This window comes from Dendrobates tinctorius, unplaced genomic scaffold (assembly GCF_039654945.1).
Source record: "Dendrobates tinctorius isolate UK_male_01 unplaced genomic scaffold, ASM3965494v1 ptg000009l, whole genome shotgun sequence".
NCBI lineage: Eukaryota > Metazoa > Chordata > Amphibia > Anura > Dendrobatidae > Dendrobates > Dendrobates tinctorius.
This window is the reverse complement of record NW_027361677.1, coordinates 21,284,280-21,356,368: the sequence shown is the minus strand read 5'-3', so window position 1 is coordinate 21,356,368 and position 72,089 is coordinate 21,284,280. Positions and strand designations below refer to the sequence as shown.

The 72,089-nt window shown below is 45.9% G+C and overlaps 1 protein-coding gene across 1 annotated transcript; it reads right to left on the bottom strand.

Moving 5' to 3' along the window:
• Positions 1 to 22,275: 22,275 nt before the first annotated feature.
• On the bottom strand, positions 22,276 to 66,063 carry LOC141095541 (nuclear pore membrane glycoprotein 210-like). Its single transcript, XM_073581594.1, is given in 39 exon segments — positions 22,276 to 22,377; positions 27,356 to 27,529; positions 27,682 to 27,917; positions 29,131 to 29,280; positions 29,541 to 29,667; positions 30,127 to 30,263; positions 46,377 to 46,598; positions 46,744 to 46,918; positions 46,989 to 47,163; positions 47,242 to 47,333; positions 47,428 to 47,556; positions 47,631 to 47,762; positions 47,927 to 48,007; positions 48,799 to 48,978; positions 49,311 to 49,373; positions 49,462 to 49,594; positions 50,111 to 50,238; positions 52,348 to 52,470; positions 52,777 to 52,878; positions 53,059 to 53,163; positions 53,237 to 53,325; positions 53,677 to 53,869; positions 54,001 to 54,174; positions 54,251 to 54,466; positions 54,557 to 54,702; positions 55,505 to 55,694; positions 55,873 to 56,028; positions 56,874 to 57,008; positions 57,175 to 57,315; positions 58,413 to 58,522; positions 58,611 to 58,679; positions 59,807 to 59,965; positions 60,084 to 60,156; positions 60,254 to 60,404; positions 60,638 to 60,731; positions 61,795 to 61,978; positions 64,734 to 64,875; positions 65,253 to 65,410; positions 66,058 to 66,063. Coding segments are annotated over 39 exon segments (5,352 nt in total).
• Positions 66,064 to 72,089: the final 6,026 nt, after the last annotated feature.

Genomic DNA, 72,089 nt, shown 5'->3' with positions numbered 1-72,089 from the left:
GGGGGCATTGTAGCTGACACTGTTATGGGACAATGTAATTAGATATTGTATGGGGACATTGTAGCTGACACTGTTATGGGACAATGTAATTAGATATTGTATGGGGACATTGTAGCTGACACTGTTATGGGACAATGTAATTAGATATTGTATGGGGACATTGTAGCTGACACTGTTATGGGACATTGTAATTATATATTGTATGGGGGCATTGTAGCTGACACTGTTATGGGACAATGTAATTAGATATTGTATGGGGGCATTGTAGCTGACACTGTTATGGGACAATGTAATTAGATATTGTATGGGGACATTGTAGCTGACACTGTTATGGGACAATGTAATTAGATATTGTATGGGGGCATTGTAGCTGACACTGTTATGGGACAATGTAATTAGATATTGTATGGGGACATTGTAGCTGACACTGTTATGGGACACTGTAATTAGATATTGTATGGGGGCATTGTAGCTGACACTGTTATGGGACAATGTAATTAGATATTGTATGGGGGCATTGTAGCTGACACTGTTATGGGACACTGTAATTAGATATTGTATGGGGGCATTGTAGCTGACACTGTTATGGGACAATGTAATTAGATATTGTATGGGGACATTGTAGCTGACACTGTTATGGGACATTGTAATTAGATATAGTATGGGGGCATTGTAGCTGACACTGTTATGGGACAATGTAATTAGATATTGTATGGGGGCATTGTAGCTGACACTGTTATGGGACAATGTAATTAGATATTGTATGGGGACATTGTAGCTGACACTGTTATGGGACACTGTAATTAGATATTGTATGGGGGCATTGTAGCTGACACTGTTATGGGACAATGTAATTAGATATTGTATGGGGACATTGTAGCTGACACTGTTATGGGACATTGTAATTAGATATAGTATGGGGGCATTGTAGCTGACACTGTTATGGGACAATGTAATTAGATATTGTATGGGGGCATTGTAGCTGACACTGTTATGGGACAATGTAATTAGATATTGTATGGGGGCATTGTAGCTGACACTGTTATGGGACACTGTAATTAGATATTGTATGGGGGCATTGTAGCTGACACTGTTATGGGACAATGTAATTAGATATTGTATGGGGACATTGTAGCTGACACTGTTATGGGACATTGTAATTAGATATAGTATGGGGGCATTGTAGCTGACACTGTTATGGGACAATGTAATTAGATATTGTATGGGGGCATTGTAGCTGACACTGTTATGGGACAATGTAATTAGATATTGTATGGGGACATTGTAGCTGACACTGTTATGGGACACTGTAATTAGATATTGTATGGGGGCATTGTAGCTGACACTGTTATGGGACAATGTAATTAGATATTGTATGGGGACATTGTAGCTGACACTGTTATGGGACATTGTAATTAGATATAGTATGGGGGCATTGTAGCTGACACTGTTATGGGACAATGTAATTAGATATTGTATGGGGGCATTGTAGCTGACACTGTTATGGGACAATGTAATTAGATATTGTATGGGGACATTGTAGCTGACACTGTTATGGGACATTGTAATTAGATATTGTATGGGGGCATTGTAGCTGACACTGTTATGGGACATTGTAATTAGATATTGTATGGGGGCATTGTAGCTGACACTGTTATGGGACATTGTAATTAGATATTGTATGGGGGCATTGTAGCTGACACTGTTATGGGACAATGTAATTAGATATTGTATGGGGGCATTGTAACTGACACTGTTATGGGACACTGTAATTAGATATTGTATGGGGGCATTGTAGCTGACACTGTTATGGGACAATGTAATTAGATATTGTATGGGGACATTGTAGCTGACACTGTTATGGGACATTGTAATTAGATAATGTATGGGGGCATTGTAGCTGACACTGTTATGGGACAATGTAATTAGATATTGTATGGGGGCATTGTAGCTGACACTGTTATGGGGCACTGTAATTAGATATTGTATGGGGACATTGTAGCTGACACTGTTATGGGACACTGTAATTAGGTATTGTATGGGGGCATTGTAGCTGACACTGTTATGGGACACTGTAATTAGATATTGTATGGGGATATTGTAGCTGACACTTATGGGACACTGTAATTAGATATTGTATGGTGATATTGTAGCTGACACTGTTATGGGACACTGTAATTAGATATTGTATGGGGACATTGTAGCTGACACTGTTATGGGACAATGTAATTAGATATTGTATGGGGACATTGTAGCTGACACTGTTATGGGACATTGTAATTAGATATTGTATGGGGGCATTGTAGCTGACACTGTTATGGGACAATGTAATTAGATATTGTATGGGGGCATTGTAGCTGACACTGTTATGGGACAATGTAATTAGATATTGTATGGGGACATTGTAGCTGACACTGTTATGGGACATTGTAATTAGATATTGTATGGGGGCATTGTAGCTGACACTGTTATGGGACATTGTAATTAGATATTGTATGGGGGCATTGTAGCTGACACTGTTATGAGACAATGTAATTAGATATTGTATGGGGGCATTGTAGCTGACACTGTTATGGGACATTGTAATTAGATATTGTATGGGGGCATTGTAGCTGACACTGTTATGGGACACTGTAATTAGATATTGTATGGGGGCATTGTAGCTGACACTGTTATGGGACAATGTAATTAGATATTGTATGGGGACATTGTAGCTGACACTGTTATGGGACATTGTAATTAGATATTGTATGGGGGCATTGTAACTGACACTGTTATGGGACAATGTAATTAGATATTGTATGGGGGCATTGTAGGTGACACTGTTATGGGGCACTGTAATTAGATATTGTATGGGGACATTGTAGCTGACACTGTTATGGGACACTGTAATTAGGTATTGTATGGGGGCATTGTAGCTGACACTGTTATGGGACAATGTAATTAGATATTGTATGGGGGCATTGTAGCTGACACTGTTATGGGACAATGTAATTAGATATTGTATGGGGACATTGTAGCTGACACTGTTATGGGACATTGTAATTAGATATTGTATGGGGGCATTGTAGCTGACACTGTTATGGGACATTGTAATTAGATATTGTATGGGGGCATTGTAGCTGACACTGTTATGAGACAATGTAATTAGATATTGTATGGGGGCATTGTAGCTGACACTGTTATGGGACACTGTAATTAGATATTGTATGGGGGCATTGTAGGTGACACTGTTATGGGGCACTGTAATTAGATATTGTATGGGGACATTGTAGCTGACACTGTTATAGGACACTGTAATTAGGTATTGTATGGGGGCATTGTAGCTGACACTGTTATGGGACACTGTAATTAGGTATTGTATGGGGGCATTGTAGCTGACACTGTTATGGGACACTGTAATTAGATATTGTATGGGGATATTGTAGCTGACACTTATGGGACACTGTAATTAGATATTGTATGGTGATATTGTAGCTGACACTGTTATGGGACAATGTAATTAGATATTGTATGGGGGCATTGTAGCTGACACTGTTATGGGACACTGTAATTAGATATTGTATGGGGACATTGTAGCTGACACTGTAAGGCCTCTTTCACACATCAGGTTTTCAGCGTCAGGTGCGATCCGGCGCTTTTGACAGAAACCGGATCCGGCGAAATGCAATGCCGGATCCGGTTTCCCCCCCATTGACTTGCATTTGCGCCGGATCGCGCCGGATGGCCATGCGTTTCATCCGGTTTTCGCCGGATCCGGCAATGTGTCGCGATCCGGCGTCTGGAAAAAACGGCTACTGTAACGTTTTTTGTCTCCGGCGAAAAAGCCGGACACGCCGGATCCGGCGCATCCGGCTTTTTCACACAATGAAAGCCTATGAGCGCCGCAATGCGCCGGATCCGGTTTTTTGGTCTGAGCATGCTCAGTAGCTCTGCCCACAAGACATATATAAAAGCAAGACAGTGGGACCCACAGCCACACCCAATATGCCACCCAAGAACGCAACCAAGCGAAGCAGGAGAAGGCAGGAGACCACTGCAGCACCATCATCACCACCACCACCCCAAATGGAGCAGCAAATAGAACATGCTGAGGAGGGGAGGCCAGCAGCAGATGAGAGACGGTAATTATCAAATCACCCATTCCTCCAAACTAGGGCTATTGAATATCAAGATATTCATTGGCCCTTTGTTTCTCTTTATTCAACAGCCGCCCAATAGATGCAGCAGCAGCAGCAGCAATGGCAGCAGCTGGAACACCACCCACAGGCATGGAGTGTGGCCACCAGGAAGACAGCACATCATCTTCTGGGAGCCCTCCCTCGCATCGTCAGCGTTTGACGGTAAGTTTTTATTTCCAAAATCCATCTTCTCTGTAATATATGTCTATTCATTGCCTTTTATTTCAAAACAGGAATCACAAGATGAAGAGGAGCTCCCAGAAGAAGAAGGAAGGGGTGGACAGACACCTGGAGTGGGCTTACAATTGGTAAGTTTTTTGCATCAAACGCAGAAACACAACATCACACTACACACAACACATAGAAAACAATGTTCTGCAGACCACACACAGCAAACAAATGCCTACATCCAAAGACATAACATTTTTTGTTTTCTTCTCTAGTCTTCCCAATCTGGTGCTCGGCCAAGAGGTCATCGCAGTGCCTCCCAGGGTCGTCGGCGACAGCAACGCGGCGGTCACCAGCGTGTAAGTATAAATATTTTTGCTTTGTTTTTTTGCACTTTTTATTTCATTTCTTTGGTGGAGGCTAATTATGTTATTTTTGTCTTTTTCTTTAACAGCCTTCACAGCGTGCTCCCGACTCTGACGGTGAGGATGGAGGACTCGATGTGGACCACCTCATCGATCTCGTCAGAGAAAGGGAGCCGCTCTGGAATATGGCTGACCGCCGCCACGCTGACCTTATCGTTACCCGACGACTCTGGGAGGAAATCTGTTCGCTCCTTGTGGGCCGCTGGGAGGACCTCGATGTTCGGGCCCAGATTAAAGAGCGTAAGTATATACAGTACCGGTTGCTTGATGTAAACCAGTGTTTCCCGAACTCCAGTCCTCGTGGTCCCCACGGATCATGTGTTCAGGATTTCTATTTACTATGGAAATCCTGAAAACATGACCCCTGGGGACCATGAGGACTGGAGTTTGGGAAACACTGATGTTGTATTCTAACCACTTTGTCCTTTCTCGTTTCAGGGAACAGAATTGTGAATCGTTGGCGGTCTGTGAGGGATTGTTTCAAGAAGGAGTTCAATAAAGAGATGCGGGCCCCGAGTGGATCTGGAGGACGCAGGAGCAAGTACAAGTACGCAGAAGCCCTGTCGTTCCTCCGGGAAACAATGGTCACCAGAAGGTAAATATTACACACCACATGTGAAAAAAAATGTTAGATGTAAAAAATTTTTTCAGCCAGGGCCATACCATGTCAGTATTTTAATTGTTTTTTTTTCTCTTTATTCCACAGCACTGTGAGCAGCACTCGGGAGCCTGCACGATTGGACCCTTCTGAGGCGATCCCTGAGGAGACCGGCACCGAGGGACACTTCGACCGCCCCGGTACATCTGCACCTTCCCAGCCTTCCCACACATTCGACCCATCTGTCCCATCCACCAGCACAGGAGCATCGTGGCCGCCTACATTACATGAAGCTGCTGGTGAGGAGATCGCTTTCCCTTTACCCCACCCTTCTGCCCCTGCCACCTCTAGTACACCTGCGGGTACTGGGCGGCAGCGGCAGAGGGGTCAGGAAAAGACTTATGCGCCAGAGTTCTTGCATCTGAATGCATCTTTCCAGAACTGTCTAAAAGTCTTGTCAGAGCAAATCTCCGCAGGCTATCAGCAGATCAACTCCAGCATTCTGGAGGTGAAGACACTTCTGCAAACCATGCATTCAGAAGCAAGATCTTCGCCAAACCATACCTTTTTCAGGTCTGTTGTGGAGCGCATGGAAACGCTCTCTCCTGCCCAGCAGATGCATGTAATGCATTCATGCCACGCTGCTCTCCAGCAAGTTACCTCCCAACCTCCTCCTCCCACCACAGTAGTTCCTCCACCTGCACCCCCTCCAGCCACTTTCCATCCTCCCCCTCCTATTACATCTACACCCCCTCCAGCCACTTTCCATCCTCCCCCTCCTATTACATCTACACCCCCTCCAGCCACTTTCCATCCTCCCCCTCCTATTACATACCATCCACCTCCAGCCACTTTCCATCCTCCCCCTCCTATTACATACCATCCACCTCCCCAGCACCATCCACCTCCCCAGCACCATCCACCTCCCCAGCACCATCCACCTCCCCAGCACCATCCACCTCCCCAGCACCATCCACCTCCCCAGCACCAGCAACCTCCCCAGTACCAGCAACCTCCACAGTACCTGCAAACTCCCCAGTACCAGCAACCTGCCCCGTACCAGACATCTCCCCACTTCCAGCAACCTGCCCCGTACCAGACATCTCGCCACTTCCAGCAACCTGCCCCGTACCAAACTCCTTCCCCATACAACTTGCCATCTACATCATCTGCTCCTACAGTCCCTGCCCAACCCTCCACTCCACCACCCACCACCTCTTCTGCTTCCCACATGTCCACCCATTCTGTAGTTTTTTCCACACCTTCACCTCTAACTGTTCCTTCCCCACCACGATCCCAGTCCTCTCTCCACACTCCCAGTGTCGAAATCTCCCGCAGCCCCTACAGCAGTATTTCCACCACACACTACACAGATTTATAATGTGTGTATTTAAATAAAAATGACCAGTTTTATGGTTTCAGTTTTATAGTTTCAAAGTTTTATTAAACAAGTTTATTAAAATTTTAAAAAAGTTTACTAAAAAAACATTTTTCAATAAAAGTTATATTATTTTACACTGGTTGTCTGTCATTTCTTTCTGCGGCGAAAAAGGTTAAATACAGGGTATTTAAAAGGTGAAATGGTATTCAAAACTAGGTATATAACTGTGGGTAAATTTTAGCTTTTTGCCACAGTTGTGTTCCTGGTTGTATTTGAAGCAAAGTATTTCAAATAAAAAGTTGTGTTTATTGTTGGTGATTTCCTAACAATGTACACAACTTTTGTTAAAAGGTGAAATACTTTGCATAAAACACAACCAGGTACACACCTGTGGCCTAAAGCTAAAAATAGAGACCATGACAAGATAGCCAACTTTGGTTGGCAAAGGTATATACTGTTGGTACAGAAGGTACACAAGTTTGGTTGGGCACAAATCTTTCACACTCTGTCATCCTGCCAGTGTACTCTGCCTTGAGGTGACATAAAGTATAGTGCAAAATTGTCCCTCATTACTGAAACCGTCACAGAACTTCTAGTGGTAATGTTATGGTAATCTTGCAAGGTGGTTTCTTCAGAGGTGTCCTCAATGGAAATGGGTTCCTTGCAGATAACAAAATTGTGGAGTACCATGCACGCTTTGATCACCTCGTCCACAGTTTCTGTCTTGAGGTTGATCGCAGTCAATAGGACCCGCCATTTGGCTGTCAGAATACCAAAGGTACATTCAACCATTCTTCTTGCTCTTGTGAGGCGGTAATTAAAAATGCATTTAAGTCTTGTCAGTCCTCTGCTAGAGTATGGTTTCAAAAGGTGTTCTGACAGCTGGAAGGCTTCATCCCCTACACAGACAAATGGCATAGGTGGACCAGATGTTTGCGGCAGCGGTCTAGGTGGTGGGAACTGGAAGGTGTTTCCATACAGTTTACGCCCCATGGCAGACAGTTTGAAAACTTGAGAGTCATTGGAGCGGCCATAGGCCCCAATATCAACCGCAATAAATTTGTATTCCGCGTCAGCGATGGCCATGAGGACAATTGAAAAATATTTCTTGTAATTGAAATATTCCGATCCCGATCCAGCTGGCTTTACAATGCGGATATGTTTCCCGTCCACAGCGCCCAAGCAGTTTGGAAACTGACATATCTGTTGAAACTTGTCAGCAATTTCAATCCACCTCTCTGTTGTGGGCTCTGGTAAAAACTCTTCAGCTAAGGAGTCCCACAGTGCACGGCATGTGTACTTCACAATTCCAGATATGGTGGAAATCCCGAGTCTGTACTGGAAATGCAGTGACGAAAGGGATTCTCCAGTTGCAAGAAATCTGTGGGGAATTAAAAAACAATAAATTAGTTTTAAATCACAGCATTACATACCAAAACTCAGCTATAACACTTGGAGATACAAACTACCACCAACAAGATTGCAGTGAAAGTGTGCTCTGATGCGAGCATATCCAATAAATGTGGCTTACCTTAAAGTCACCATCAGACGCTCTGCGGGTGAAACAGAGAAGCGGCAATAGGTGTCCGCTTTTCTTATGAGGTGTGCAATGCGCTCCACCAAGTAATCAAAATTCTCCATTTTCATCCTAACATATCCAAAAAATGTATCCGGGTTTCGTCGAAGGTCCATGCATAGTGTAGAATAGACCCCACGCGTCATTCTCTTGGCTGTGATGGGGTGGATCCACAAACGTCGTCTACGATGCCTGATGCGCTGCTGTCTCGCTCTCTCCTTCTCCAGAACAATCACCCTCAAACGATTTGCCTCCGCTGTAAAATCCGCCAAATTCTTCAAAATATTTCCAATGACAACATCCATCTTCGCCAGTAACTTGCTCTTCTCTCCAACCTGCACTTTCTCCTCTACAACCTGTCAAAGAAGGGCTGTAGGAACATGCTATATATAGTTTTCCAGTAGCCAATCCCGTTCGGAAGGCCACAAGGGTCAATTTTAAAAACCGGATCCGGCGTAATCCGTCGAAAAACGGATAGAAAAACGGATGAACCGGATGAGACGGATCCGGTTTTGTCTGTCAAGAAAAGACGGATCCGGCAGAAAACCGGATCCGTCACATCCGGTTTTACGAAACATTTGCCGGATCCGGCGTTCCGGCACGACGCCGGATCGCGCCTGACGCCGAAAACCTGATGTGTGAAAGTAGCCTTATGGGACACTGTAATTAGATATTGTATGGGGGCCTTGTAGCTGACACTGTTATGGGACAATGTAATTAGGTATTGTATGGGGGCATTGTAGCTGACACTGTTATGGGACACTGTAATTAGATATTGTATGGGGACATTGTAGCTGACACTGTTATGGGACAATGTAATTAGATATTGTATGGGGGCATTGTAGCTGACACTGTTATGGGACAATGTAATTAGATATTGTATGGGGACATTGTAGCTGACACTGTTATGGGACACTGTAATTAGATATTGTATGGGGGCATTGTAGCTGACACTGTTATGGGACACTGTAATTAGATATTGTATGGGGGCATTGTAGCTGACACTGTTATGGGACAATGTAATTAGGTATTGTATGGGGGCATTGTAGCTGACACTGTTATGGGACATTGTAATTAGATATTGTATGGGGACATTGTAGCTGACACTGTTATGGGACATTGTAATTAGATATTGTATGGGGACATTGTAGCTGACACTGTTATGGGACACTGTAATTAGATATTGTATGGGGGCATTGTAGCTGACACTGTTATGGGACAATGTAATTAGGTATTGTATGGGGGCATTGTAGCTGACACTGTTATGGGACAATGTAATTAGATATTGTATGGGGGCATTGTAGCTGACACTGTTATGGGACGCTGTAATTAGATATTGTATGGGGGCATTGTAGCTGACACTGTTATGGGACACTGTAATTAGATATTGTATGGGGGCATTGTAGCTGACACTGTTATGGGACAATGTAATTAGGTATTGTATGGGGGCATTGTAGCTGACACTGTTATGGGACACTGTAATTAGATATTGTATGGGGGCATTGTAGCTGACACTGTTATGGGACAATGTAATTAGATATTGTATGGGGACATTGTAGCTGACACTGTTATGGGACACTGTAATTAGATATTGTATGGGGACATTGTAGCTGACACTGTTATGGGACAATGTAATTAGATATTGTATGGGGACATTGTAGCTGACACTGTTATGGGACAATGTAATTAGATATTGTATGGGGGCATTGTAGCTGACACTGTTATGGGACAATGTAATTAGATATTGTATGGGGACATTGTAGCTGACACTGTTATGGGACATTGTAATTAGATATTGTATGGGGACATTGTAGCTGACACTGTAATTAGATATTGTATGGGGGCATTGTAGCTGACACTGTTATGGGACAATGTAATTAGGTATTGTATGGGGGCATTGTAGCTGACACTGTTATGGGACAATGTAATTAGATATTGTATGGGGGCATTGTAGCTGACACTGTTATGGGACACTGTAATTAGATATTGTATGGGGGCATTGTAGCTGACACTGTTATGGGACACTGTAATTAGATATTGTATGGGGGCATTGTAGCTGACACTGTTATGGGACAATGTAATTAGGTATTGTATGGGGGCATTGTAGCTGACACTGTTATGGGACACTGTAATTAGATATTGTATGGGGGCATTGTAGCTGACACTGTTATGGGACAATGTAATTAGATATTGTATGGGGACATTGTAGCTGACACTGTTATGGGACACTGTAATTAGATATTGTATGGGGACATTGTAGCTGACACTGTTATGGGACAATGTAATTAGGTATTGTATGGGGACATTGTAGCTGACACTGTTATGGGACACTGTAATTAGATATTGTATGGGGACATTGTAGCTGACACTGTTATGGGACAATGTAATTAGATATTGTATGGGGACATTGTAGCTGACACTGTTATGGGACACTGTAATTAGATATTGTATGGGGACATTGTAGCTGACACTGTTATGGGACACTGTAATTAGATATTGTATGGGGACATTGTAGCTGACACTGTTATGGGACACTGTAATTAGGTATTGTATGGGGACATTGTAGCTGACACTGTTATGGGACACTGTAATTAGATATTGTATGGGGACATTGTAGCTGACACTGTTATGGGACAATGTAATTAGATATTGTATGGGGGCATTGTAGCTGACACTGTTATGGGACACTGTAATTAGATATTGTATGGGGGCATTGTAGCTGACACTGTTATGGGACAATGTAATTAGATATTGTATGGGGGCATTGTAGCTGACACTGTTATGGGACAATGTAATTAGATATTGTATGGGGACATTGTAGCTGACACTGTTATGGGACAATGTAATTAGATATTGTATGGGGACAATGTAGCTGACACTGTTATGGGACACTGTAATTAGATATTGTATGGGGACATTGTAGCTGACACTGTTATGGGACAATGTAATTAGATATTGTATGGGGGCATTGTAGCTGACACTGTTATGGGGCACTGTAATTAGATATTGTATGGGGGCATTGTATCTGACACTGTTATGGGAGACTGTAATTAGATATTGTATGGGGGCATTGTAGCTGACACTGTTATGGGACACTAATTATTTATTGTATGGGGACATTGTGGCTGGCACTGTTATGGGACACTGTAATTATTTATTGTATGGGGACATTGTGGCTGGCACTGTTATGGGACACTGTAATTATTTATTGTATGGGGACATTGTAGGTGGCACTGTTATAGGACACTAATTAGATATTGTATGGGGACATTGTGGCTGGCACTGTTATGGGGCACGATTGCAGGAAGCACTTGTTAAATGCCACTGTCAGAGTTTGACAGCGGCATTTAATGTGCTAATAGCTGCAAGTGGATCGAGATTCCACCCGCGGCTGTTCCGGGCGCATGTCAGCTGTTCAAAACAGCTGATTCATGCTTCCTGGAGTGTTGGCAGCATGAATGGTAGACAGATTCCCTTCAATAGCTGCAGTTGACCAGTGTAAATGCACCCATATGCTCACATTTACCTTATTTGCAACAAATGACTAAGCTTTTGCGATGACTGGCCTCATGGGAAAAAAATAGACAAATCACCCCTGTCCCAAAACTAAAGAAAACTATGTTGAAAGTAACCTCTTTTGGAGGTAGCTTTCCTACAAATTAGGCCTCTTTCACACTTCCGTTTTTTACAATCAGTCACAATCCGCCAGGTTTTGAAAAAAAACGGATCCTCAATTTTTTTTTGAGGATCCGTTTTTTTCCCATTGACTTGCATTAATGGCGGATTGTGACGGATTGCTGTCCATTGCATCCGTTTTTTGTGAGGATCCGCCAAAAGTTGCTGTCCGTCACCATCCTCAAAGATTTCAAAACGGAGCTTGTAACGTTTTTTTCTGTGGCGGATCCTCCAGACACTCATTTAACCCAAAATTCTTTCTGGGTGCTGGACAACAAAAAAAAAATTCTCTCTCTCTCTCTCTCTCTCTCTCTCTCTCTCTCTCTCTCTCTCTCTCGATTCCTTGAAATTTCTTCATTTTCAGGATCCGTCTGAAGACGGATCCTGTGCCATCCGTTCACATCAGTTAAGAACGGATCCGCTTCTCCGCCTTTTTGGCGGATTATAACTGATGCAAAAAACTGAAGTGTGAAAGAGGCCTTAATGTCTGTCCCTTTATGAACCTTGCAACATGTCTAGAGATATTCAGACATGTATCTAAAGACAGCTGTTTCTTGGTACTAGCCTCTCATCAGTATCTTTAAACATGGCAATGGTTAAAAGCAGCAATGTAACAAAGAAATGCAGACTGGAGTCTCCCAGCAGAGCAATAGTTAAGAGCAGCAATGTAACAGAGAAGTAAATGCAATCTGGGATCCTTCAGCAAGTCACTGATTAGTAACAGGGATGCAATGATGTATAGGCAAGCTGCAGATTCACTTGAAGCGATGCATTACCTTTATTACAGAGGCCAGGTGTGAACATCTGCAAGCAGTTGGTAACTTGCTGAGAGGTTGATGTGGACAACACCTAAGTAAACTACACAGTGCTTGGAAATACTGTGGGTGTTCAGGAGAAGTTGAGAAGAAATACATCTTGTTGAAGCTGCACCAAGTGAAGTAGCAGGAAATTCCTGACAGGCTTGAGACAACTGTAACAATGCTACTAAATACCCAGGCAATTGGCCTCTGCCAAAGCCATTGTTAAAAAGGTCTAGGGTGATGAAATCAGAAAACTTTGCCAGGTTAGACTACTGCAATATGTCCAACAACTGTCCAGATTCTCATGTTGTCACACTTGTGAAACTCTCTTTTCAGTGGGTGGTCATTCTTTAACTCCTTAATGACCGGCACTGTAACACAGACTTCTGCAGAAGTCCATGTTTGGAGTCAGTGGCTTTACTGTTCAGATTTGCCCATCGCCATAAATATGTATTTTTTCTCTGGTGTAAATGCCGCCGTTCTCCTCATTCTGGCATTGTTTTTCTTTTCTTCCTGCTCCTCTCCATTCCTGAGATAATGCCCACGCTTTGCTGCATATAAATCTAGACCTTTTTAGCCAAGTGGGAGTTGTGGCCACACCCATTTGCCTAGATTTGTATACAAGGAAGAAGGGGCCGTATCTCAGGAACGGAGAGGATCAGGAACAAAAGAAAAATGTTGCCGAATTCAGGAGAACAGCGGCGTTAACACCAAGTAAATAAAAAATTACCAATGACAGGTCCGCTATAAAGAGAGATTTTTATTACAGTTCCCATGCAATCTTTATACAGAGCATTTTCTTTTACTTTTTTTGCGTTCAGCTTTCGCTTGTGTCATTTGCTTGCATCTAATAATCAGGTTTTATCAGTGTCTGAGAACGTAGATATGATTGTGATCTCATCACATAAAATCCTGATGGTAATTGCCTAAAATTCTTACAAAATGAAAGGCAGGTAATGGCAGGAAGATTGGGTAATATTCTGCTCCATCTGTCCAAGGCTGGTAAATGAGATATGGGGAAATGTAACAGGGTCCGGTTCCCCTCCCCTCTCCCGACATCTGAAAAACTTCCCTGAACTTTGTTACGCTGCTCTTAAAGGGAGTTTCCAATAATGAATATTTCAGCCATATCCGCTTCGTATGTCAGAATTGTCTGACAAAGACAGACTGTGAGGGCATGCCGGGAGTTGTAGTTTTACAACAGCTTGAATGTCACCTATTACAGACTACTGTTCCTGAGAATACTGATGACTCAGATTCCAGGTGATGCTGCAATACATGAAAGGGACAAAGGCAAAGAGAGGAGAGACCGGAAGAGGGGCAGGGCAGAAAGCATCACAAAATTCTCATTTCGTAGCTCACCTAATATCGCCCATCTCAGGAAAGCAACAGGTTAAAATCCATAAGGACAAAGTATGTGCCCCCTCCACGTTACACTACAGGAGCTTTGCCGGCCTCCCATTCTGCATCCCATAGACATTAATATCGCGTCGACCCCTCTGCGGCTTTGGCTCTTCTGGGACGGGTCTCTACAAGATTTTAGAGGCGTCTGAGGTCAGACCCCAATGCTGGGGAGAGGTCGGGCTCACAATGTCCGCTCTAGTTGTTTGATGGGTTGTGGTCCGGGCTCTGGCACTGTTATGGGACATTGTAATTAGATATTGTATAAGGACATTGTGGCTGGTACTGTTATGGGGCACTTTAATTAGATATTGTATGGGGGCATTGTAGCTGGCACTGTTATGGGACACTGTGATTAGATGTTGTATGGGGGCTTTGTAGCTGACACTGTTAAGCGACACTGTAATTAGATATTATATGGGGGTGTAAGGAGAAGTACATGAACGGTGATACCTTTCTCACGCCAGTTCCGGAACTGCCGGGGCTGTCACCCATGTTGCAGGAGGGAAGACTTTCAGTCCAGGACGAACCCTTGCATGTGACCGTAGTAGGCGGGGCTAAGTTAAATAGCGCTGCGCGCAGGAAAAGAGCCACAGCCCAGGCGGGAAAGCTGAGTGGTGAGTCGGCTGCTGTTTCTATGTCTGAGGCAGAGCCTACCGGGTGCGCAAGCTGACTCGACAGTACCCCTGCAGACAGCTACACCGTTAGTGGGCGTCCCTGCTACCCTCCACGTCAGGGGTTGACTCAGCGCTGACGCCGGAGACCGCACCGTGAGACTCCGTGAGAGACATTCGGCTAGGACAGGGCGTCGTCACTACCAAGGACTTGTGCACACCGCGGAACGAAGCTTCGTTCCGGCGGTTCCCCATACACGACTCGGTACCGTGCAAGACACCTTTAAGCACGGGAAATCTCCCCGCTTCCTAGTGATTTAGTCGAGACATCACGCGCTACTGTTGTCGGTGCCACCGTGTGACTCCGGCCTGCTATAGACTTCACCGAGGAAATACGTGTCGCTGCTGTCGGTGCCACCATTGTAATCCTGAGACGCTGCACTCCAGAAGACCGCGGCCTGTTAAGTTACACCTCTTTAATTCTGAACTATCGTTCGTCCCTTACCTATACTGCCACTCTCCCAGTTCTGCCCCATTTCCTACCCTCACCCTGCAACCAACTACTCTCTGCGTGGAGTGCATTCATTGTTAAATAAAACTTTCAACTCTTGATCTGCCTCCTGTCCGTGACAACATCCCTCGTTCCTGCGATTATTACACTTGACGAAGTCTGCAGGATGTCGTACAATGGTGCAGAGGCAGCAGATCAAGCAGTTGGTGGGGGCCCTAGATCCAGCATCTCTTTGGGAGCCATGCTAAATAACCTCCCGAAGTTCACTGGGAGTAATACCATGCTCTGGAGTTGGACGGAGCGTATAAGGGGGATGATGAGGATGCATCCCATGACTCCGGCCCTAGAAGCAGAGGTGGCTATGATGGCTTTATATTGGGAGGCCAGGGACTCTGTCATGCTCCGACCACACCCAGGCGAGAGACACCCTGGATAAAGTTGTACTGATACTGGAATAGACGCATGGGGGACCCAACCGACGTAGGAGAGTTGCGCATGTGCCTGTTCAGCCGGGTTCAAAGAGGAGGAGACGGTGACCCAATTTATGAATGCACTGCAGGAACTCCATACTGCCATGGCAAAGAAGCAGTAGGTGTAGGGTCCGTTGACGTGATACTACGAGACCAGCTAGTGACGGGTCTGCGAGATGTGCTGCTGAAGCAGGCTTTGCGGGAGCGCCGGAGGGTTAAACCCAGTATGACTTTTGCTGAGGTAGGAAGTGAGGCGCGCGAGCAGGAACAGGGGGTGACAGGTTTAGTAGGGAGGGTCCGGAGTAGGGAAGTGTTCGCCACCACAGTTATTGTGCCCCAATGGGAAGAAGATTTGCGCATGGAAATACAGCAGATACTCAAAGAATTAGCTGAGACAAAAAAGACCCTGGCTGTAGCTGTCAGCCCGCCTGAAAACCGTAGAGGGCCTGCCCCCAGGCGAGAAATGAGAGTAGGCCGCAGAGAAGGACCCCCTGCATGTTTTAACTGTGGAGAGTTTGGTCATGTAGCCTGGTGGTGTACGCGGAGGGGATGGCCCCTCCATCATCGTCCGTTAAACTAAGAGGCTCCAAGCCTGAGGGACGCCGCCCTGAGCCTGTTCCGTTAAGGAGTACTAGAAGTCCCACGAGTCTGGTGTCCGTGTGCCACTCGGTCTGGGCAGAGATGAACGGACAAGCTGTACGCTGTTTGGTCGATGCGGGCTCTCAGGTGACCACCATGCCCGAAGTATACTTCCGCCGACACTTCACTGAAGCAATGCGGCTTGAATAGGGACCCGTGATCAATTTCCCATCCTGGTCGCAGGGGTGGTCTGGATGAATATCATGGTCTGCGGGAAAGATTTGGGACACAAAGGGGTCGTGCTGACAGCTGGAGAGGCGAGTAAGGAACACACTGTCACATTGGACATGAATGTGCTGAAGGAGTTTGGGAGTCTTCTTATCAATGAGTCCCCGGATTGATTCCTCAAACAGTGGAGTACTCGGACTCCCCAGAGGAAAAATTTTTCAGTAGCTGATTCGAGCGGCACAAGCTCAGAGACTTCCAGCGGGGGAAAGACATTGGGGAAGGTTATTGCCCCTACTACATTCAATCGAGTCATACGGTCAGGTCAAACAGTGCTTACTCCTCCCGTCCGGGCCTGTACCCCCCGGAGGGCATGGAAGTTCAGATTGAGCCAAGAAATTCTGACGAGCTACCGTCAGGAATTCTTGTAGCACGAACATTGGCTACGGTGCGAGACGGAGCAGTACTCGTATGCTGCTTAAATTTGGGGGAGAAAGATATCACCTTACCCCCTAGGAGTGTAGTGGCCCATGTCATGGGCATGCCAGAAGAATTGGTTCCGCCCCAGGCCGTACAGCTAACCGTCAAACAAGGAGATCCCTGGATGGTGACCGTGGATACAACGTTATTACCTGATCCGCAGCATTTGAAAGAGGGACACCGGATTTTAGAACAAATGAAGGCCTAACTGACTGACCTCGCGCCCCAATAAGTACAGCAGGTGGAGGCCCTGTTAGGAAAATTCCAGGATGTGTTTGCGAAACACGAGGATGACTTCAGGTGCACCACGATAATCACTCATAAGATCCCTATTAGGAACACTGCGTCCATTAGAGAATGTTACTGTCAGATCCCCCATCAAATGTACCAGGAGGTGAAAGGTATGCTGTCCCAGATACTCCAGAAGGGGGTGATCCGAGAGAGTCAGAACCCCTGGGCTGCCCCTATCGTGTTGGTGCGGACGAAGGACGTAACATTACGTTTCTGTATGGATTATCGCAAGCTCAATGCCTGTACGGTGCGAGACTCTTATTCACTGCCGCGGATTGAGGAATCCCTTTCTGCTCTGGGGAATGCTGAGTATTTTTCTTTCCTGAATCTCGCCAGTGGCTACTGGCAAGTGCCTATGTCCGAGCAAGACCGAGCTAAAACAGCCTTCATACTTCCTATGTGGTTATTCGAGTTTGAACGGATGCCAATCGGCCAGGCCAACAATCCGGGCACGTTTCAGCGGCTCATGGAAAGATGCTTATGGGATTTAAAGTTTGAGGCCACGCTGATTTATCTGGACGACATCATTGGTTTTGCTCCCTCGTTCGAAGGACATCTTCAGAGACTGGAACAAGTACTGAGTCATCTACAACAACATCGGCTTAAATTGAAGCCTCAGAAGTGTCATCTGTTTCATACTCAAATTGAATATCTGAGGCATGTTGTCTTTCCGGAAGGAGTGAGACCATCTCGTGAAAAGATTGCTGTGGTACAAGATTAGCCTACCCCAAAGACCGTGAAAGAAGTGCAAGTTTTTTCTGGGGCTCACAGGATATTTCAGGCATTTCATCAAGAATTTCACCCGCATCATGAATCCACTACTTGAGTTGTTAAAGGGAGTGCCATTGAGTGCAAAGAACAGAACTGTACAAAGGAGTGAACGACAAATGGAAGCATTTCAAGCCCTAAAATTGACCTTGATGGAGGCACCAGTGCTGGCCTATGCTGACTTCACGCTGCCATTCATTCTTCATACAGATGGGAGTTTACACAGACTCGGAGCAGTGTTGTCCCAGATCCAGAAGGGAGAAGAGCAGGTGATCTCTGTCATGATCCCAGTGCAGGTGTTTGAGCTGCACGTCAGTGGTTAATGTCTGGAGCTTAGTGCAGGTTTTGACCTGCACACCTCGGGTTAATGATTGTGGCCTATTTATGGTTCTGGGAGAGCTTCTTAAACCCCTGAGAAGCTCCAACCCCTGTCAGTTATACTTTTGCCTTTGGCCGAGTGTGGTGACCTCCGTGTGCCTGTTCGTTGTTATAGCTTGTTTATATGGTTCTGACCCGGATTTGTTCCCCATTGTGAGTTTTCCTGTTGATTCTGTACTGTGCTATCCTCTCTGTGTATGACTCGTTGTCTGTTATCTGACTACTCTCTGCTCGCCCCTCTTGTACCTCGCAGCTATCTCTGTGTATGACTGATTGGCTACGTCCTCACTATCCTCCCTGTCTATGCCCCTTGGTAACTTTGTCTCACAGTTACCCTGGTAGGAGCTCCTAGCTCTCTGGAGCTTAGGCCATGCCCCCAGCAGTCACGTTTCAGGTCCTGCGGGTCTGAAGTACACACCTACTCGGCTGCTGCCCGCTCCACAGGTATCTTTGAGCACAGTTCGCTTTACTCAGGACACGCGCACTGGCTCAGTGAGCAAGTTCAGTGCTGTGTTCCTGACAATCGCCTATGCGAGCCGCTCCCTATATGATTCTGAGAAGAACCCAGAAAATGATAGTTCCTTTAAGCTGGAGTTTTTGGCATTGGTGTGGGCCATGACGGAGAAGTTTGACAAGTATCTGTCCGGCTCCGAAGTCCATGTGCGCACGGAGCACGGATAATAATCTATTGGCCCATCTGGAGAGAGCAAAGCTTGGGGCACTGGAGCAACATTGGGTCGCCCGGATGGTGAAGTTCCACTACAAAATTACCTGCAAGGGAGAAGCAGAGAATACCCATCCCATGCCAATGCCCTGTCCTGAGTGGACTATGGGAAACCTGGGCCCAAAAGTGATGAAGATTTGGAGGCTGAGGAAGTTCCTGTTTTCAGAAACCCTGCCAGGACGGTGGCAGCCACATTGGAGCAGGTGCAGGGGATAACTCGAGCCTGTCTACTAGGGCAGCCCCGTGATTAATGGGTCCGAATACAGCAGGAGGACGAAGAACTAGCTCAACTCAGACAATGAGTGTCTTCTCAGCAGTTACCCAGTCGGCAAGAGAGAGATGCCCTGTCCCATAGTATCCTACGGACTCTGCGGCACTGGGAAACTTCTACAGTTGAGTGATGGAATTCTGTACCGAAAAGTCCTTCTACCGCGGGAACTGAGTATTACCTGGCAAACGGTGATTCCTGGGACGCTACTGTCCCAAGTGTCCACAGAAGCGCATGAAAGAGGGGCTCATTTCGGGATGGAAAAGACTTTTCAGTGGCTGCAGCGACTGGTATATCATCCTCATTTGAAACCAGCAGTGGAAGAAACCTGTCAACGTTGTCGGAGCTGTCAACTGGCCAAGCCACCCGAACAGAGGGCCCTCACACAAGCCATTGTGACATCTGCTCCACTGGAACTACTAATGATAGATTACACAGGTCAACGAAAAAAAATTTTTTTTCTGGTGTCCAAAATATTTTAATGAATTTGGGGTATTTTTGGGGTGCTGATTCTGAATATGTCATCAGTTTTGCCAGATTGGCTCAAGTTTTTGAGATTTTTGGTATCTTATTTATAGCACTTGTTGGTAAATGCGACGCATCATCTCATTAATTTCTTTGGATTAGTACTTGAACTGAGCAGTTCTCAATATAGTTTTGTGTTAATTAGTGTTCTAAAAGTTTGTTCATAGCTTGATTTTTGCACTAACTTTATGTTGTTGTCTGTTTTCCAGTGAAAAGCATGAACTCATCATGAAGAAGTTGTCTTAACGATCCAGACTCATTCTGTTACATTTGTGGCGAATATACACTGCCAAAACATAGAAGAAACATAACACACTTCGTAAAAAAAGTGTATTTTGCCTATTTTGGGGTTATGCTTGGGGACCAAGACAAGTTTTGGGCACCACACATAGTGTGCAAAGCATGTATCGAATTATTACGAAAATGGAGCAAAGGACAAAGAAAAAGCTTCAAATTTGGTGTTCCAATGGTGTGGAGAGAGCCAAAAAATCATCATGATGACTGTTATTTCTGTGCAGTGCAAGTGCAAGGATTCAATAAGCATAAGAAACGAAAATGGGAGTAACATGGAATCTGCAAGAAGGCCTGTCCCTCATTGTGAAGATGTGCCTGTACCTGTGTTTACCATAAATAACAGTCATCATGATGATTTTTTGGCTCTCTCCACACCATTGGAACACCAAATTTGAAGCTTTTTCTTTGTCCTTTGCTCCATTTTCGTAATAATTCGATACATGCTTTGCACACTATGTGTGGTGCCCAAAACTTGTCTTGGTCCCCAAGCATAACCCCAAAATAGGCAAAATACACTTTTTTTACGAAGTGTGTTATGTTTCTTCTATGTTTTGGCAGTGTATATTCACCACAAATGTAACAGAATGAGTCTGGATCGTTAAGACAACTTCTTCATGATGAGTTCATGCTTTTCACTGGAAAACAGACAACAACATAAAGTTAGTGCAAAAATCAAGCTATGAACAAACTTTTAGAACACTAATTAACACAAAACTATATTGAGAACTGCTCAGTTCAAGTACTAATCCAAAGAAATTAATGAGATGATGCGTCGCATTTACCAACAAGTGCTATAAATAAGATACCAAAAATCTCAAAAACTTGAGCCAATCTGGCAAAACTGATGACATATTCAGAATCAGCACCCCAAAAATACCCTAAATTCGATGAAATATCTTTGGCACCAAAAATGCTGTTGACCAGTGTTATCTGACCATCGGTCCAGCACATCAGGGATATGAACACTGCTTAGTAATGATGGATCACTTTACAAAGTTTGCTGTTGTGACCCCGACTTGGAACCAAACTGCCAAATCTGCCTATGCCATCTGTAAGAACTTCCTTCCGGTGTACTGATGTCCAAAACGCATACACTCAGATCAAGATCAGGGAGCCTGTTTCCTTGGTAAAGTGATGGAATAACTACATAGTTTATATCAGATCTGGAAGTCTCGGACGACACCCTACCATCCTCAATGGAATGGAGCCTGCGAGCCACTCAACCGCACTCTTATCCAGATGTTGAGAACCTTGGAGGAGGATAGGAAAGCCCGGTGGCCTGAATGTGTCTTAGCTGGTGTGGTTATATAACAACCGAAGACACAGTATCCCCGGATACGTGCCGTACACTTTCCTGTTTGGTCGTCCCGGAAGAGAGATTACAGAGCTGGAGCCTGATGAGGACGGCCCGCGGACGGGGGTGTCTTCCTGGATTTGTGAACATAGACATTGGTTGCAGACCTTACATCGTCTGGTACAGACCAAGCTTCAGGAACTGGAATATCCCTGAGTCGCTCCTCTGCGTGGGACAGCTCTGCATGCTGGAGACCGTGTTCTGGTATGTGAGAGACGCCCTCGGGACAAGCTGGAGTCCCGGTGGGAGAAAAATCCATACCAGGTGAAGCGAAGAGTCGATGCTAGGGGACCTGTATATGAGATGCAGTCTGAGGTGAAGGAGGGCGCCCCCACTCGTATAGTTCACCGGAACATGTTACGACCCTGTTTGTCAAGAGATCCTGACCCAGAGCAGGAGATGCTGGATGCTCCAAATGAAGTTCCAACAGTCCTCGTGAGGGATATAGAGGAAGAGTCCGACGTTGACAGTTCCACCAAGGAAAATGTGTCTACCAGTCCACGAGGTCAACTTGATTCAGCTGGTCCAACGGATTCTACTACTCCTCCTACTCTACGGCGCTCCAAACGTTCCACCGCAGGCGTACCCCCTATTCGCTACAATCAAGATCAGTTTGTTTGGCAGCAAATAGTTCAAGGTCTGGAAGAATGTCGGCGTGAGATAACGAAACTCTCGCCTGTGGAATGGCGAGCTAAAAGAGAGGGGGAATGTAAGGAGATGTACACGAATAGTGGTACCTTTCTCACACCGGTTCCGGAACTGCCGGGGCTGTCACCCATGTTGCAGGTCGGAAGACTTTCAGTACAGGATGAACCCTTGAATGTGACCATAGTAGGCGGGGCTGAGTTAAATAGCGCTGTGCGCAGGAAAAGAGCCAGAGCCCGGGCGGGAAAGCTGAGTGGTCAGTCGGCTGCTGTGTCTGTCCGAGGCAGGGCCTACCGGGTTTGCAGGCCGACTCGACAGTACCTTCAGACAGCTACAACGTTAGCTGCGATTATTACAGTGGCTGGCACTCTTATAGGGCACTGTAATTAGATATTGTATGGGGGAATTGTAGCTGGCACTGTTATGGGGGAACTGACAGTTGCATAACTTTAGGAATCGTATTGACTACTGGGCCTCATTGTCACAGAGGCCCTCAGCCCCCAACATCAGGCGTCATATCACAGTCTTTGAAAAGTACATATAGATAGAACCATATGATAAAACCACTGATGACATTTCTCTTCCTCCTCCTCCACAAATAGCTGCATGACTCGTATCTCCCTCTTTAATGTTGGTTCATACAACCTCTCTCATCCCAGCCGGGATGACCCGACATATTTTCTGGATTTTCTCTCCCTCTTCCCCTTTAGTAGACAGTTAAATGATAACCCATGGACCAGATCCTCCCCCTCATTCCTAAAATTAGGATTCTTATGAAAACCTCACAACTTCCAATAAATAGTAGAGGTAGAAGGGAGATTTTACCAAAACTCAGCAGAGAGATGCTGACACCATCATAGTATCATTTTCTATCATCACTTCCTCATTTTTGGGGGTTTTGTGTATTATTTTGTCCAATTTTCCTTTTTTTCTCTAATTTTTTTTATGTTGTTCCAATAGACACAAACAAAATAAACATGTATAACAAAACGTGTAATTACAATCATTTTCCTGGGAGAAATACGTCATTTTCTGGAGCAATTTCAAGGGTGCCAACACTTTTGCCCATGACTGTATAATATAGGACTGTTGGTTGCACTTTTACCACCTTGTTGCTCTTTTCTCTCTGCTCAGTAAATAACCAACAAAAACAATCTCAAAGACAGTTTCATTGACAAATTAACTTTTATTTCCAAGTTGAACTTTTTTTCTGTAGTCTCATAACTTCTTGCATGGGACGGAGCATTAAGGTCCTGTATTCCAGAGTTGTCCATGGAAATTGGATCTCCTTCTCGTGATGTTGTAGGTGGTGTCCCGCGGGCTTCTGATAGACAGTTGACCTGGACTTAGAGGGAGACAATTAAGTGGGGAACCCTTCTTTATGGTGTCCTCGCGCCATATTTACGCCTCTCTTGTATATGTACATTTACATCAATGGTACAAATACCCCTTTCAACCTCAAGTGAGTCACTTAAAGAGGTTTTCCAGATAGATATTGATGACTTATGTACGCTGTGCACATCCAGCTCTCATGAGACCTGGACACAGCTTCTTGGTGGGGTTGATAAGTGTCGGACCCCCACCAATTTGTTAGTGGTGACCTGTCCTAAAGCTAGATCATGCAGATCATAGTCATAAAGGCCTCTTTAATACTCCATATGATTTCAGCATTTAGTAGACGACTGTATAAGTCAGACCGTAATGCATGGACTGGCCGGCAAGTCTCCCGACCAGAGCCTGACTGCTGCAAATATGAAGTGAGTAAAGCTGCTGGCCAGTCCATGCGTTATGGTCCGTGCTTTCTCTGACTGCATCTTAATGGGGACTAAGGTTGAGTTCACTCTGCATTTCGAGTCCATTTATTGAACACTTTACTTATACCGACGCTTCTTCTGGATTTACAAGGAAGTGAGAAATGGGAAACCTTGATGAGTCTTGTGGTATTTCATATATGTTCTCTACATTTGGCAAAAACACCAAGGCAGCAGGATTGTTCTTAGGAAGGGGTTGATGATGAATCATTACACGCATTCTCTTTCAACCCGCCTTCCCCATCTTATCCATGTAGGACTGGCCTAACCCTTTCTTGTCTTGAGTTTCTATTATATTTGTACCTTTTTAAAGGCATTTTTCAGCCTCTTTTTAAAAATCCACAATGGGAAGTCACGCTGATAAAAGAAGAGAGGAAGCAGTACTGGCCCTAGGAATCCGCTCCCTGCCCCAGCACCGCCGTTCCAACGGTTTTGATCACCAGTTTGCTGCTGCCATTGAAGGTCAGAGATCATTGGAACCGTCACTGCTGGACCAGGGGCGGATTCCCGGAGTAACTTTTGCTTTTTCTTTTTTTTTGTTAGTATGGATCCCAATGTGAATTTTTTTAAAAAGCCAGAAGACCCCTATATTCCATTGTGGCTTTTTTGCAGATTATTCCACAAGCAGGATTCTGGCTATTTATTGTTGATACAGTGGCTGAACCTAGCAAGCTCTCGGCCCGCAGACACTGAATCAGCAGGGACTGCTGTGAGGTTTCAGTTCTGATATCACCAGAATGGTGAATGCTGCTGTGAGAGAGATTTGACTATGATACAGACAGTAAGCCAAGGCTGGTGCCTAACTTAAATCAGAATATACAGCTCTGGCAAAAATTAAGAGACCACATCCAAATCTTCAGCTTGTCTGATTTTTCTCTTTATAGGTATGTTTTTGAGTAAAATGTAAATTGTTCTTTTAATCTACAAACTTCTGACAAGTCTCCGAATTTCCAAGCAATAAACTGTGGGGTTTTTTTCTGAAAAGGAGAAATGGTAAAAAAAACCCAAAATGCAGTGCTTTCAGATCTCAAATATTGATAAGAAAACAAGTTTGTAATAATTTAGAAACAACAATGCTAATGTTTTAACTCAGGAAGAGTTCAGAAATAAATATTTTGTGGAATAACCATGATTTATATAGACCGCTTTCATGCACCTTGGCTGCTTTCCACCAGTCTTTCACACTGCTTCTGGAGCAAATACGTAAGCAGTTCTTTCTTTGATGGCTTGTGACTATCCATCATCCTCTTGATTACATTCCAGAGGTTTTCAATGGGGTTCAGGTCTGGAGATTGGGCTGCCCATGACAGGGATTTGATGTGGTGGTCTCTTAATTTTTGCCAGGGCTGTAAATCACAAATTGCATCTGAATATGAGCTGCAATCTGACGTTCGGCTCACATTGACATTTTTCCTGCTCTGTCTCCTCTTACTACATAACCAGCTTCTCGTGTAGGAGACGACTTCTCGGTAACTCACCATTTGAAGTTGACATATAAGCGATGGCTGTTGTGTGCCGATGATACATCCTGACTCTGTAGCCTGGAAACAGACATGTTCAGTGAGAGGCGCATCGTCTATATATCAGTAAGAGAAGCGGAGAGAGGGTGAAGCTATAGGACCCCAAGGGAGTGGCAGAGAGTGTTGGCCAATGCCTAGGGCAAGGCAGGTATTGCACCCATTATTCCAGTAATCATGCCCCCTCCAAAAGTAATAATGACACCCCCATGAAAAAGGTAAAATTCATACTCCTCTTTTGTACCCATGACGTCATTGTGCCTCCTACGCTTTTTGGCCCAGAGGAGAGTGTGGCTTCCTGCTCTACCGCATGTGGCTCTTGCACAAGTCACCTGGCCCAAAGTCCAGGGTATACAGTATGTGCACCGCCCTGGGTCCTCGACATTAGTGACACCACGCTACTTTCTTTATTTTTTTTCTTGAGAATTTTGCGCTCAGTGTAACCTCCCTTGTGACCCCCCCCCCACTGCCGTACACAGTCATTTTAACAAGGACTCACAACTATCACACACTTTTACAATAACGTTATCCAAATTAGCTCCCCTCCAGAAGGAAGAAAACTGACTCACGAGTGCCACCTACAGGTCCCTGCAATTTAATCCATCAGTAATACGGAGCTGTCTACAGATGGCTGACATCCCGAGTCATGTCCCACGGCTGTGACTTATAGGTGGCTCTATAGAGACAGTTTTCTTCCTTTTGGGGGAGCATTGCCATCTTCCCATAGAGAAATCTCATCACTCCCCCAGTTCTTGTTTGCTAACTCTGTAGAGAAAAGGAATCAGGGTCATGCAACCTATAACACCTCACCTGTCGGAGCTGCGGTTTGGGGGTTACTCTAGATACCTCCCTCAAATTGGAAAACAAACATGAAATTCATTGCCGGATTAAATTAGCTCTGAATTGCGGATGGGTCCAGTAACTCTGCAGCTACTATGCTGAGTAGCCTACCAATGACAATGGTGCAATAGCCGGCCACCGCTGCAAGCACAGTGAAGATTATAATGTGGATGTAGACAGCGAGTTTTGACCGAGACCCCTGGTCACCCTCCTGGCCTGTAATGGAAATGATCAATAGTCATTGGGTCAGACGGGAATGAAAGCACAAAGGAACATTCACTGTTATTATACGCATACATTAGTGAGCTGCAGCTGCTGCAGAACTACAGCACTTAGCGTGCTCTGACACCTGTGGCTATTTGGTGATGATGGGAGTTGTAGTTTTGAAATAGCTGTGGAACAACTTTGGTGCAAGGAAATGGAAGCAACATAAATGATGTTATGCAGTTGTATAAATAACAATTCCTTAACATGGAAATATATATAAAACCATTAACATGTTAAAGAGGCAGAAGCTCTGAAGATGAGTCAATAGAAAATCTATTACAGTAGTTTCTTTTCGGTCTCAGAAAAGAGCGCTTTACGGCCTAACACTTTTTTCCCCTTCATCTTAGGGATAAGTGGGGTCTGGGCACTTGGATGGCTACCAATTAAAACTGTCCACATTTCAAAAGTTTTGTGACAGTGTAGCTCTCCTACATAGGGTCCAAGTTGTCATCTAGACTCTGCTGCCATCTAGTGGCCACTTCTACTTATGGCATTCGGGAGAGCGCGCCACCATAATCTGTAGAAAATGCTAAATATTGCACAAGCTAAAGTAGTAAGAGATATCAAATTGACCTTGTGCAACCGTCACTGGCAGCACCACGTGGTGACCCGTCAAGGCGCATAAGATATTAATAGTCAGGGGCACTGGGATTAACTTGAAGGATGTGAGGTCCAAAATAGAGACGGGGAAGAGGAACAGTCCTGTGTGTTTTTCTGAAGCTATGGCATTCCCAAGCAAGAAGTCTTGGAAACTTGATACTATCTGTAGGTAAAGAAAGTGATGTTGGTTTGTGTATCTCCATTTTTTTTTTTTATAAGTAATGCCCCTCTAAAATTAGAAAAAGTGTCAACTCGCATCATAGCTGTCATTACATTTCACCACCCAACGGTCATCATATGCGTATGACACCTTACCTCCACATTTCTTATGACGTTGCTGGTCCCATAGATCCTGATATAATCAACAAGATCATTGTTACTGAAAATCAGCTCAGATTGCTTTATATGGAAGGCTGGACAGAAAGGGACATGCACTAGCCCAAGTGCTCCATTCAGAGAGGCTCTTATAGCCACCGAGGTCTCCGCCGTGCTCAGGGTTTGCATCTCCACGTCTGTCAGTGGTCGGATGGAGATCTGACAAATGTATTGTCCTAAAAATACAACATATGTCACAGGTTAAAGCCTCATTTCAGAATGAGCTGTGCAGTGTGCGCACCGGAGGAACAACACTATTTCTTGCTCTTATGTGACCTGTATCCTGCATTTGTCACAATTTCCCCCTTCTACAGGCTCTGTCTCTGAGCTTATGGGATGGGGATGAGTTGCTTTGATGGCTCCCGTACACAACACACACAGACATGAGGTATTCCAGCGTTCCTGTTTCTACAGCACATGATCAGAAGCAGCAGTATAGTGAACAATATGCAGAAGTACTGAGCAGTGTAGCTGTGAATACAGATTTTGGGTGTGATAAAACACTTACCGATGTTGCTGCTTTCTTGTATCTGTTTGTCACTTTCTCATTCTGCTGCTCGCTCCCGATCCCCTTTCCATAGACTTTAATAGGCAGTAAGTTGGCATCCTCTGGATTGAATTAAAGTACTTGCAAAAAAACAACAGCAGCACCATCTGTGTGTTTCCTTGCCTCTCTCTTTCCCTTTTATTTTTCTGCTCTCTCTTCTTCCCCTCTCCATAGACTTTAATAGGCAGTTGTAGTCTGAAGCTTCAATGAGCTATTTTTTTGTCTGTTTTACCAAGACTGAGGTGAGTGGTTTTTCACAATGAATGAGGAATTCAGAGAGGGTAAGGTGAAGAAGTGGCTCATAAGTGAAGAAAGAGATATATTCCTCTGATCAGATATAATATAATGTTTCCTATATCTGCTTCTCTGTCTCACTTGTGCAAAGTTTGTTGAAATTATAGCTACAACTTAAAGGGGTTATCCAGGACTATTTTATTTTTTACTATGGGCTTAAAAACTAACAGGCAGGTAGGTGCTAAGTCCCTGCCCCTTCTGCCTGGCACCGATCTCTGCCGGCAATTCTGCTCCTTCACATCAACAGAGCAGCTCTTCCTCTTCCACTCTGCTTTGTTGACGTGTGACAGCTGACGTCATGCTGATTGACATCTGGCTTCCCGCAGTTAGGCAGCAGGTAGCCGGCTGCCAGTCAGCATGATGTTGGCAGTCACGCCCCGTCAACAAAGCAGAGAGGAAGAGAAGTCGCTGCTCTGTGGATGTGATGTCAGCGGAAGCCTCAGAGATCGGCGCCGAGCACAAAAGGCAGGTAGGTAGCTACCTGCCTGTTAGTTCTTAAAGTCATAGTAAAAAAATAAAATGTCATTTGCTTCTGACCTTACCCGTACCTGTCTCCATGCTGAACTCTGGTCTGGTCTGGAACACCTTGGAGGCCGGAATGGGAAAGGACTGGTTACTGAACTGCACCGAGCAGAGCAGGTGATTGGCAGACGTGCGCATATCCTTTGCCGCCTCCATCTGTGCATTGCTGCATGGACCTAAACAATAAAAGATATAAAGAGCGTGCAACAACAACTAATAGTGCTAGTATGAGTATACAGTCAAAGGTTTGTTAACGAGAAAGAATCACTTGACGAACTATGTAAAGAGTGTCCAGTGACCACAGCTTGAAAGAATCTCCTTAAAGTCATGGAGAAAGTTTTCAGAAGTGATAGCTTTAAGCCAGATGACTAGGACTAGATGATTACCAACTACTTCTGGCCTAGCGGGACACCTGCAGACATGTCCCCATCCTTACCTTTTATAATGGGCTCCAGGAGACTAAAAGCCACGAGCACGGTGTACTGACGTGTGGACGGGAAGTTAGTGACGTGACCTTGGGATGCAAGTCTCATAATGAGGGACTTGGAAGATTTGATTGTGATCTGAAATGAAAGAATACAGATTATTACCCTCTAAACGATGGTTCAACCAATTAAAATGTATCATACAGGCCAGATATCGGAATCCATAATGGTGGGCAACTAATTGGAGGCCCCGTATGATGGCCGACCATGGACAATTGCCAATACACCGTCACTTGCAAAAGCCCCTGCTATTTGAGGGGTTGTCCACCTTCAGGGACAATTTGTTTTCTCTTAAATGCATATATTTTCCTACTACAGCCTCTGTGTTGCACTGTCTATTGCTGGCTGTAGAATGAGTTAGCTGAGAACCCATCAGTGAGCTTATTCTGATGATCCAATGAGAATGTTTTTTTCCTTTCTTTTTTAACTTTTTATCTGATTTATGACCACAGACCACAAACATATGTTTTTTAGATTTGCTGTACTGCCATGTCTTATGTCAAAGGTGTATTCACCTATATACCAGAGACCTCTCACCTGCTTGTATGTGGTGCACATCCCAGTAATGATATAGAAGACATTGGTGATCCCTTTACAGCGAGCTACAGCCGCACCTGTCACTGCGTCTACCTGCAGGAAGGAATCTGATGACGACTGCCAGACCCCCGGCTCATCTGGTGAAGGACAAGGAGGATTTGGTGTGAGAGAGTCTTCATTAAATAAGCCGACTGTGCAAATCAGATATTTTACTATATAGCCCTTGCCTAAAGTTGGATTTCTAACAACCCAAGACACCACATTTCAAGACTTGATATAAGAGACCTGAGGACATTTTTGAACCCATGTATGCAAGATTTTTGCAATTTTCAGAATTATGATGTACCTCCCAGAAAATGCACACGTCATATTTAATATGCCCCAAAATGCACCAATTGCCAGACTACTTGTATCTGCTATTCCCAAGTGCTGTCTTCCTCCTCTACTTAACTGCACTGCTATTCCATGGTGCTGTCTGCACCCTCTACTATCCTGCACTGCTATTCCAAGGTGCTGTCTGCACCCTCCACTATCCTGCACTGCTATTCCATGGTGCTGTCTGCACCCTCTACTATCCTGCACTGCTATTCCATGGTGCTGTCTGCACCCTCTACTATCCTGCACTGCTATTCCAAGGTGCTGTCTGCACCCTCCACTATCCTGCACTGCTATTCCAAGGTGCTGTCTGCACCCTCCACTATCCTGCACTGCTATTCCATGGTGCTGTCTGCACCCTCCACTATCCTGCACTGCTATTCCATGGTGCTGTCTGCACCCTCTACTATCCTGCACTGCTATTCCAAGGTGCTGTCTGCACCCTCTACTATCCTGCACTGCTATTCCAAGGTGCTGTCTGCACCCTCCACTATCCTGCACTGCTATTCCATGGTGCTGTCTGCACCCTCTACTATCCTGCACAACTATTCCATGGTGCTGTCTGCACCCTCTTATATCCTGCACTACTATTCCATGGTGCTGTCTGCACCCTCTTATATCCTGCACTACTATTCCATGGTGCTCTCTGCACCCTCTACTATCCTGCACTGCTATTCCATGGTGCTGTCTGCACCCTCTACTATCCTGCACTGCTATTCCAAGGTGCTGTCTGCACCCTCCACTATCCTGCACTGCTATTCCAAGGTGCTGTCTGCACCCTCCACTATCCTGCACTGCTATTCCATGGTGCTGTCTGCACCCTTTACTATCCTGCACAACTATTCCATGGTGCTGTCTGCACCCTCTTATATCCTGCACTACTATTCCATGGTGCTGTCTGCACCCTCTTATATCCTGCACTACTATTCCATGGTGCTGTCTGCACCCTCTACTATCCTGCACTGCTATTCCATGGTGCTGTCTGCACCCTCTTATATCCTGCACTGCTATTCCATGGTGCTGTCTGCACCCTCTTATATCCTGCACTACTATTCCATGGTGCTGTCTGCACCCTCTTATATCCTGCACTGCTATTCCATGGTACTGTCTGCACCCTCTTATATCCTGCACTACTATTCCATGGTGCTGTCTGCACCCTCTTATATCCTGCACTACTATTCCATGGTGCTGTCTGCACCCTCCTGCACTGCTATTCCATGGTGCTGTCTGCACCCTCTTATATCCTGCACTACTATTCCATGGTGCTGTCTACACCCTCTACTATCCTGCACTGCTATTCCATGGTACTGTCTGCACCCTCTTATATCCTGCACTGCTATTCCATGGTGCTGTCTGCACCCTCTTATATCCTGCACTACTATTCCATGGTGCTGTCTGCACCCTCTTATATCCTGCACTACTATTCCATGGTGCTGTCTGCACCCTCCACTATCCTGCACTACTATTCCATGGTGCTGTCTACACCTTCTACTATCCTGCACTGCTATTCCATGGTGCTGTCTGCAACCTCTACTATCCTGCACTGCTATTCCATGGTGCTGTCTGCACCCTCTTATATCCTGCACTGCTATTCCAAGGTGCTCTCTGCACTCTCATATCCTGCACTACTATTCCATGGTGCTGTCTGCACCCTCTTATATCCTGCACTACTATTCCATGGTGCTGTCTGCACCCTCTACTATCCTGCACTGCTATTCCATGGTGCTGTCTGCAACCTCTACTATCCTGCACTGCTATTCCAAGGTGCTGTCTGCACCCTCCACTATCCTGCACTGCTATCCCATGGAGCTGTCTGCACCCTCTACTATCCTGCACTGCTATTCCATAGTGCTGTCTGCACCCTCTACTATCCTGCACTGCTATTCCATGGTGCTGTCTGCACCCTCTTGTATCCTGCACTACTATTCCATGGTGCTGTCTACACCCTCTACTATCCTGCACTGCTATTCCATGGTGCTGTCTGCACCCTCTTATATCCTGCACTACTATTCCATGGTGCTGTCTACACCCTCTACTATCCTGCACTGCTATTCCATGGTGCTGTCTGCACCCTCTTATATCCTGCACTGCTATTCCATAGTGCTGTCTGCACCCTCTTATATCCTGCACTGCTATTCCATGGTGCTGTCTGCACCCTCTTATATCCTGCACTACTATTCCATGGTGCTGTCTACACCCTCTACTATCCTGCACTGCTATTCCATGGTGCTGTCTGCACCCTCTTATATCCTGCACTGCTATTCCATGGTGCTGTCTGCACCCTCTACTATCCTGCACTGCTATTCCATAGTGCTGTATGCACCCTCTACTATCCTGCACTGCTATTCCATGGTGCTGTCTGCACCCTCTTATATCCTGCACTACTATTCCATGGTGCTGTCTGCACCCTCCACTATCCTGCACTGCTATTCCATGGTGCTGTCTGCACCCTCTTATATCCTGCACTGCTATTCCATGGTGCTGTCTGCACCCTCTACTATCCTGCACTGCTATTCCATAGTGCTGTATGCACCCTCTACTATCCTGCACTGCTATTCCATGGTGCTGTCTGCACCCTCTTATATCCTGAACTGCTATTCCATGGTGCTGTCTGCACCCTCTACTATCCTGCACTGCTATTCCATAGTGCTGTCTGCACCCTCTACTATCCTGCACTGCTATTGTGGCGCCCCTGAGGCTCAGTCGCCACAGAGGTACTGCACCTTCTCCTAAGGTGTGGTGCCCCACCATCCGGGTAAGTGGGGAACTCCTTTCCCCAATCCAACACTCGCATCCCACACAACAGGGTAGTTCTGCACAACCACATAGCGGCTCAGTGCTTAGAGAGTAGCAGAGCACCTTTGGTGGTTCCCTGCTTGGAACACTGGATGTGCTGGGAGGTGGGTGGAGTTGAGATCCATATAAAAGATGGGGAAGGTTTAGAATTACAGGTCAGTCAGTAGGTCAGCCTGACGGGAGGTCAGGCGGGAGGACAGTCAGTCAGGAGAGTCTGAGGACGGGTCTGAGAAGGAGTGCTGCAGCTGCCTCAGAGATAGGAGCCAGCTGGCACGGGAACGGAAAAGGAGAAAGACGTAGAACTGCAACCTAAGCTTCCATAGAGAGAGAAAGACAAGTACGGATCGAAGGAGTAGAGAGAACAGAGAGGAGACGTGGGTTGGAAGAGGAACCCTGCCTATAGGTTCTCAGCACAAGGCCAGGGCCCGGTCCCCGAGGTTGTATGGCCACTTATGGTTCTGCAGCAGACACCGGTGGAGTAGTTGGCTGTAAATGCATTACTCCCATCCAAGACTTGGGGCACAACAGCATCTGTATAGAGAGCCGGGACTCAGGAGAGGGGAGTCCCCGAAGTAGGCTACAGCTGTCTGCCGTACAAGGAGAGTTCTAGGAAACCTCTAGTAAGAGGTATTCCAGGGTAACTCAGTACTAGAGTATTTCACACCTTAAGGCGCATTGGCGGAGTCGTTCAGAGAGGTACATGTTGGCGGAGTGTTGGAGAGGAGAATCCTGACTTGCCCGGGAGGTTGATTGAGTCTCTGCCCCGGAGGACACGGCACGGAGGCAGACACCAGTGTGTACCACGGAGTGTGAGTAAAGCTTTGGAACTGCAAGCCCTGGTGTCCTCCATTCATTTGTGCGCTAACACCGTCAGCACCGCTACATTTGGGTACCAGCATCTCTCACACCGCCTGCGCCTCTCATCATCCATTGCTACTACACTGCCCTGGGGCTACAGCTTCACCTGTGGGGAGCTACACCATCTATGCTGCAACATACCACCAGCCCCAGATGATCTGCATGCAGCGTTGGCTTAACATCTCGCTTGCCAAACACCACAGGTGGCGTCACGAACTATTCACATAAACCACATTAAAAACCACCATTGATTTGGGCGCCCAGGGCCACGGATCGGGTCACCGCTGCTGTGAAACATCCCACTGACACCGGCCCGGTACTGAGTACCCCGCTGCCCTGGGAGGCCGACCCAACTATTCCATGGTGCTGTCTGCACCCTCTTATATCCTGCACTGCTATTCCATGGTGCTGTCTGCAACCTCCACTATCCTGCACTGCTATTCCATGGTGCAGTCTGCACCCTCTGCTATCCTGCACTACTATTCCATGGTGCTGTCTGCAACCTCCACTATCCTGCACTGCTATTCCATGGTGCAGTCTGCACCCTCTACTATCCTGCACTGCTATTCCATGGTGCTGTCTGCACCCTCTACTATCCTGCACTGCTATTCAATGGTGCTGTCTGCACTCTCTTGTATTCTGCACTGCTATTCCATGGTGCTGTCTGCACCCTCTACTATCCTGCACTGCTATTCCAAGGTGCTGTCTGCACCCTCTACTATCCTGCACTGCTATTCCATGGTGCTGTCTGCACTCTCTACAATCCTGCACTGCTATTCCAAGGTGCTGTCTGCACCCTCTACTATCCTGCACTGCTATTCCATGGTGATGTCTGCACCCTCTACTATCCTGCACTGCTATTCCATGGTGATGTCTGCACCCTCTACTATCCTGCACTGCTATTCCATGGTGCTGTCTGCACCCTCTACTATCCTGCACTGCTATTCCATGGTGATGTCTGCACCCTCTACTATCCTGCACTGCTATTCCATGGTGATGTCTGCACCCTCTACTATCCTGCACTGCTATTCCATGGTGCAGTCTGCAAACTCCACTATCCTGCACTGCTATTCCAGGGTGCAGTCTGCACCCTCTACTATCCTGCACTGCTATTCCATGGTGCAGTCTGCACCCTCCACTATCCTGCACTGCTATTCCATGGTGATGTCTCCAACCTCCACTATCCTGCACTGCTATTCCACGGTGATGTCTCCAACCTCCACTATCCTGCACTGCTATTCCATGGTGCAGTCTGCACCCTCTACTATCCTGCACTGCTATTCCATGGTGCTTTCTGCACCCTCCACTATCCTGCACTGCTATTCCATGGTGCTGTCTGCACCCTCTACTATCCTGCACTGCTATTAAATGGTGCTGTCTGCACTCTCTTATATCCTGCACTGCTATTCCATGGTGCTGTCTGCACCCTCTAATATCCTGCACTGCTATTCCATGGTGATGTCTGCACCCTCTACTATCCTGCACTGCTATTCCATGGTGCTGTCTGCACCCTCTACTATCCTGCACTGCTATTCCATGGTGCTGTCTGCACTCTCTTATATCCTGCACTGCTATTCCATGGTGCTGTCTGCACCATCTACTATCCTGCACTGCTATTCCATGGTGCTGTCTGCACCCTCTTATATCCTGCACTGCTATTCCAAGGTGCTGTCCGCACTCTCTACAATCCTGCACTGCTATTCCATGGTGCAGTCTGCACCCTCTACTATCCTGCACTGCTATTCCAAGGTGCTGTCTGCACTCTCTACTATCCTGCACTGCTATTCCATGGTGCTGTCTGCACCCTCTTATATCCTGCACTGCTATTCCATGGTGCTGTCTGCACCCTCTACTATCCTGCACTGCTATTCCAATGTGCTGTCTGCACTCTCTACAATCCTGCACTGCTATTCCATGGTGCTGTCTGCACCCTCTACAATCCTGCACTGCTATTCCATGGTGCTGTCTGCACCCTCTACTATCCTGCCTGCTATTCCATGGTGCTGTCTGCACCCTCTACAATCCTGCACTGCTATTCCATGGTGATGTCTGCACCCTCTACTATCCTGCACTGCTATTCCATGGTGATGTCTGCACCCTCTACTATCCTGCACTGCTATTCCATGGTGCAGTCTGCACCCTCCACTATCCTGCACTGCTATTCCATGGTGATGTCTCCAACCTCCACTATCCTGCACTGCTATTCCACAGTGATGTCTCCAACCTCCACTATCCTGCACTGCTATTCCATGGTGCAGTCTGCACCCTCTACTATCCTGCACTGCTATTCCATGGTGCTTTCTGCACCCTCCACTATCCTGCACTGCTATTCCATGGTGCAGTCTGCACCCTCCACTATCCTGCACTGCTATTCCATGGTGATGTCTCCAACCTCCACTATCCTGCACTGCTATTCCACGGTGATGTCTCCAACCTCCACTATCCTGCACTGCTATTCCATGGTGCAGTCTGCACCCTCTACTATCCTGCACTGCTATTCCATGGTGCTTTCTGCACCCTCCACTATCCTGCACTGCTATTCCATGGTGCTTTCTGCACCCTCTACTATCCTGCACTGCTATTAAATGGTGCTGTCTGCACTCTCTTATATCCTGCACTGCTATTCCATGGTGCTGTCTGCACCCTCTAATATCCTGCACTGCTATTCCATGGTGATGTCTGCACCCTCTACTATCCTGCACTGCTATTCCATGGTGCTGTCTGCACCCTCTACTATCCTGCACTGCTATTCCATGGTGCTGTCTGCACTCTCTTATATCCTGCACTGCTATTCCATGGTGCTGTCTGCACCCTCTTATATCCTGCACTGCTATTCCAAGGTGCTGTCTGCACTCTCTACAATCCTGCACTGCTATTCCATGGTGCAGTCTGCACCCTCTACTATCCTGCACTGCTATTCCAAGGTGCTGTCTGCACTCTCTACTATCCTGCACTGCTATTCCATGGTGCTGTCTGCACCCTCTTATATCCTGCACTGCTATTCCATGGTGCTGTCTGCACCCTCTACTATCCTGCACTGCTATTCCAATGTGCTGTCTGCACTCTCTACAATCCTGCACTGCTATTCCATGGTGCTGTCTGCACCCTCTTATATCCTGCACTGCTATTCCATGGTGCTGTCTGCACCCTCTACAATCCTGCACTGCTATTCCATGGTGCTGTCTGCACCCTCTACTATCCTGCCTGCTATTCCATGGTGCTGTCTGCACCCTCTACAATCCTGCACTGCTATTCCATGGTGATGTCTGCACCCTCTACTATCCTGCACTGCTATTAAACTGTCGGGATCCCTCAGATTACTCTTTCATCTGAAGGACCGATGTTCTTAGGTGTGAAGCACCATATGTCTCTAATTAAATCAGCTCCGTCGAGAAGAACTACACAGACACCAGCTGTATAATACCACTCGGGATGCCTGCCAAGACGCCTCTGGCTTATCAGTTAGGCTTCCGTCTTTTATAGTAAAGAATTTAAACATTTTACAGACATGCGCAGTACAAATGATTTTACAACTTGTTTTCGACAAAGAAAGTCATTTAGGCGAAAAAGCAGAGGTATTTGACCTTGGTTCACAAGGGAGATGTCTGAGACATCTCCTCGAAGAACAGATAAGGTTTTAAACAAGAGAATGCAACATAGACAGAACTCAATTTAACTCCTTCAGTTCCTATCATTCCCCCCTTTGACATCTTCATTTTCCACAATCTGGAACACTGGATCCTGCAACAACAGCGGATAGTGGCTCGTTCACCAGGTACTATCCCAGGCCGACGGGTTGCCCAAGGGAGACAGGTCTTTTACCCTCTCCATCCCCCAGATACTGAAGCCACGTCCATCATTGCAAGAGTACGCTCCTTCATGCCAGAAATGAGATGTCAATCTAGGACTCAAAGGAATAATAGTTAAATTCTTGTTGTTTACAGTCAAACTTCCTTATCTATTTCTACATCTTTTCTTGCATACAGAGATACACCAAAAAACAAGTTTCAATAGCACATATATTACGAAGATACAGACAACAATACGTAATAGACTTAGTATAATCCCAGTTATCCAGCCTCCAATACCCTTAAACCAATTAGCTGGATTAAGAAAGGAGAATGTATCTGACCACCAACTATCCTTAGTACGATCATTGTCTTTATTGTACTGATCTCTAAGTTTTTGAACATCCTCTATTTTTGATCTTAACTTTAAACTACTGTTGGGATCTATATAATGACAGCAAGCGGGTCCGATGACTTGACACATACCTCCTTGCGCTGCAGTTAAATAATCTAATACTATGGTATGCTGATTAGTGGCTATGATGAGCTGATTTTGGACAGCAACGGTGGTGTTCGATATATCCAATATATCCCATATTTGGTCATCTAAGTAATCTGTAGCCCTGACTAATTTATCCCACATTTGAGTGATCATAGGATAAATAAAAATAGAGCTGACAATTTTATTGGCCACACTCATCTGCACTATATGTGGTCTCCCAGAGAGGCGAGGTGTATTGTCAGCAGCTCTTTTGTACAACGTGTGTTTAGGTATGCTCTGAGTATTCAACTGGTCATTCGGAATAACAAAGGTAGCTGGAGTCAAACGACCCAGAGTACAAGCACCTTTTACCCCTACTGGCAACCATTTATATGCATTGTCTCCACATACCCAGTACATGTCACTAGGTAGGTCCCATAGGGCTGAATGTTGTAATACCAGTCTATGAACTAAATCTATGAACGCAGATACATTCTGAAGCATACACCAATTTGGAAGTTGTCCTAAAGGGCTACAATACCCTACATCGGGATTTCCACAGGTGGGAGTTCCTTTCTCATATCCAGATGACTCGTTGCAAGGTATATTACCTGAAATATTAAAACAAGTTTCATTATTGCCCTGGGGAAATAAATTGGAATACTCCCAGGACGTATTATGCAACCTTCTTTCTAGCAGTATTGGTTTGAAGGCATCAGTAGAGTGGGAAGTTACATTAAAACTAACTTGTAGGCCATACATTGGAATTTGCCCCAGGTAGGTTAACCGAGTTCTATTCCTGGGTACCCAAGCCCCCCCTTTATATGCCAGATATTGAAGGTATGTATTACTTCCTGAAAGATTACCCTGCCACCAAGGGTATCCTACCGATCCCACAATAGGTATTCCAACAGTTGTGTTCCATAACTTCACATTATTTGTGGCATTATTAGCAAGTGTATCAGAACAACTGGTCCAGGCAAATAATTCCTCGGGTGGCATAGGAATAACAAGGAACGGAATACTAGTGGCCGATACTGGTGAATGTGTGCAGATCCAGCAAATGATTTGACCAATCATTTAGTATTTTTTCATGATGTTGTATAAACTTATTATTCAAGGACATTGGAGAATTTAGATTGTCCCACGCAGCTACCATTATTACAGATAATGCAACAAAACCAAACCAAAACATTATGCACTCTTATGCTTTGTTAATTCCTGTGGCTAGTTTGCAATGCGATGCGTGGATCCAGGTTGGTCGTCCTTCCAACTTAACAGAAGTAGGTGTCGTTAGGAGTACTTGGTAAGGTCCTTGATATCGGGGTTCAAGGGTCTTTCTGGAGTGTTTCTTGACATATACGTAATCACCAGGTTGTAGACAGTGAGTTCCTTCCACACTATCTGGATCTCTGTCTGATTCAATTGTTTCAGGGACATCGAATCGTGGTACTAGTTCCATCACCAGTTTCTTTGCAGTAGCTCGAGCTGTAGCCGTTTTCACCGGGTAGGCCTCTGGCCATCCAGAGAAGAGATCTACACATACTAGGATATTTGCATACACTCCTACCTTGGTAGCTGTATGTCGTCAATCTGCCGTCTCTGAAACGGGTAGAGAGGCCTAGGTGTCGCTTTCTTAGGGACTTTTACTGTTTTACCTGGGTTGTGCTGTGCACAGATGAGGCATGATTGTACAAGTTTCGCGGCTGCGCAACTGAAGCCAGGAGCGATCCAGAAGGCATCTACCATGGCACACATGTGACTTTTTGAGGTGTGATTGGGGTCATGTGCTGCTTGCGCCATGATTGGGAACAGGGACTTTGGTGGGCACATTTTATCCTTATTCTCCCATACTCCATTTGAGTTCAGCTCAGCTCCCAGTCTCCCCCGGTGTACCTTCTCTGTTTGGGCAGCCTTTTGCTGGAGGGATTTCAGGACATCTAGACCCAATGTGGCTGGAATACGCTGACTCCCCGCCACCGTCCACTGCTCTCTCTAGGCCGCCTTGTGCTATTTTAGCAGCCTCGTTCGCCCTTCTATTGCCCTCTACCTCCACGGAGTCACCTTTGTGTGTGCTTTTACCTTGACAATGCCAACCTGGACTGGTAACATCAATGCCTCCATCAATTGTTTCACCAGCTCTGCATTTTTAATGGGCTTCGAATCTGTGAAAATATTAGCGACTTTACCTGCAGCGGCTCTACACGCCTCAGTGAGTGCCTTCAACTCTGCCTCCTGCGCCGACATGTGAGGAGAGAGTGGTTCCGCTCGGATTACCTCATGTGAGGATACTACTGCATATCCAGTGTAGAATCGTCCATCCTGGTGGTATCTGGGGCCATCTACAAAAAAGAAACTCAAAGTCTGCATTAGGAACAGGTTTTTCATGAATGTGTGCAAACCCAACTGTCTCCTGACAAATCTTTCAGCGTGTACCTTACGGATAGAATTACAGAGAATTTTGAGCACAGCTCACACTCAGCAGAGATAAGAGCGAAGGGAGAAGAAACTGCGCAGCTCCATCCTTCCCCCCTCCCATCAGAATGCAGCGTCGTCCTTCACAGAATTCTGTAGTTCTTTAGACTTATCAAAATCAATTTCTACAAAGAAACTCAAAATCACGGGATTTCACTGTAAGGGCAGATAACTGTATAATGAGATTAACCATGCCTTGCCCTTTTTCTGGCCAAATGCATTCAGGAAACTTTACAATGTAATGCCACATATAACACGAACTATATCATTACTCAATTCATTCAGTCTCAGATGTAGATTTGAAATATCTATAACGCATCTGTCCGGGATTCCACCACAACTAGAAAGGTCACAAATCTCTTGACACAAAAATGATGTGTGATGATTCATTCATACGTGCTCATTCACTGATTTTTTTTTTTTTTTTTATACTCAATTACTCATCTCTCATCTTATTCAGAGGTTCTCATAGACATATATACAAGGATTCACACAGCCTGCCTATCTTGCACTTTGGATTTGATTAATACTTTTTCCAGGTTCTTTGCTGCACTACTTCCATATCTATCCTCAATTATATCACATAACCGATTTCCTTCTTCAGGTGTCTTTCCCTGACTGTTCCCCATCTTATCTTTTATTCTTATCCTGTCTCTCTTGTTGTCTTCCTGTTAGTCCCCTGCCTTAGGTGGTGTATTGGGTAAGCTCAAGACTAGGCTCTACTATACCTCGTTACCTTCTTCCTAAGGTGCTAACAGGCTAAATGGAGTGTCTGTTCCTCGGTGTACTACGTGTTTCGTGTACTTATATGCTATGTAGCATCCGAACAGAAATACTCCCACAACACACAGGATTGTAAATAAAGTGTCCATCTACTGGGGTTCTTCAGTCATATCCTGTCACAGGCTCATTTCACGGTCCTGTGCTCATTCGGTCACACTCTTATCTGTCACAAGGTTTATTCGTAAAGGGTGTTGATTTAAGCTTAGGCGGTGACCTCCCCGAAAGGACGCTGTCACATGACCCAGTTAGGCAATATCACCACTCTTTGAACGAATACCTACTGTGCAGCTTATTTGTCTACTTTTCACAGTCCTTCAAATCAAGGCAGTCACTCAACAACCTCCTCTATTCCTAGTGCGGAATCGTCTATTGTGAAAAACTTGTCCGTCCGGGCTGCGCAGTATGAACTGTTCACCCAGCCTTATATTCCAGAATGTCAGACCTCTCCCATTTTGATTTGCATCAGCTCTTTTTCTAAAAATAGCTGTGCACACACAGAACCTACAGTAACCTCTCATTCGAGCAGAAATTACATATGCGTGTCACACCCGATTTCCTCAGAGTTCTTATATGGACCTGATTTTACGGCCCCCTCCTCTACTAGATTCCCCTTTATACGGACCTTAGTTATAATGATAGATTATGAAGAGCAGAGAAGAGAAAAATTGATCTCTTACCTGGCCAGGTGTTTAGGTCTGCTGTTCACAATTTCATCAGTAACTGGAGTGGTCTGTAGATCGGGTAGTCTTGGAGAGGTGCCTATATCAGGTCCCTGTTCCGGGCGCCAGGAAACTGTCGGGATCCCTCAGATTACTCTTTCATCTGAAGGACCGATGTTCTTAGGTGTGAAGCACCATATGTCTCTAATTAAATCAGCTCCGTCGAGAAGAACTACACAGACACCAGCTGTATAATACCACTCGGGATGCCTGCCAAGACGCCTCTGGCTTATCAGTTAGGCTTCCGTCTTTTATAGTAAAGAATTTAAACATTTTACAGACATGCGCAGTACAAATGATTTTACAACTTGTTTTCGACAAAGAAAGTCATTTAGGCGAAAAAGCAGAGGTATTTGACCTTGGTTCACAAGGGAGATGTCTGAGACATCTCCTCGAAGAACAGATAAGGTTTTAAACAAGAGAATGCAACATAGACAGAACTCAATTTAACTCCTTCAGTTCCTATCACCATGGTGATGTCTGCACCCTCTACTATCCTGCACTGCTATTCCATGGTGCTGTCTGCACCCTCTACTATCCTGCACTGCTATTCCATGGTGCAGTCTGCAACCTCCACTATCCTGCACTGCTATTCCATGGTGCAGTCTGCACCCTCTAAAAATCCTGCACTGCTATTCCATGGTGCAGTCTGCACCTTCCACTATCCTGCACTGCTATTCCATGGTGATGTCTCCAACCTCCACTATCCTGCACTGCTATTCCACGGTGATGTCTCCAACCTCCACTATCCTGCACTGCTATTCCACGGTGATGTCTCCAACCTCCACTATCCTGCACTGCTATTCCATGGTGCAGTCTGCACCCTCTACTATCCTGCACTGCTATTCCATGGTGCTGTCTGCACCCTCCACTATCCTGCACTGCTATTCCATGGTGCTTTCTGCACCCTCCACTATCCTGCACTGCTATTCCATGGTGCTGTCTGCACCCTCTACTATCCTGCACTGCTATTCAATGGTCCTGTCTGCACTCTCTTATATCCTGCACTGCTATTCCATGGTGCTGTCTGCACCCTCCACTATCCTGCACTGCTATTCCATGGTGATGTCTGCACCCTCTACTATCCTGCACTGCTATTCCATGGTGCTGTCTGCACCCTCTACTATCCTGCACTGCTATTCCATGGTGCTGTCTGCACTCTCTTATATCCTGCACTGCTATTCCATGGTGCTGTCTGCACCATCTACTATCCTGCACTGCTATTCCATGGTGCTGTCTGCACCCTCTTATATCCTGCACTGCTATTCCAAGGTGCTGTCTGCACTCTCTACAATCCTGCACTGCTATTCCATGGTGCAGTCTGCACCCTCTACTATCCTGCACTGCTATTCCAAGGTGCTGTCTGCGCACTCTACTATCCTGCACTGCTATTCCATGGTGCTGTCTGCACCCTCTTATATCCTGCACTGCTATTCCATGGTGCTGTCTGCACCCTCTACTATCCTGCACTGCTATTCCATGGTGCTGTCTGCACCCTCTACAATCCTGCACTGCTATTCCATGGTGCTGTCTGCACTCTCTACAATCCTGCACTGCTATTCCATGGTGCTGTCTGCACCCTCTTATATCCTGCACTGCTATTCCATGGTGCTGTCTGCACCCTCTACAATCCTGCACTGCTATTCCATGGTGCTGTCTGCACCCTCTACTATCCTGCCTGCTATTCCATGGTGCTGTCTGCACCCTCTACAATCCTGCACTGCTATTCCATGGTGATGTCTGCACCCTCTACTATCCTGCACTGCTATTCCATGGTGATGTCTGCACCCTCTACTATCCTGCACTGCTATTCCATGGTGCTGTCTGCACCCTCTACTATCCTGCCTGCTATTCCATGGTGCTGTCTGCACCCTCTACAATCCTGCACTGCTATTCCATGGTGATGTCTGCACCCTCTTATATCCTGCACTGCTATTCCATGGTGCTGTCTGCACCCTCTACTATCCTGCACTGCTATTCCATGGTGCTGTCTGCACCCTCTACAATCCTGCACTGCTATTCCAATGTGCTGTCTGCACTCTCTACAATCCTGCACTGCTATTCCATGGTGCTGTCTGCACCCTCTTATATCCTGCACTGCTATTCCATGGTGCTGTCTGCACCCTCTACAATCCTGCACTGCTATTCCATGGTGCTGTCTGCACCCTCTACTATCCTGCCTGCTATTCCATGGTGCTGTCTGCACCCTCTACAATCCTGCACTGCTATTCCATGGTGATGTCTGCACCCTCTACTATCCTGCACTGCTATTCCATGGTGATGTCTGCACCCTCTACTATCCTGCACTGCTATTCCATGGTGCTGTCTGCACCCTCTACTATCCTGCACTGCTATTCCATGGTGCAGTCTGCAACCTCCACTATCCTGCACTGCTATTCCATGGTGATGTCTCCAACCTCCACTATCCTGCACTACTATTCCACGGTGATGTCTCCAACCTCCACTATCCTGCACTGCTATTCCACGGTGATGTCTCCAACCTCCACTATCCTGCACTGCTATTCCATGGTGCAGTCTGCACCCTCTACTATCCTGCACTGCTATTCCATGGTGCAGTCTGCACCCTCTTATATCCTGCACTGCTATTCCATGGTGCTGTCTGCACCCTCCACTATCCTGCACTGCTATTCCATGGTGCTTTCTGCACCCTCCACTATCCTGCACTGCTATTCCATGGTGCTGTCTGCACCCTCTACTATCCTGCACAACTATTCCATGGTGCTGTCTGCACCCTCTACTATCCTGCACAACTATTCCATGGTGCTGTCTGCACCCTCCTGCACTGCTATTCCATGGTGCAGTCTGCACCCTCTTATATCCTGCACTGCTATTCCATGGTGCTGTCTGCACCCTCCACTATCCTGCACTGCTATTCCATGGTGCTTTCTGCACCCTCCACTATCCTGCACTGCTATTCCATGGTGCTGTCTGCACCCTCTACTATCCTGCACTGCTATTCAATGGTCCTGTCTGCACTCTCTTATATCCTGCACTGCTATTCCATGGTGCTGTCTGCACCCTTTACTATCCTGCACTGCTATTCCATGGTGATGTCTGCACCCTCTACTATCCTGCACTGCTATTCCATGGTGCTGTCTGCACCCTCTACTATCCTGCACTGCTATTCCATGGTGCTGTCTGCACTCTCTTATATCCTGCACTGCTATTCCATGGTGCTGTCTGCACCCTCTTATATCCTGCACTGCTATTCCAAGGTGCTGTCTGCACTCTCTACAATCCTGCACTGCTATTCCATGGTGCAGTCTGCACCCTCTACTATCCTGCACTGCTATTCCAAGGTGCTGTCTGCGCACTCTACTATCCTGCACTGCTATTCCATGGTGCTGTCTGCACCCTCTTATATCCTGCACTGCTATTCCATGGTGCTGTCTGCACCCTCTACTATCCTGCACTGCTATTCCAATGTGCTGTCTGCACTCTCTACAATCCTGCACTGCTATTCCATGGTGCTGTCTGCACTCTCTACTATCCTGCACTGCTATTCCAATGTGCTGTCTGCACTCTCTACTATCCTGCACTGCTATTCCATGGTGCTGTCTGCACCCTCTACAATCCTGCACTGCTATTCCATGGTGCTGTCTGCACCCTCTACTATCCTGCCTGCTATTCCATGGTGCTGTCTGCACCCTCTACAATCCTGCACTGCTATTCCAAGGTGCTGTCTGCACTCTCTACTTTCCTGCAACAAGGTTTTCAATTGTCTATTCACCTCTGCTATTCCCGTATTCTTTCCATATTTCTTGCATTAACTTGCTGCCTGTACATTTTGCTCTGCTGCATCTAGTACTTCCAGCACTGCTGATACACCAGTTCTACTGGACCTCACTGTTCAACATAACATGAACATCTGGTTGTCCTTCTCTGCTGCTCACCCTGACCTACAACTTAGAGAATCGACCTCACCAGTTGAACCCATACTGGTACTAATCTCACCATTACTGTTGACCAGCTCTGTACTGAAGCAAATTACTTCTCCTACTTCAATGGGCTGTTTAAGCTCTGGCGATATGGCGTCTTCTACAGATATTGCCACAAAATCTGCCATTCCTGGATGTGCTTCATCCCAGACTCTCAGGAGGGTATCTCCTTGCGTCACTGTCCTTATCATGAAGATGTAATTCGTAATGCCTGGTTAGATTAGTAGGAGATCATCTCCGTAAGAGAAGAAAAAACACAAAGAGTAATGCCTGACTATGTGAAGGCAAATGGACGGCCTTTGGTAGTGTTCTTTGGGATCAGCTAATAATTATTTGTACCCATGATTCCCATTTTTCTTCATAGTCTACAATTTTCAGGTACCTGTTTGTTGCAAAACGAAGTTGGGTTTTCTGGGCATGGAATCTTTCGCCAACGCTAGAGTAAAAGTGCACAATGAGCTCCAAGGTTATACCGACCGGAAACGAGGCCAGTGGATGGCCACTTCTGATATGGAGCTTGGGTTTGACATCAATTCTTAGGTAGGAGACAGGAGCCACCTGGAAAAGGATTAGAATAGGACTAAGAGGAAATTACGTCATACTCTTGTTTTTGAGTATTGCCTCCTACCTGCGCTCCAACGACAAGGTTATGGGTAATTCCGAATGGTTCTACTGCTGTGACCTTTAGGATGCCGGATCCGGTAATGCCTCCAGCTCTCAGGTTCCCCTGCCCATCGTCTTCAATCACCGAAGAGTTGGGAAAGGACTGAAGCAAGTAAGAAGTCACGGAAGCTCCTCCATCTCTACATGTAAGGGTACAATTACCGGAAAGTCATCCACCTGTTCTAAAGAAATGACTGGAAATATTCTGTGCTCCTTACTTGTTTGTAGTCACAGTGAGATAAGAATTTGGAGCCATTAGGATCTGCTGAGCCGAACATTTGAAGAACACAAGAGAGAGGCGATGTAAAACCTTTTTTCCGGAAAGAAAAAGAAACAGTCTAAGTCTTGGAAAACCCATCATTGCAGATGACTATTAAAAGAAGAACCGTCAGAACCAGACTCACCACGACTTGTACTTGGTCTCTTAGCTCTGTGGTATTGCCCTCAAACTGGCCACCAGACACTGTACGTCCAACGGCCCAAGTTCGAACCAACTGAGCAAAGTTTAACTCTGGCCGCAACTGTACGGATGCCTGAAAATAGAAAAATACAATTCTTGCTCATCGTGAAAATATCTACATGAGAGATGTCACTTTTTTTTTATCACCTCGATCATACGTGGCTCCAAGGTCACCACATCTCTTTCATTTAAAGACCAGTAGAATTGCAAAGGAGGCTTTGAATTGCTAAAGGAAAATGGTGTCTGTGTGCTGGAGACCCCCATCACATACACAGGCATCTGCAACATGGAAGAGATTTCACTGTTATTGTGCCCATTAATGGGAACCGTTGACCTTCGTTTAGACTTAGATGCATTAATCTAACATTTCCACTAAACAAGTGTAGAAAAGCTGCCTGAATAATTTATGGTTAAGGGTGACGGCAGGGAGCTGCTGTATAGACCTCCGATGATGTAATTAGACGGGTCACGGGGGCGTGGATCCTGATCGCTTCCAGATAAACGACCTCGACCACGATCTCATCCTATGAGATAAAACAGATGGTGTCATGTTTTTAGAAATATTGGGCAAAACCGATTACCTTATGTGTATGGGGGTCCTTTTCACTTTCCCTCCACAGATGACCTCAGGAGAAAGAAGAATCGATCATATTGAATTTTAAGACCCAATCCTTTTCTCAGGGGAGATAAGACGATCCCACAACTGTCCCAGTTGAGAACACATGCACACTCATACGGAAGGTTGAACAAGCATTTTGTTGACTTCATATGGTCAACTTAAAGGTTAAAGATGAAAATCACATAACTGTGGATACATTCCCATTTATACTGTGCTCTTCGCTGAGCACTGCTTCGAGGTTACCACCCCTGAAAACGAGATTCAGACAGGACCCTCGATTAAGCTATTCCATATAGTTGGGTAAACTTTGGTTCTGGTGGCGTAATGTCTTTTTTGGCAGGCATAAAGACGTGGTCTACCTACATGATTGCTCAACTCAATACTCAGGATTCCAGCATAGTAGGGGAGCTGTTTATGAGAGCTTCCAGTTGAGGAACCCTTCAAACTACACTTTTAGAAAACCCCCGTCCCTTGGCTACAGTGTGTTTTACAAAAACAAGTATGGTTTAACTCATCCTTCTCAGATTCAGCACTGAGCGTTGCAGACAATAACAGACACCAGGAGCAGCAGTGGAGACTCAGCACTCAACCCAGGGAGGGTGAGAAAAGCACTTTTTTTTTGGGGGGGGGGTTCTACAGAGATAAAAAATCTCTCAATGAAATTTTTTTTTCCTAAAATCTGTATAAAGTCATTACCTGGGAAAACACCGTGGTTTGGCCATTATCTTCTCTTCTGGCCTGAACAGTTCCTCTGATTTTGGTGGTTCCGATGGCTAATCCAGTCACCTCACCCACTTCATTTATAGTGGCCACGCTGTCATTAATGATGGAAAATTGGATTTTGCACTGTGGCTGCGGTCCTCCCTCGGACGTATCCTGGAAAATCCATATGAAGAACTAGTCAAAATGATAAGAGGTCCGAGTCTGTGGTAGGGTGAACCCAATATATTGACCAAAGATAAACAAGTCCTGGATCTGTGGAGCAGATACTGTATGCCATATGTGATGCCTGTGTTGGGTGACCCTTGCAGGATTTACTAGTGAGCTCCTTCTTTCTGCCGATCGTTACTCCTCGGGCATCAGGGTCCATTGCTGCATGTCCCTATATACTTTATAGATATTGGATTTTTTTTCTTTGATTTTTCCAGAAGAGCGGTGCAAAGAAAAAAAATAGTCATGTTACAAACTATAGAAAAAAAAGCTCTTACCTGCATCATATTGTAAGGGATCAGTATCAGCTTCTCCGGGAGCAGTCGGAAAGGTGCAAATACCTACGGAGAAATCCAGCATGTGTGTACTGTACATAATGGGAGAATATAGGACATTTATTACAGCAGGCACCAGTGATGGCCATCGCACCTCCACCGGATGGGGATCTGATGTTATCTTCCTCCCGGCTTTATCATGTGCGGTCGCTACCATCGGTGCCTGTCCTACATCGGTGCCATGAAGGAGGTATCTCCAGGAGAACTTGTCACGTTCAGGCAGTAGTCTGAAAAAGAAAAGTTTACGCAGAAACGACATTGTGATATTTTTCCCAGTTACTAATTAACATGGGACCAAATTACAAAAAACTAATATAGTATGTTTGTAAAATCATTTCTATTGCTGATTTGCAAGGGCACAACTGATCCCTACTAGTCCCTAGAATGAATGCCATCATGTTACAAGAAATGCCATGCCCCATCATCCTGTAGCTAGGACTTCTTTGGCCCTCTGTGCCTGTAGTCAGAATCTCCAATTTGGCACAATTGGGGCTTGCTCACAAGGTACAGACCCCCCACCAGTGACGTTTTGTGATTTATCTCAAAATGTTTTCCAGTTACCTTCTTTTTTAGTGATTGAAAAAGTGTTGAATTTTTCACATAGATTTGACCTGTGGTCAATGGTGGAGTAATAATTTGGAATGAGGGAAAAGAAGAAGAGTAGGAATCTGTGAAATATTGGGATGGATGAGAACCTCTCTGGTTGTTAGTGAAGGGTTTTAGATGGGAAGGGGATTGTTTACTTGAGAATGACGATAGAACTGGAGCTCTGGACACTCAATTGCATGATGCTGAAGTATTTATTCAGGAACGGCTTATGGGAAGAATCCAAGACTTTCACCGAGACATCTACAGACTTTCCAACTTCCACCTGGAGAAAAACACAAAAGGTGAAAGTGTGTATACTATATGTCACGCAGTGACTAGGGGCTGTGGGCGCTTACCTGATCCCTCGAACTATAGGGCACCCTAGTCTATCCCTGTCCCCCAGATTACCCGGAAGGTGGTGACGTCAGTGGCATGTGCCTTCCTATGCTCCTATCTTAGCTCATATCTGTTCCCTCCCTCACCCAAGTAGATGTGAGGCCGGAGTATATAGGATTACACTAACCAGACAGCCCAAGAAAGACAGGGATAAAAAAAAAAAAACCTACAACCATACAATTCACTCAAACAACAGAGCGTAACACATGGGAGGGATAGATAGGACAAACCAAACAGGAGAGGATGAGGATAGGCACTCAAACCATCGCCATGCAGCAATCTCCAGAACAACTCTCCTAACATGAACTGCTCCTCCAACACCAAACCAGGCAGAATGAACTATCACTGGCAAGGTCAGAAGCAAGGAGGAGGGTTCTTATTCCTGCTCAGACTAACAAACAAACTCAGAATAGCTGATAAAGAGAATATTCCAGAAATCCAACTAAGCCGTTTAAACCAGAAAGAAAGCCAGAACTGCTAATAGAACGGTGAAACCGTTTTAACCACCGCAGGTGTATGTGGCACCAGGCTCTGCGAACGTCTGACGCCACTCTCTTGTGGTAGCCTCATGACACTGAGTCACAGGAACATTGGCGAGGATCATGCAAGATGATGAAGAAACTGTCTTGCTGGAGTCTCATGCAATAAAGGTGGCCAAACACATTAGGCTTATGTCAGCCAGACCTGCCAATATCGATGGTTTTGCCTGACGGTCTAATGTGTATCAAGGCGCTGGCCAAATGATGTTGATCAGGCATGTCTGATTTTTGCCAAAGAAGAAAAAAAAACAGCTCACCTTAATAGCCTGTGGAGCGGGGAAGCACGGAAGCCATGGATTAGCCATGGATAATAATGAAGAGAAAAAAGATTTTCCAGCTTCCAAAAAAATTCCAATTTATTGTAGATAAAACAACATGAAAAAATAGACAGCAGTTCACATGGTGTGAGATAAGGCTACGTGTTTCGAACAGAACACTGTTCTTTCTCAAACCTTTGAGAAAGAACAGTGTTCTGTTCGAAACGTGTAGCCTTATCTCACACCATGTGAACTGCTGTCTATTCTTTCATGTTGTTTTATCTACAATAAATTGGAATTTTTTTGGAAGCTGGAAAATCTTTATTTTTTCTCTTCATTACTATCCATGGCTGATTTTTGACTGCCGATTACATTGTTCTCCCTGAAATATGGCGCCGGATGACGTGGAAGTCTGGCATCTTTATCATACAGAACACAGGCTGAACAAGTATTCCTGTGTATGGAAGAGTATGGGAACAATCTTTTTGCCGGCAGCCATCTAATGCGCATGGCTGGCCTAAGGGTGGTCATACCACTTTGCTCAGCCAACGGCAATCACTTAAGTTGCCCCCATACACTTACATGCTCAGTTCTGCCAATCATGTATGTGCTTTTGATAGGGGAAATTGTATATGCAGCTGCCATACACCTCTAAGGTTTTGTGCAGGCAGGAGTATTTTTTATGTGGTCAAAAACCCTCGTGGAAACCACTTCATGAAATGCTCCATGTTTGGGGAATTTGTGGAGATGTTTTTAAAGTCCAAAAGTTATTTTAAAGCAATTTGTCAGAGCTTTTTGCAGCCTTTTGATTGGACAGTGCCTAGTTTGGAGCGGATTCCATCAGGAGACACTTCAAAGAAGTTATATCTACTACTATATTTTTTCCACCAGGTATTTTTCAAGCCATTTTTCCTTTTCCTTCAGGCGTTCTTTGAAGTATACCAGCTCTAAAAACTTTGATGCACTTGATATTTTCATCCATCTGCTTCGGGACCTGTAGTTATCGGCAGGGATGCCACCATTCGGTCTCCAATCATTCTGATATTGGTGACCTTTCCTAAGGAGGGGCCATCTATGACCTGGATAACCCCATTAACTTCATTAGCGCTTCTTGGAGTTGAAGAACATTATTTTATTAGCTGGTGTGACTGGATAGTGTGGATAGTCCGTGACAACACAAAAGCAATATGAAAATATTACCTTATCAAACAAATTAATCTCCATCTTATAGATGTTGGAGATGTGGATGGTGACATGGTTTGAGGATAAGATACACAGGTCATGTACCTCCAATGTCAGAGTCCCGGGGTGCAGAGGGATCACCTGGAGAAAGATGCAGATGTCTTTTGGTTTTTGCTCTTCTCACATGGTATAGAGGTATAGACTCTACCACTAACAGTATAGAGTTATGTTTCTCAGCCTCGCTGATGAGACATCCCAATAATTGATGCAATTTTTTTTGTCCGCAAATTGGAGGCATCTGCTAAAATGCAAATACTCTCACTATAGTCAGTGTGAACTTAGTCATCAAAAGTGTTTGCGGCTTTGCAATAAAAAGTAAACCTCTATTTTCTGTCTTACATGCAGAATATTCATTAAATGTCACTATCTACATCAGCTCCCTGTTACCTGCACCGTGTTCTCTGCTTCTACAGACGCGGAATATGCAATCCGGGGATCGCTAACGTTCACCAGGAAATATCCCGATCCTTCCACTAAATTAAACATTTCCTACAAAGTTAAAAAAATATATATATTTTTAATCACATCGTTACATAAAAATTCTGTATTTCTATCAAAGGACATGGCCAACGATACAACATGCACCTTAGTTAAAATGCGCCATTAGAAGCCAAGCACGGCTTTTAGCATGACATCTTTCGGCATTTTTGAAGTGAAAGTCCAGCTCACCTCAACGTTTCGGTGATTGAACATCGTGATGTCATCAGGTGAAATGGACACGTCGTCGACCATGGACAGCTCCATCGTGGTGGTGATGAAAATCGATGACGTATCCTGTTATTAGAAAGGTCTTGGTGATATTTGCCGCCTCTGTTCCACAATATTAGGATTTTTTTTTTTCACTTACTTTGACCTGAACCCAGGACTTGTATCCGGCACAGGTGATGCTGATGGAAGATGTCCCTCTTATGTTCTTCGCTTCTAGAAGATGCTGACCTATGGGAAGCCATTATCATCATATGATTATGATGCAGTGCACCATTATCCTGCACTTTTATATCTTGGCTCTCACTGTTGTGTGAAGGTAGTCGATGCCAATAAAAATGTTCCAAGTGACGTTTACCCTTCTCACCTCCACCATACCAATTCATGCAGCAATCCTTTGCACATTGTGTTCCTAACCAACGTTGCTGCATCCTTCAGTTGAATTGGAACTATACCGTCTTACGGCACTAGTTACTTATTTCCAGTTAGCCATCAATAAGATGTGGCACATTTGGAGAAAATTATTGAAACGTCTTGACATCAGCTTGTTGTATGTTGTGTAACTGAAGCCTGACCACTCACCGTGTAACCATGTCTGTCCGGTGCCATGACTCTTTGGTATCTCCTGCATGCCATGGCTGGAAGATAGATGAGCGATGGTCTCGTTGGAAGAGGTCCAATCTATTGCCAGTGAGCTGAAGTTATCAAATTTCCTCTTGTGCTGGTCTAAAATGATCAGCTCCAGTTTTGTGTCCCTCAACATGGACACGGTCATCTAGATAAAGAATATCGACAGGCTGTACAAAGACTGGATTCAGGTCTGATATCTTCTCCAAAGAACATTTATGTCTTATGTTAGTTCTACTATGTCTACAGAAGGAACAGATCAAGAACAAAAGGTCTTACAAGTTGCTTGTTATGTTTCAGGATGGGACATGGCGGCGCTCCACCGAGTGCAGAATGCATTGGATAAAAGTTCATGCTCGCAGGAAGGGCACAGATAAGATTGACTTCTACCATTTCCACAGATGGTCTTGGATTTAGAATTGCAGGATTATTACCCAATTGGAGTGTCAAAATCTGCACGATAAAGGCAACATTTTACCTACATCAATAATGTGTCCAACAATGTCAAAGTTTTCTGTCGCTCGCTCACCTGTTCTCCTAGTTTGGTGCACTGGACCTGATACATGTATAATATCTGCTTTGCCGGATCTCCAATTTGGCGAATCTGAACGCTGCTCCAGTCTTCTGCAGTGAGCCACGTAAAGAAACTGGTTGGCTCCAGAAGCCATGGGCCTGGACCACCTTCAAACACCATGACCTTGGTGGACAGGAGGGAAAGAACCGAGGTGTGCACTGGATCCACTGCCTGCAAAAACAAGTGATTTAGAGAAAAACTGAGTAGCAACCAGATGAAAGCGAAGTGTGTCCAAAAAAAATGTAAGGCTTATACATGTACCTTAAGAGGGCTATAGGCTGAGAACATGGTTCTATTGTGGCATTCCCCATCATCTGTTGTTACACTGACTTTGAGGACAATGTGTCTGGGGTTTTGTGCAAGTATCTTCAAGCAGGAACATGATGGTGGTGCAAACGTGCATCTGTCTATTGCCGAGGAAGCCATATTATCAAATTAGTAGCAGAAGGAGCCCTTATTATTCAAGAAGCAGCAATCCGGAGTGGAGCTCTTCATCCATTACCCCAAGGCACCACTCGCAGACACCACTTCTTTTGCCAAACTTTAATGGTGCTTATGCCAACGTTATTTGCAAGAACACAGTATTAAATGCAAAACTTCGCACAGAGCCCAACCTATACTTCTCACCATCTGCTTACCCTATTCTAGCTCATAATTCAGCACAGCCGTGTCCTCCCATACGACTGTGGCCTTCTAATATTGCCTTGATATTGGAGCAGCGCCAATATTCATACAGTAATTTACATCCAGAACAACTTTACCAAACCATTTTGGGAGGGTGGCCAAAATCAAAAAAACATTTTGACGCCCCCGCTGCCATCATGTCAGAGCAACGGCTTCTCTTCCGCTGTGCTTTGTTGATGAACGTTACTGCCAACATCATGCTGATTGACTTCCGTCATCATGCTACCTTAGTGCAGGAAGCCGGCTGTCAATCAGCATGATGTCGGCAGTCGCGCCCCTTCAACAGAGCAGCCTGGAAGAACTGCTTTATTAACTTGAAGCAGCTGAATCACCGACAGTAGCGGTCAATGGCGCAGCTACTTTAGCCATGAAAGCCGTTGCGTGTTGTGACGCCTATATTACTTCGACAAGCAGATCACAAAAGAAAGAAAGCTTGGCTGGATTTTTCACGACTTGCTTGCCGAGGTCATGATAACGTAGGTATTGCAGCGTCACACATAGTTGTTGGTATACGGTATATCTCACCTTCTTGGAGGCTGAACACTCCACCCTTGTCCATGCTGACGTGCAGCAGAAGCAGAGAGCAGTTTACGAAGGCAATGATGGCGTCCTGATATTTTCCGTACACCACTACAGGAATATTTATCTCCCGGCCGACCTGTGTGTCAGCGTTGGGTGGAAGAAGCCCCAGAGAGGTGACCGGGAGCACCAAAACCTGGATAAGGATGGATGCACAACTCAAGAGCGCAACATAAAACTCAAGAAAAGTTGAAAGAAGTTGCAGAGGGCAAAAAAAGATTTTGTGGAGAAAAAAAATCAACAATAGGGATCTGTTTTGTCGATCCTGGCAGTGTAAAACAAATGTCCAGCATAAGAAGTCCTGGCTTACTTACGTGGCTCTGACTGCTGTGTAGCGGGTTCACGATGTCATTCGCCTGGATCAGGCAGCGGCCAGGTTGTCCTCCTGTGATGACGATGCCTCTGGTGTTGATACTTGCGATGGTCTTGTTTGTGGAAAACCAGGAGACGTTCCCGCTGCCTCCCTCAGCCTAAGGCGAACATTTTGTGCAAAGTTTTATGTATATTATAGCTTCCACCATCGGCTGCCAGCTCTCCTAGCTGTATAGTAAAAAAGGCATATATTGTATAGACTACACTTGTATGTGACTGCAGCTACTTTCATTGTCTATAGGACTGTTGGAGAAGGTTCGGTCCAGCGCTCGGCTATCTCTGAGTCCCTTAGGCCGTAAATGGAGAAGTGCTATTGATGCACAGCCACCCCATGTACACAGAGGTTTAAGAGACCTTCGTTCTATTCTGTGGGGGTCCTAGTAGTCAAAACTCCATAGTTTGGCCATTTATCCTGTCTTCTGTGGATGGGTAATAAATTGCAATCATGGGAGCCAAGTTGGTAATTTATCCACAGGATAGAGGATAGGATCCCAAAGTTTTTGAGAGTGCACCACCGCTCCATTCATTGTCTATGGGACTGCCAAAGAGAGCCAAGCCTTGGTTATCTCCAGCAGTCCTATAGACAATGAATGGTGTGGAGGTGCGCATGCTATTGGGAAAGGTGTAGGGTCCAGCAATAAAACCCCTGAATTATCCCCTATCCTATATACATACTTGTTACAAACCATTTAAGTTTTATACTATGTGTATTAATTGGTTTACTTGAAAATTTCTAGAAAAATATAATTTATATAAATACTTCTAAGGTCCAAAAAATGACAGAAACATTCTACCTTTAAGCATAAAAATATTAGCTATCAATGTTACAATGTTTGTCTTCTTTTTGGTATTTACATAGATTTTTCTTAGTAACACGCAACAATAGAAAAAATTTTTTTATTGTAAGCTATAAAGTATATAAGAAGGTTTTTCCCAGCCTCACCTTTACTATGTACATATAGGATGCATTTCTTGGGTAAGTGGGTAATGCCAGAGTTTGGGGAGACAGGATAATGGGCCAGAAAATTTTCACTTCTTGTTTCTGGGAAATTGGGTTTGAAAACGTCCAGAGTTCATCCTGTCAATGACACGAGAAATATTTAATTTGTAGACGACCCTAGGATCCACAGCGATGTCTGTGTCTATGACCATGTGGGATTCGGTGGCCATCAGGTGACATAGTAGTCACGCCGCCATCACTGCTTTGTAATACTTTGGGTGTAAGTTTATGCCTTTGATCTTACCTCGGGATCAACACCAATAAGTGATGCATTGACGGTCGTGGTACTGGTATGGATGGCGCGTACCACATGGTATGACCCGTTTTTGGAGGAAAACATCAAACTGAAACATTCGGAAGGAAATTGAACGCTGATCTGTAGGTTCTGTTAAGAAGAAGAAATTAAACAGAGGATCTTAGGCCTCTTTCACACTTCCGTTTTTTACAATCAGTCACAATCCGCCAGGTTTTGAAAAAAAACGGATCCTCAAATTTTTTTTGAGGATCCCTTTTTTTCCCATTGACTTGCATTAATGGCGGATTGTGACGGATTGCTGGCCGTTGCATCCGTTTTTTGTGAGGATCCGCCAAAAGTTGCTGTCCGTCACCATCCTCAAAAATTTCAAAACGGAGCTTGTAACGTTTTTTTCTCTGGCGGATCCTCCAGACACTGATTTAACCCGAATTTCTTTCTGGGTGCCGGACAAAAAAATCTCTCTCTCTCTCTCTCTCTCTCTCTCTCTCTCTCTCTCTCTCCTTCTCTCTCTCCTTCTCTCTCTCTCTCTCTCCTTCTCTCTCTCCTTCTCTCTCTCTCTCTCTCTCTCTCTCTCTCTCTCTCTCCTTCTCTCTCTCTCTCTCTCTCTCTCTCCTTCTCTCTCTCCTTCTCTCTCTCTCTCTCTCTCTCTCTCTCTCCTTCCCGGCCAGCGATTCCTTTAAATTTCTTCATTTTCAGGATCCGTCTGAAAACGGATCCTGTGCCATCCGTTCACATCAGTTGAGAACGTATCCGCTTGTCCGCCTTTTTGGCGGATTATAACTGATGCAAAAAACTGAAGTGTGAAAGAGGCCTTAATGAATATTGAGCTTATGTGTTTTGCATTTGTAGTACATATCTTACAGAAGTGTAAATGCCCCTTTTCTCCTGTATCCGGCGATGTTTTTCTTTTGTTCCTGCGCCTCTCCATTCCTGAGATATGGCCCCTTTTTCCCTGTATATAAATCTAATCTTGTTAACCAAGTGGGTGTTTCCTCAATAAGAAGACCACACCCACTTGGACACTAAGACTAGATTTATATACAGGGAAGATGGGGCCATATCCCAGGAATGGAGAGGAGCAAGAAGAAACGAAAAACCTCTCCGGATTCAGGAGAGCAGCGGCATTTACACCAGGTAAAAATAATTACACCTTTATTTCAGTGCACAGATCCTTTTTAAGATGGTGGAACTTGAATATACTTATTACATTAGTCATGAGTCCATACCTGTGAGGGATAGACCCGACGACTGCTTATCTTGTCGTACACCTCAATGGTGACTTCGTACGATTTTTCTACCTCCAAAATCCAGAGCTTTCCAGGACTTATGGAAATCCCTGAGGGAAGTAACATAGTCGTTATATGCTACATGTTTGTCGCTGATCTCGGTCTGCGGAGGGGTGAAAGAAGCGGTGTGACACTTACCGAGAAATCCCGGCTCTACCACACACACTGTGCAGTTAGGAAGGCTGGATCCGCCGGCCATGGCAATATCTAATGGCACGTTGAGTTTTATCAGTAACATCCTTACAAGGGTGTGTGGGGTTTTATGGACAACACTAGCCCACCAGGGAACATGACAAAGAAGTGTTAGCAGGAGGACGCTAGAGCAGAGGATCTGCAGATGTTTAAAGAGTAATTAAACTCATTTTTTTTTATAATTTCTCTAGCATGGACAGTTCAGAAACTTTGAAAATCATATTATTTGGGTATTTGCCTTCATTCCTGCGAAAAAAAAAATGCATATTATTAGCTTCCAATCCCTGCCATCAGCTGTATTGATGATGAGTACATTTGGAGTACAGATGATGGCAGTGATCGGTCACCTCCTGTATTCTCTTTTCAGAGCAATCCCCCACAGCAGCCTTTTCTCCGGAGTAAGGCCTAATTCACACATCAGTTTTTCTCATACGAGTGCTATCTGTGATTTTCAGGATTAGCACTCGTACCTGTGATAGTTAATGGGTCTGTGCACGTGTCCATGATTGGCCTGTGCAATATTGTGGAGACATGCCAGATCAAACTCGACAAGGCAAGTCTGTGGGTCAGTGAAAATATCGGATGCCATCCGTGCGCTCTCCATTTTTCACTGACTGCTAGATAGAAGAAGATAGAAAAACTTTTTGTTTGCTTGTTTCTCATCTGAGAAAAACTGACTAAACTCTGATGAAAATCTGATCAAGAACACTGATGAAAAATCACTGACGTGTGCACGAGGCCTCGTGTTTATATTTGTTAGCCATTAAAAGGCATCGCAACTACAAGATTATCTTGTTTTCCCCACTTACAACATATTTGAGGCCTTAGTGACAGGAGCCGACCCATCACTGCCATCATCTGTACTCCAAATGTGTACATTGCGATATTAATGCAGCTAAAGGCAGAAAGATAGACTGGGGGAAAAAGAGGAATTTGGAAGCTACTTATATGCCATATTTTACTGGAATAATGACAAATCCAATAATAAAGTGATTTGCAAATTTTCATAACTTTCAATGCAAAACAAAATTAATAATATTACTAATAATAAAGTTCAGTAACTCTTTAATAAATTATCTGGCCACATAGGAATAACCCAAGATAAAAGATGGCAGGAATCCTAAATCGGTGGCGTAGGATACTCTTGTGGGTGAAGATCAGGTTGGCACAGCCCAGTTGGAGAGCCATCGCTTTAAGGGAGGTTTCATCAAGCTCAGCCACATGAAATTCTGGGTCGCCTCCTGGACTCAGCACCTGGTTCCCCAGCTGCAGTATATAATTGGCCAAAGGTGGATCCATCCCTGCAAGTACGAAACACGTGAATATCTTCATTTGGTCTTTAGGGTAAGTTGCCATTCACCACCATTGTCTTGTTACACCCCGGGCACCTGTAACTTTATGGTCCACCAGTCTCCGCACTTGGAAGTGGACGTGAGCCTTCTGTAGCAGGAGGACCTCGCAGCACCATGCGTATACTGGTCACAGGTGTGTGCTGCAGGGAGCAAAGCATTTCCAATGGAAACTGTGAGCCGGAGATGCTAACAGTATAAAGACCCCAGCGCGGGACCACCAACGTCAACAGATCTCACCTTGTAAAATTCACCTTCTATCCGCACTTTGACAACGCTGGCTCCTGTGCTGACTCCGGACACCAGGACAATATCTCCCTGTTTTCCAGCTTTTTCCATCGATATGATATACTCAGGGATGTAATACTGAGTCTCCGTGTAACGCAGAATCCTACAGGGAAAATCACTGATCATATAGTGATGTCAGGGATACATCATCCCCAACAGAAGCATTTATTATTATTATTATTATTATGCATTTATATAGCGCCATTTATTCCATGGCGCTTTACATGTGAAAAGGGGAAATATAATATTGTATAATATTTACATTGCATCTGCCCCCTTAGAGCCAATTTAAGGGGTAAGTAATTACAATCTACAATTATTTCTCCTTTTCCTCACCTGATCTTTGTAGATGTTTCGGGGATTCCTGTAGATTCATCCGTCATCACCATCCACTGGAAGCTTATCCCGGCCAAACTGCTGAAGATATTACCTGTCGGTTGCAAAGCATCGAAGCTCAATGTCACAAGCGGATGATTTCTGATCGCCTGTAGCCAGTGATTAAATCGTATTTTCATTTTTTTCCCCTTAGTCTCTTAGAGTGGATGTTCACTATACATACACTATAAGAAACGTAAACTGTAAAAAATCTAATATGTATTTGCCACAGAATCCGCAGCAATAATCCGAGGCTGATTAATTCACGGGGCTAATCTGCGTGTACCGTAAACACTAGCTGCGTTTTCCATTCAGAATTCATGTGATATCTGATGGAAGCAGTTTTCATTTCTGCACCAGTGAAATTTGTGTCCGTATGAGCTGTGGTTCCAGGGCTCCGGGCAAGGCAAGTATTGTGGCCCCAAATTCTGCAATAATGCACCTTGAATTCACCTTAAAAAACAATGACTTGAGTTTCCCCTTTAGGTTACATTCCCATGATGAGCTTTTGGTGAGTTTATGATATTGCAGATTTTCTCCACCCATCAAGTAAAATGGGTTACTTGCATTTTTTCAAAAATATGCAGCGCAAAAAATTCATTATGGGAACATAGCCTAAGAAAGGGTTAATGCCACCTAAACAAGCAATGATGACCTCTTTAACGCCAACAATACCACCTTTTATTTTTCCTTCTGCAAAAAAACAAAAAAGTTTGTACTCGCCCAATCTGAGCGACTGTGTTTTCTTTCCCATGCATACAGAAGGGGTTGCACAGGCGGCGCAATGCAGGAAAGTTGTTGTGCCACCAGCACCCCATAAACGTATAGCAACCCTTGGTCTACAGGATGGAGAGTGGTTGGGATCAACTGTAATGGCGCCATGTTGACACCGATACAGTTTAGCCCTTGACCCAGGATCCAGGTAGCTTCAATCTTCCTGCGCTCCTCTGATGCTGCTGCCGTAGTTTGGACCAATGGCACAACCAAGCCACGGGTTGGCATTGTCTTTCTTTAGGAGCGCACCGCTCCCCGGCAAACAGAGAGCCAGGAAAAAGAGGAGCGGAGCTCTTAAGAGTGAAGTATGCTGGTATGAAGTGATTAAAATTATAGTTGCACACCTTCTTTGTCTAACCCGGCAACAGTAAGTTCCACCGGAGCGTCGTCCACATACAGCTTTCGAGTCCGCAATTCAATCTCCAGGGTCACTATGAGATCCACAATCACATCCCAACGCAAGACTTGTCCGGTTACTGCAAGTAAGACAGGTTTGTAAGTAATTGCATTTTGAAGAATGTAAAAAAAAAAAACGGGGTTGTCCATTTTTTGGTAGACCATTTAAAAAAAAAACAAAAAAACCTTAAATGCATGTATTTGTGGCTATAAAATCATTTTTGCAATTTAGTGTTATTCAAAATTTTGCACCGTTTGGCTTTTACAGGCTTTTTTTTTCTGTCACATTCAACTCTGATGTGGTCTGTGGTCGTAAATCAGCTGAGAGGAGCTTAGAAAAAGACAGATAAAATAGTTAGAAAACCTCCTATTGGACCATCAGAATGGGGTCACTGACCAATTCTCCATTAACCCATCCTATAGACAACACAGCACAAATGTTGTAGATGGCAAACAGTGCAACATTTTTAACAAGCCTCAATTTTGAAAAATATTTGTAGGCAAAAATACATACAGTCACAGTCTTTCTGTTGATCACCATTAGGCACAGTGTGTCTGCTGGCCATGATTAGGCACAGTCTGTCTGCTGACCACCATTAAGCACAGTGTGTCTGTTGGCCATGATTAGGCACGGTCTGTCTGCTGACCACCATTAAGCACAGTGTGTCTGTTGGCCATGATTAGGCACGGTCTGTCTGCTGACCACCATTAAGCACAGTGTGTCTGTTGGCCATGATTAGGCATGGTCTGTCTGCTGACCACCATTAAGCACAGTGTGTCTGTTGGCCATGATTAGGCATGGTCTGTCTGCTGACCACCATTAAGCACAGTGTGTCTGTTGGCCATGATTAGGCATGGTCTGTCTGCTGACCACCATTAAGCACAGTGTGTCTGTTGGCCATGATTAGGCACGGTCTGTCTGCTGACCACCATTAAGCACAGTGTGTCTGTTGGCCATGATTAGGCATGGTCTGTCTGCTGACCACCATTAAGCACAGTGTGTCTGTTGGCCATGATTAGGCATGGTCTGTCTGCTGACCACCATTAAGCACAGTGTGTCTGTTGGCCATGATTAGGCACGGTCTGTCTGCTGACCACCATTAAGCACAGTGTGTCTGTTGGCCATGATTAGGCACGGTCTGTCTGCTGACCACCATTAAGTACAGTGTGTCTGTTGGCCATGATTAGGCACGGTCTGTCTGCTGACCACCATTAAGCACAGTGTGTCTGTTGGCCATGATTAGGCACGGTCTGTCTGCTGACCACCATTAAGCACAGTGTGTCTGTTGGCCATGATTAGGCACGGTCTGTCTGCTGACCACCATTAAGTACAGTGTGTCTGTTGGCCATGATTAGGCACGGTCTGTCTGCTGACCACCATTAAGCACAGTGTGTCTGTTGGCCATGATTAGGCACAGTCTGTCTGCTGACCACCATTAAGTACAGTGTGTCTGTTGGCCATGATTAGGCACGGTCTGTCTGCTGACCACCATTAAGCACAGTGTGTCTGTTGGCCATGATTAGGCACGGTCTGTCTGCTGACCACCATTAAGCACAGTGTGTCTGTTGGCCATGATTAGGCACGGTCTGTCTGCTGACCACCATTAAGCACAGTGTGTCTGTTGGCCATGATTAGGCACGGTCTGTCTGCTGACCACCATTAAGTACAGTGTGTCTGTTGGCCATGATTAGGCACGGTCTGTCTGCTGACCACCATTAAGCACAGTGTGTCTGTTGGCCATGATTAGGCACGGTCTGTCTGCTGACCACCATTAAGCACAGTGTGTCTGTTGGCCATGATTAGGCACGGTCTGTCTGCTGACCACCATTAAGCACAGTGTGTCTGTTGGCCATGATTAGGCACGGTCTGTCTGCTGACCACCATTAAGTACAGTGTGTCTGTTGGCCATGATTAGGCACGGTCTGTCTGCTGACCACCATTAAGCACAGTGTGTCTGTTGGCCATGATTAGGCACGGTCTGTCTGCTGACCACCATTAAGCACAGTGTGTCTGTTGGCCATGATTAGGCACGGTCTGTCTGCTGACCACCATTAAGCACAGTGTGTCTGTTGGCCATGATTAGGCACGGTCTGTCTGCTGACCACCATTAAGTACAGTGTGTCTGTTGGCCATGATTAGGCACGGTCTGTCTGCTGACCACCATTAAGTACAGTGTGTCTGTTGGCCATGATTAGGCACGGTCTGTCTGCTGACCACCATTAAGCACAGTGTGTCTGTTGGCCATGATTAGGCACGGTCTGTCTGCTGACCACCATTAAGCACAGTGTGTCTGTTGGCCATGATTAGGCACGGTCTGTCTGCTGACCACCATTAAGCACAGTGTGTCTGTTGGCCATGATTAGGCACGGTCTGTCTGCTGACCACCATTAAGTACAGTGTGTCTGTTGGCCATGATTAGGCACGGTCTGTCTGCTGACCACCATTAAGCACAGTGTGTCTGTTGGCCATGATTAGGCACGGTCTGTCTGCTGACCACCATTAAGTACAGTGTGTCTGCTGGCCATGATTAGGCACAGTCTGTCTGCTGACCACCATTAAGCACAGTGTGTCTGTTGGCCATGATTAGGCACGGTCTGTCTGCTGACCACCATTAAGCACAGTGTGTCTGTTGGCCATGATTAGGCACGGTCTGTCTGCTGACCACCATTAAGCACAGTGTGTCTGTTGGCCATGATTAGGCACGGTCTGTCTGCTGACCACCATTAAGCACAGTGTGTCTGTTGGCCATGATTAGGCATGGTCTGTCTGCTGACCACCATTAAGCACAGTGTGTCTGTTGGCCATGATTAGGCACAGTCTGTCTGCTGACCACCATTAGGCACAAACTGTCTCTTGGTCATCATTAGGCACAGTCTATCTCTATTACCTACCTATCTCTTTGGCAATCACTACCATGGCCTGACACGTGGGCTGTTGTGATTTGCATTTTAAGACGGCTTTCTGTGAGCACAGGGTGTTGTTCTCAAATATTGGTGTCACGGAGATGATCTCTGTGTGGTGAACATACCTACAGGTAAAACATCATGTTCACATTAGGAATGGCACATTTTGGTACATAGACCTGGCTTTATAACCAGAAGGTTTGGGATGAGAAGACCATGTACTGCATACAAATTGGGCTGCACCAGTGGGGTATATGGTATTATGCCTAGTAATGGCTCCCTACACCTCTGTCAAACCACTAAGAGTCTTAGTCCAAGACCATGATGAGGAGTAGGAAAGAGAGCTAGGGTACATTGGCAGGTTGGAGCCTCAAACTCCACGGTTTAATCAGTGGGAGTGATCATGAAGTTCAGCTTTGGTTTGGCATCAAAATTTCTCTGGGATTATTCCAGATTTGCCAAAAGCAGTATCCCTATAATGGCACAGAAGAATACGACTAACCAGGTATAGCATCCTCCGGCAGCCTCAATGATGTAAGGGACCTCCAACCCTGGGAAGAAGGGCAGGAGAACTTTGGGAACAGACAACCTGGAGGCCTCAGTGGTAACTCGCAGAATGACAAAGAGTCCGGTGTACAATGCGATGGATATGTGGGATCTCTCCAGTCACAAGGAAAAGCTTCAGAAAAGATCAAACAAAGGTTAAACTGACCAATACATTAACTCAAACACGTTTAGAACTTAGTCCTTGTTCAGACATCAGTTTTTTGAGGGGAATTTGTACATGAAATAATTGGACCTATTTTCATCAGTGTTTTGGATCAGATTCTCATTGGTATTAGGTCCGTGTGTCAGCTTGTTTGACTGCCGGAAAAATGCCCGGTGTGAACACACCCTTAGGTGGGTCAGCGCTCATTTGGCAGGCTATATTCCACTTTAACAAGCAGTGTCCCATTAATTACAATCATCGGATAGGGGCGGTGTGACCCACGTGTGGCCAGTTGACGCATTCCGATCCCATCGTTCTGCACCTATTAGGAATAGGTTACTCTTACACCCATTTTTTCTAGGACTCATTGCAGATCCCACAGGTAAGCATATGTAAATAAGACGCCATCCCATAGTGGTTACATGTCCTTTATGGCCTACCACACGGCCGCCCTCCGAGGCAAATGGAAGAACTGGATTGTGATCTGGGCCACTACTTATCCCCTACACTTTATAATCTTATTTTTTTAATCTATTTAGTCATTTCTAATCCGCCTACAAACAGGAAAAAATCCATTCACATTGGTCTGACCACCCACCGCCATCAATCATGTCGTCTTCGTCAAGTCATGCGATCAGGTGTGACAGTTGGGCTGTTCCATTCCACTCAGCGGATGGAAAATGGTACGATCCATACAAAAAAGCAGAGGCATCCACAAGAGCCAATCACATTATAGATTGAGCAGGAAGGAGCAATCTGATTGGCTGCTGTGCGAAATACACTGGTCTTGTGTACAAAACAAGTGGAAAGTCACTTTAGCCTTTATGCAAAATCACAACTGGTTGTGAACTATCGGCCCCCACAACGTAGACGCAGAGAACTATCGGCCCCCACGTTATGTCCTGCCTATACCCCCACAACGTAGACGCAGAGAACTATCGGCCCCCACGTTATGTCCTGCCTATACCCCCACAACGTAGACGCAGAGAACTGTCGGCCACCACAGTATGTCCTGCCTATACCCCCACAACGTAGATGCAGAGAACTGTCGGCCCCCACATTATGTCCTGCCTATACCCCCACAACGTAGACGCAGAGAACTATCGGCACCCACATTATGTCCTGCCTATACCCCCACAACGTAGATGCAGAGAACTGTCGGCCCCCACATTATGTCCTGCCTATACCCCCACAACGTAGACGCAGAGAACTGTCGGCCACCACAATATGTCCTGCCTATACCCCCAAAACGTAGACGCAGAGAACTGTCGGCACCCACATTATGTCCTTCCTATACCCCCACAACGTAGACGCAGAGAACTGTCGGCCACCACAATATGTCCTGCCTATACCCCCAAAACGTAGACGCAGAGAACTGTCGGCACCCACATTATGTCCTTCCTATACCCCCCACAACTTAGACGCAGAGAACTGTCGGCACCCACATTATGTCCTTCCTATACCCCCACAACGTAGACGCAGAGAACTGTCGGCCACCACAATATGTCCTGCCTATACCCCCACAACTTAGACGCAGAGAACTATGGGGACCCACATCATGTCCTTCCTATACCCCCACAACGTAGACGCAGAGAACTGTCGGCCACCACAATATGACCTGCCTTTACCCCCACAACGTAGACGCAGAGAACTGTCGGCACCCACATTATGTCCTTCCTATACCCCCACAACTTAGACGCAGAGAACTGTCGGCCACCACAATATGTCCTGCAATCGGCACCCACATTATGTCCTTCCTATACCCCCACAACGTAGACGTAGAGAACTATCGGCACCCACATTATGTCCTTCCTATACCCCCACAACGTAGACGTAGAGAACTATCGGGACCCACATTATGTCCTTCCTATACCCCCACAACGTAGACGCAGAGAACTATTGGGACCCACATTATGTCCTTCCTATACCCCCACAACGTAGACGTAGAGAACTATCGGCACCCACATTATGTCCTTCCTATACCCCCACAACGTAGACGTAGAGAACTTTCGGCACCCACATTATGTCCTTCCTATACCCCCACAACGTAGACGCAGAGAACTATCGGCACCCACATTATGTCCTGCCTATACCCCCACAACGTAGATGCAGAGAACTGTCGGCCCCCACATTATGTCCTGCCTATACCCCCACAACGTAGACGCAGAGAACTATCGGCACCCACATTATGTCCTGCCTATACCCCCACAACGTAGACGCAGAGAACTGTCGGCCCCCACATTATGTCCTGCCTATACCCCCACAATGTAGACGCAGAGAACTATCGGCACCCACATTATGTCCTGCCTATACCCCCACAACGTAGACGCAGAGAACTGTCGGCACCCACATTATGTCCTTCCTATACCCCCACAACGTAGACGCAGAGAACTATCGGCCACCACATTATGTCCTGCCTATACCCCCACAACGTAGACGCAGAGAACTGTCGGCACCCACATTATGTCCTTCCTATACCCCCACAACGTGGACGCAGAGAACTGTCGGCCACCACAATATGTCCTGCCTATACCCCCACAACGTTGACGCAGAGAACTGTCGGCACCCACATTATGTCCTTCCTATACCCCCACAACGTAGACGCAGAGAACTATCGGCCCCCACATTATGTCCTTCCTATACCCCCACAACGTAGACGCAGAGAACTATCGGCCCCCACATTATGTCCTGCCTATACCCCCACAACGTAGATGTAGAGAACTATCGGCACCCACATTATGTCCTTCCTATACCCCCACAACGTAGACGTAGAGAACTTTCGGCACCCACATTATGTCCTTCCTATACCCCCACAACGTAGACGCAGAGAACTATCGGCACCCACATTATGTCCTTCCTATACCCCCACAACGTAGACGCAGAGAACTGTCGGCCACCACAATATGTCCTGCCTATACCCCCACAACTTAGACGCAGAGAACTATGGGGACCCACATTATGTCCTTCCTATACCCCCACAATGTAGACGCAGAGAACTATGGGCCCCCACATTATGTCCTTCCTATACCCCCACAACGTAGACGCAGAGAACTATCGGCCCCCACATTATGTCCTTCCTATACCCCGACAACGTAGACGCAGGGAACTATCGGCCCCCACATTATGTCCTGCCTATACCCCCACAACGTAGACGCAGAGAACTGTCGGCCACCACAATATGTCCTGCAATCGGCACCCACATTATGTCCTTCCTATACCCCCACAACGTAGACGTAGAGAACTATCGGCACCCACATTATGTCCTTCCTATACCCCCACAACGTAGACGTAGAGAACTTTCGGCACCCACATTATGTCCTTCCTATACCCCCACAACGTAGATGCAGAGAACTGTCGGCCCCCACATTATGTCCTGCCTATACCCCCACAACGTAGACGCAGAGAACTTTCGGCACCCACATTATGTCCTGCCTATACCCCCACAACGTAGATGCAGAGAACTGTCGGCCCCCACATTATGTCCTGCCTATACCCCCACAACGTAGACGCAGAGAACTATCGGCACCCACATTATGTCCTGCCTATACCCCCACAACGTAGACGCAGAGAACTGTCGGCCCCCACATTATGTCCTGCCTATACCCCCACAACGTAGACGCAGAGAACTATCGGCACCCACATTATGTCCTGCCTATACCCCCACAACGTAGACGCAGAGAACTGGAGGCACCCACATTATGTCCTTCCTATACCCCCACAACGTAGACGCAGAGAACTATCGGCCACCACATTATGTCCTGCCTATACCCCCACAACGTAGACGCAGAGAACTGTCGGCACCTACATTATGTCCTTCCTATACCCCCACAACGTAGACGCAGAGAACTGTCGGCCACCACAATATGTCCTGCCTATACCCCCACAACGTTGACGCAGAGAACTGTCGGCACCCACATTATGTCCTTCCTATACCTCCACAACGTAGACGCAGAGAACTATCGGCCCCCACATTATGTCCTTCCTATACCCCCACAACGTAGACGCAGAGAACTATCGGCCCCCACATTATGTCCTGCCTATACCCCCACAACGTAGACGTAGAGAACTATCGGCACCCACATTATGTCCTTCCTATACCCCCACAACGTAGACGTAGAGAACTTTCGGCACCCACATTATGTCCTTCCTATACCCCCACAACGTAGACGCAGAGAACTATCGGCACCCACATTATGTCCTTCCTATACCCCCACAACGTAGACGCAGAGAACTGTCGGCCACCACAATATGTCCTGCCTATACCCCCACAACTTAGACGCAGAGAACTATGGGGACCCACATTATGTCCTTCCTATACCCCCACAACGTAGACGCAGAGAACTATGGGCCCCCACATTATGTCCTTCCTATACCCCCACAACGTAGACGCAGAGAACTATCGGCCCCCACATTATGTCCTTCCTATACCCCGACAACTTAGACGCAGGGAACTATCGGCCCCCACATTATGTCGTGCCTATACCCCCACAACGTAGACGCAGAGAACTATCGGCACCCACATTATGTCCTTCCTATACCCCCACAGCGTAGACGCAGAGAACTATCGGCACCCACATTATGTCCTTCCTATACCCCCACAACGTAGACGCAGAGAACTATCGGCCCCCACATTATGTCCTTCCTATACCCCCACAACGTAGACGCAGAGAACTATCGGCCCCCACATTATGTCCTGCCTATACCCCCACAACGTAGACGCAGAGAACTGTCGGCCCCCACATTATGTCCTGCCTATACCCCCACAACATAGACGCAGAGAACTATCGGCACCCACATTATGTCCTTCCTATACCCCCACAACGTAGACGTAGAGAACTATCGGCCCCCACATTATGTCCTTCCTATACCCCCACAACGTAGACGTAGAGAACTATCGGCCCCCACATTATGTCCTTCCTATACCCCCACAACTTAGACGCAGAGAACTATCGGCACCCACATTATGTCCTTCCTATACCCCCACAACGTAGACACAGAGAACTATCGGCACCCACATTATGTCCTTCCTATACCCCCACAACTTAGACGCAGAGAACTGTCGGCACCCACATTATGTCCTTCCTATACCCCCACAACGTAGACGCAGAGAACTGTCGGCCACCACAATATGTCCTGCCTATACCCCCAAAACGTAGACGCAGAGAACTGTCGGCACCCACATTATGTCCTTCCTATACCCCCCACAACTTAGACGCAGAGAACTGTCGGCACCCACATTATGTCCTTCCTATACCCCCACAACGTAGACGCAGAGAACTGTCGGCCACCACAATATGCCCTGCCTATACCCCCACAACTTAGACGCAGAGAACTATGGGGACCCACATTATGTCCTTCCTATACCCCCACAACGTAGACGCAGAGAACTGTCGGCCACCACAATATGTCCTGCCTTTACCCCCACAACGTAGACGCAGAGAACTGTCGGCACCCACATTATGTCCTTCCTATACCCCCACAACTTAGACGCAGAGAACTGTCGGCCACCACAATATGTCCTGCAATCGGCACCCACATTATGTCCTTCCTATACCCCCACAACGTAGACGTAGAGAACTATCGGCACCCACATTATGTCCTTCCTATACCCCCACAACGTAGACGTAGAGAACTATCGGGACCCACATTATGTCCTTCCTATACCCCCACAACGTAGACGCAGAGAACTATTGGGACCCACATTATGTCCTTCCTATACCCCCACAACGTAGACGTAGAGAACTATCGGCACCCACATTATGTCCTTCCTATACCCCCACAACGTAGACGCAGAGAACTATCGGCACCCACATTATGTCCTGCCTATACCCCCACAACGTAGATGCAGAGAACTGTCGGCCCCCACATTATGTCCTGCCTATACCCCCACAACGTAGACGCAGAGAACTATCGGCACCCACATTATGTCCTGCCTATACCCCCACAACGTAGACGCAGAGAACTGTCGGCCCCCACATTATGTCCTGCCTATACCCCCACAATGTAGACGCAGAGAACTATCGGCACCCACATTATGTCCTGCCTATACCCCCACAACGTAGACGCAGAGAACTGTCGGCACCCACATTATGTCCTTCCTATACCCCCACAACGTAGATGCAGAGAACTATCGGCCACCACATTATGTCCTGCCTATACCCCCACAACGTAGACGCAGAGAACTGTCGGCACCCACATTATGTCCTTCCTATACCCCCACAACGTAGACGCAGAGAACTGTCGGCCACCACAATATGTCCTGCCTATACCCCCACAACGTTGACGCAGAGAACTGTCGGCACCCACATTATGTCCTTCCTATACCCCCACAACGTAGACGCAGAGAACTATCGGCCCCCACATTATGTCCTTCCTATACCCCCACAACGTAGACGCAGAGAACTATCGGCCCCCACATTATGTCCTGCCTATACCCCCACAACGTAGATGTAGAGAACTATCGGCACCCACATTATGTCCTTCCTATACCCCCACAACGTAGACGTAGAGAACTTTCGGCACCCACATTATGTCCTTCCTATACCCCCACAACGTAGACGCAGAGAACTATCGGCACCCACATTATGTCCTTCCTATACCCCCACAACGTAGACGCAGAGAACTGTCGGC